Here is a 72,089-nt window from a genome sequence, read left to right as displayed (position 1 = left end):
ACATCGCTCACAGATCTGGCAGCATATTCTGTTTATTGCCATAGGCCTTGTGTGATGCTGCAGAATGCCACCCAGCATGTGGAACTGCAGTAACATCGCTCACAGATCTGGCAGCATATTCTGTTTATTGCCATAGGCCTTGCGTGATGCTGCAGAATGCCACCCAGCATGTGGAACTGCAGTAACATCGCTCACAGATCTGGCAGCATATTCTGTTTATTGCCATAGGCCTTGTGTGATGCTGCAGAATGCCACTCACCATGTGGAACTGCAGTAACATCGCTCACAGATCTGGCAGCATATTCTGTTTATTGCCATAGGCCTTGTGTGATGCTGCAGAATGCCACCCAGCATGTGGAACTGCAGTAACATCGCTCACAGATCTGGCAGCATATTCTGTTTATTGCCATAGGCCTTGTGTGATGCTGCAGAATGCCACTCACCATGTGGAACTGCAGTAACATCGCTCACAGATCTGGCAGCATATTCTGTTTATTGCCATAGGCCTTGTGTGATGCTGCAGAATGCCACTCACCATGTGGAACTGCAGTAACATCGCTCACAGATCTGGCAGCATATTCTGTTTATTGCCATAGGCCTTGTGTGATGCTGCAGAATGCCACTCACCATGTGGAACTGCAGTAACATCGCTCACAGATCTGGCAGCATATCCTGTTTATTGCCATAGGCCTTGTGTGATGCTGCAGAATGCCACCCAGCATGTGGAACTGCAGTAACATCGCTCACAGATCTGGCAGCATATTCTGTTTATTGCCATAGGCCTTGTGTGATGCTGCAGAATGCCACTCACCATGTGGATCTGCAGTAACATCGCTCACAGATCTGGCAGCATATTCTGTTTATTGCCATAGGCCTTGTGTGATGCTGCAGAATGCCACTCAGCATGTGGAACTGCAGTAACATCACTCACAGATCTGGCAGCATATTCTGTTTATTGCTATAGGCCTTGTGTGATGCTGCAGAATGCCACCCAGCATGTGGAGCTGCAGTAACATCGCTCACAGATCTGGCAGCATATTCTGTTTATTGCCATAGGCCTTGTGTGGTGCTGCAGAATGCCACTCACCATGTGGAACTGCAGTAACATCACTCACAGATCTGGCAGCATATTCTGTTTATTGCCATAGGCCTTGTGTGATGCTGCAGAATGCCACTCACCATGTGGAACTGCAGTAATATCGCTCACAGATCTGGCAGCATATTCTGTTTATTGCCATAGGCCTTGTGTGATGCTGCAGAATGCCACCCAGCATGTGGAACTGCAGTAACATCACTCACAGATCTGGCAGCATATTCTGTTTATTGCCATAGGCCTTGTGTGATGCTGCAGAGTGCCACTCACCATGTGGAACTGCAGTAACATCGCTCACAGATCTGGCAGCATATTCTGTTTATTGCCATAGGCCTTGTGTGATGCTGCAGAATGCCACTCACCATGTGGAACTGCAGTAACATCGCTCACAGATCTGGCAGCATATTCTGTTTATTGCCATAGGCCTTGTGTGATGCTGCAGAATGCCACCCAGCATGTGGAACTGCAGTAACATCGCTCACAGATCTGGCAGCATATTCTGTTTATTGCCATAGGCCTTGTGTGATGCTGCAGAATGCCACCCAGCATGTGGAACTGCAGTAACATCGCTCACAGATCTGGCAGCATATTCTGTTTATTGCCATAGGCCTTGTGTGATGCTGCAGAATGCCACTCACCATGTGGAACTGCAGTAACATCGCTCACAGATCTGGCAGCATATTCTGTTTATTGCCATAGGCCTTGTGTGATGCTGCAGAATGCCACTCACCATGTGGAACTGCAGTAACATCGCTCACAGATCTGGCAGCATATTCTGTTTATTGCCATAGGCCTTGTGTGATGCTGCAGAATGCCACTCACCATGTGGAACTGCAGTAACATCGCTCACAGATCTGGCAGCATATCCTGTTTATTGCCATAGGCCTTGTGTGATGCTGCAGAATGCCACCCAGCATGTGGAACTGCAGTAACATCACTCACAGATCTGGCAGCATATTCTGTTTATTGCCATAGGCCTTGTGTGATGCTGCAGAATGCCACTCACCATGTGGAACTGCAGTAACATCACTCACAGATCTGGCAGCATATTCTGTTTATTGCCATAGGCCTTGTGTGATGCTGCAGAATGCCACCCAGCATGTGGAACTGCAGTAACATCACTCACAGATCTGGCAGCATATTCTGTTTATTGCTATAGGCCTTGTGTGATGCTGCAGAATGCCACCCAGCATGTGGAGCTGCAGTAACATCGCTCACAGATCTGGCAGCATATTCTGTTTATTGCCATAGGCCTTGTGTGGTGCTGCAGAATGCCACTCACCATGTGGAACTGCAGTAACATCACTCACAGATCTGGCAGCATATTCTGTTTATTGCCATAGGCCTTGTGTGATGCTGCAGAATGCCACTCACCATGTGGAACTGCAGTAATATCGCTCACAGATCTGGCAGCATATTCTGTTTATTGCCATAGGCCTTGTATGATGCTGCAGAATGCCACCCAGCATGTGGAACTGCAGTAACATCGCTCACAGATCCTGCAGCATATTCTGTTTATTGCCATAGGCCTTGTGTGATGCTGCAGAATGCCACTCACCATGTGGAACTGCAGTAACATCGCTCACAGATCTGGCAGCATATTCTGTTTATTGCCATAGGCCTTGTGTGATGCTGCAGAATGCCACTCACCATGTGGAACTGCAGTAACATCGCTCACAGATCTGTCAGCATATTCTGTTTATTGCCATAGGCCTTGTGTGATGCTGCAGAATGCCACTCACCATGTGGAACTGCAGTAACATCACTCACAGATCTGGCAGCATATTCTGTTTATTGCCATAGGCCTTGTGTGGTGCTGCAGAATGCCACTCAGCATGTGGAACTGCAGTAACATCGCTCACAGATCTGGCAGCATATTCTGTTTATTGCCATAGGCCTTGTGTGATGCTGCAAATTGTCACTCACCATGTGGAACTGCAGTAACATCGCTCACAGATCTGGCAGCATATTCTGTTTATTGCCATAGGCCTTGTGTGATGCTGCAGAATGCCACCCAGCATGTGGAACTGCAGTAACATCGCTCACAGATCTGGCAGCATATTCTGTTTATTGCCATAGGCCTTGTGTGATGCTGCAGAATGCCACCCAGCATGTGGAACTGCAGTAACATCGCTCACAGATCTGGCAGCATATTCTGTTTATTGCCATAGGCCTTGTGTGATGCTGCAGAATGCCACTCACCATGTGGAACTGCAGTAATATCGCTCACAGATCTGGCAGCATATTCTGTTTATTGCCATAGGCCTTGTGTGATGCTGCAGAATGCCACCCAGCATGTGGAACTGCAGTAACATCACTCACCGATCTGGCAGCATATTCTGTTTATTGCCATAGGCCTTGTGTGATGCTGCAGAGTGCCACTCACCATGTGGAACTGCAGTAACATCACTCACAGATCTGGCAGCATATTCTGTTTATTGCCATAGGCCTTGTGTGATGCTGCAGAGTGCCACTCACCATGTGGAACTGCAGTAACATCGCTCACAGATCTGGCAGCATATTCTGTTTATTGCCATAGGCCTTGTGTGATGCTGCAGAATGCCACTCACCATGTGGAACTGCAGTAACATCGCTCACAGATCTGGCAGCATATTCTGTTTATTGCCATAGGCCTTGTGTGATGCTGCAGAATGCCACCCAGCATGTGGAACTGCAGTAACATTGCTCACAGATCTGGCAGCATATTCTGTTTATTGCCATAGGCCTTGTATGATGCTGCAGAATGCCACCCAGCATGTGGAACTGCAGTAACATCGCTCACAGATCTGGCAGCATATTCTGTTTATTGCCATAGGCCTTGTGTGATGCTGCAGAATGCCACTCACTATGTGGAACTGCAGTAACATCGCTCACAGATCTGGCAGCATATTCTGTTTATTGCCATAGGCCTTGTGTGATGCTGCAGAATGCCACTCACCATGTGGAACTGCAGTAACATCGCTCACAGATCTGTCAGCATATTCTGTTTATTGCCATAGGCCTTGTGTGATGCTGCAGAATGCCACTCACCATGTGGAACTGCAGTAACATCGCTCACAGATCTGGCAGCATATTCTGTTTATTGCCATAGGCCTTGTGTGGTGCTGCAGAATGCCACTCAGCATGTGGAACTGCAGTAACATCGCTCACAGATCTGGCAGCATATTCTGTTTATTGCCATAGGCCTTGTGTGATGCTGCAAATTGTCACTCACCATGTGGAACTGCAGTAACATCGCTCACAGATCTGGCAGCATATTCTGTTTATTGCCATAGGCCTTGTGTGATGCTGCAGAATGCCACCCAGCATGTGGAACTGCAGTAACATCGCTCACAGATCTGGCAGCATATTCTGTTTATTGCCATAGGCCTTGTGTGATGCTGCAGAATGCCACCCAGCATGTGGAACTGCAGTAACATCGCTCACAGATCTGGCAGCATATTCTGTTTATTGCCATAGGCCTTGTGTGATGCTGCAGAATGTCACTCACCATGTGGAACTGCAGTAACATCGCTCACAGATCTGGCAGCATATTCTGTTTATTGCCATAGGCCTTGTGTGATGCTGCAGAATGCCACCCAGCATGTGGAACTGCAGTAACATCGCTCACAGATCTGGCAGCATATTCTGTTTATTGCCATAGGCCTTGTGTGATGCTGCAGAATGCCACTCACCATGTGGAACTGCAGTAACATCGCTCACAGATCTGGCAGCAAATGCTGTTTATTGCCATAGGCCTTGTGTGATTCTGCAGAATGCAACCACGCATGTGGAACTGCAGTAACATCGCTCACAGATCTGGCAGCATATTCTGTTTATTGCCATAGGCCTTGTGTGATGCTGCAGAATGCCACCCAGCATGTGGAACTGCAGTAACATCGCTCACAGATCTGGCAGCATATTTTGTTTATTGACAGAGGCCTTGTGTGATGCTGCAGAATGCCACCCAGCATGTGGAACTGCAGTAACATCACTCACAGATCTGGCAGCATATTCTGTTTATTGCCATAGGCCTTGTGTGATGCTGCAGAATGCCACTCACCATGTGGAACTGCAGTAACATCGCTCACAGATCTGGCAGCATATTCTGTTTATTGCCATCGGCCTTGTGTGATGCTGCAGAATGCCACCCAGCATGTGGAACTGCAGTAACATCGCTCACAGATCTGGCAGCATATTATGTTTATTGCCATAGGCCTTGTGTGATGCTGCAGAATGCCACCCAGCATGTGGAACTGCAGTAACATCGCTCACAGATCTGGCAGCATATTCTGTTTATTGCCATAGGCCTTGTGTGATGCTGCAGAATGCCACCCAGCATGTGGAACTGCAGTAACATCGCTCACAGATCTGGCAGCATATTCTGTTTATTGCCATAGGCCTTGTGTGATGCTGCAGAATGCCACCCAGCATGTGGAACTGCAGTAACATCGCTCACAGATCTGGCAGCATATTCTGTTTATTGCCATTGGCCTTGTGTGATGCTGCAGAATGCCACCCAGCATGTGGAACTGCAGTAACATCGCTCACAGATCTGGCAGCATATTCTGTTTATTGCCATAGGCCTTGTGTGATGCTGCAGAATGCCACCCAGCATGTGGAACTGCAGTAACATCGCTCACAGATCTGGCAGCATATTCTGTTTATTGCCATTGGCCTTGTGTGATGCTGCAGAATGCCACCCAGCATGTGGAACTGCAGTAACATCGCTCACAGATCTGGCAGCATATTCTGTTTATTGCCATAGGCCTTGTGTGATGCTGCAGCATGCCACTCACCATGTGGAACTGCAGTAACATCGCTCACAGATCTGGCAGCATATTCTGTTTATTGCCATAGGCCTTGTGTGATGCTGCAGCATGCCACTCACCATGTGGAACTGCAGTAACATCGCTCACAGATCTGGCAGCATATTCTGTTTATTGCCATAGGCCTTGTGTGATGCTGCAGAATGCCACTCACCATGTGGAACTGCAGTAACATCGCTCACAGATCTGGCAGCATATTCTGTTTATTGCCATAGGCCTTGTGTGATGCTGCAGAATGCCACCCAGCATGTGGAACTGCAGTAACATCACTCACAGATCTGGCAGCATATTCTGTTTATTGCCATAGGCCTTGTGTGATGCTGCAGAATGCCACTCACCATGTGGAACTGCAGTAACATCGCTCACAGATCTGGCAGCATATTCTGTTTATTGCCATAGGCCTTGTGTGGTGCTGCAGAATGCCACTCACCATGTGGAACTGCAGTAACATCACTCACAGATCTGGCAGCATATTCTGTTTATTGCCATAGGCCTTGTGTGATGCTGCAGAATGCCACTCACCATGTGGAACTGCAGTAACATCGCTCACAGATCTGGCAGCATATTCTGTTTATTGCCATAGGCCTTGTGTGATGCTGCAGAATGCCGCCCAGCATGTGGAACTGCAGTAACATCGCTCACAGATCTGGCAGCATATTCTGTTTATTGCCATAGGCCTTGTGTGATGCTGCAGAATGCCACCCAGCATGTGGAACTGCAGTAACATCGCTCACAGATCTGGCAGCATATTCTGTTTATTGCCATAGGCCTTGTGTGATGCTGCAGAATGCCAATCACCATGTGGAACTGCAGTAACATCGCTCACAGATCTGGCAGCATATTCTGTTTATTGCCATAGGCCTTGTGTGATGCTGCAGAATGCCACCCAGCATGTGGAACTGCAGTAACATCGCTCACAGATCTGGCAGCATATTCTGTTTATTGCCATAGGCCTTGTGTGATGCTGCAGAATGCCACCCAGCATGTGGAACTGCAGTAACATCGCTCACAGATCTGGCAGCATATTCTGTTTATTGCCATAGGCCTTGTGTGATGCTGCAGAATGCCACCCAGCATGTGGAACTGCAGTAACATCACTCACAGATCTGGCAGCATATTCTGTTTATTGCCATAGGCCTTGTGTGATGCAGCAGAATGCCACCCAGCATGTGGAACTGCAGTAACATCGCTCACAGATCTGGCAGCATATTCTGTTTATTGCCATAGGCCTTGCGTGATGCTGCAGAATGCCACCCAGCATGTGGAACTGCAGTAACATCGCTCACAGATTTGGCAGCATATTCTGTTTATTGCCATAGGCCTTGTGTGATGCTGCAGAATGCCACTCACCATGTGGAACTGCAGTAACATCGCTCACAGATCTGGCAGCATATTCTGTTTATTGCCATAGGCCTTGTGTGATGCTGCAGAATGCCACCCAGCATGTGGAACTGCAGTAACATCGCTCACAGATCTGGCAGCATATTCTGTTTATTGCCATAGGCCTTGTGTGATGCTGCAGAATGCCACTCACCATGTGGAACTGCAGTAACATCGCTCACAGATCTGGCAGCATATTCTGTTTATTGCCATAGGCCTTGTGTGATGCTGCAGAATGCCACTCACCATGTGGAACTGCAGTAACATCGCTCACAGATCTGGCAGCATATTCTGTTTATTGCCATAGGCCTTGTGTGATGCTGCAGAATGCCACTCACCATGTGGAACTGCAGTAACATCGCTCACAGATCTGGCAGCATATCCTGTTTATTGCCATAGGCCTTGTGTGATGCTGCAGAATGCCACCCAGCATGTGGAACTGCAGTAACATCACTCACAGATCTGGCAGCATATTCTGTTTATTGCCATAGGCCTTGTGTGATGCTGCAGAATGCCACTCACCATGTGGATCTGCAGTAACATCGCTCACAGATCTGGCAGCATATTCTGTTTATTGCCATAGGCCTTGTGTGATGCTGCAGAATGCCACCCAGCATGTGGAACTGCAGTAACATCACTCACAGATCTGGCAGCATATTCTGTTTATTGCTATAGGCCTTGTGTGATGCTGCAGAATGCCACCCAGCATGTGGAGCTGCAGTAACATCGCTCACAGATCTGGCAGCATATTCTGTTTATTGCCATAGGCCTTGTGTGGTGCTGCAGAATGCCACTCACCATGTGGAACTGCAGTAACATCACTCACAGATCTGGCAGCATATTCTGTTTATTGCCATAGGCCTTGTGTGATGCTGCAGAATGCCACTCACCATGTGGAACTGCAGTAATATCGCTCACAGATCTGGCAGCATATTCTGTTTATTGCCATAGGCCTTGTGTGATGCTGCAGAATGCCACCCAGCATGTGGAACTGCAGTAACATCACTCACAGATCTGGCAGCATATTCTGTTTATTGCCATAGGCCTTGTGTGATGCTGCAGAGTGCCACTCACCATGTGGAACTGCAGTAACATCGCTCACAGATCTGGCAGCATATTCTGTTTATTGCCATAGGCCTTGTGTGATGCTGCAGAATGCCACTCACCATGTGGAACTGCAGTAACATCGCTCACAGATCTGGCAGCATATTCTGTTTATTGCCATAGGCCTTGTGTGATGCTGCAGAATGCCACCCAGCATGTGGAACTGCAGTAACATCGCTCACAGATCTGGCAGCACATTCTGTTTATTGCCATAGGCCTTGTGTGATGCTGCAGAATGCCACTCACCATGTGGAACTGCAGTAACATCGCTCACAGATCTGGCAGCATATTCTGTTTATTGCCATAGGCCTTGTGTGATGCTGCAGAATGCCACTCACCATGTGGAACTGCAGTAGCATCGCTCACAGATCTGGCAGCATATCCTGTTTATTGCCATAGGCCTTGTGTGATGCTGCAGAATGCCACCCAGCATGTGGAACTGCAGTAACATCACTCACAGATCTGGCAGCATATTCTGTTTATTGCCATAGGCCTTGTGTGATGCTGCAGAATGCCACTCACCATGTGGAACTGCAGTAACATCACTCACAGATCTGGCAGCATATTCTGTTTATTGCCATAGGCCTTGTGTGATGCTGCAGAATGCCACCCAGCATGTGGAACTGCAGTAACATCACTCACAGATCTGGCAGCATATTCTGTTTATTGCTATAGGCCTTGTGTGATGCTGCAGAATGCCACCCAGCATGTGGAGCTGCAGTAACATCGCTCACAGATCTGGCAGCATATTCTGTTTATTGCCATAGGCCTTGTGTGGTGCTGCAGAATGCCACTCACCATGTGGAACTGCAGTAACATCACTCACAGATCTGGCAGCATATTCTGTTTATTGCCATAGGCCTTGTGTGATGCTGCAGAATGCCACTCACCATGTGGAACTGCAGTAATATCGCTCACAGATCTGGCAGCATATTCTGTTTATTGCCATAGGCCTTGTATGATGCTGCAGAATGCCACCCAGCATGTGGAACTGCAGTAACATCGCTCACAGATCTGGCAGCATATTCTGTTTATTGCCATAGGCCTTGTGTGATGCTGCAGAATGCCACTCACCATGTGGAACTGCAGTAACATCGCTCACAGATCTGTCAGCATATTCTGTTTATTGCCATAGGCCTTGTGTGATGCTGCAGAATGCCACTCACCATGTGGAACTGCAGTAACATCACTCACAGATCTGGCAGCATATTCTGTTTATTGCCATAGGCCTTGTGTGGTGCTGCAGAATGCCACTCAGCATGTGGAACTGCAGTAACATCGCTCACAGATCTGGCAGCATATTCTGTTTATTGCCATAGGCCTTGTGTGATGCTGCAAATTGTCACTCACCATGTGGAACTGCAGTAACATCGCTCACAGATCTGGCAGCATATTCTGTTTATTGCCATAGGCCTTGTGTGATGCTGCAGAATGCCACCCAGCATGTGGAACTGCAGTAACATCGCTCACAGATCTGGCAGCATATTCTGTTTATTGCCATAGGCCTTGTGTGATGCTGCAGAATGCCACCCAGCATGTGGAACTGCAGTAACATCGCTCACAGATCTGGCAGCATACTCTGTTTATTGCCATAGGCCTTGTGTGATGCTGCAGAATGCCACTCACCATGTGGAACTGCAGTAATATCGCTCACAGATCTGGCAGCATATTCTGTTTATTGCCATAGGCCTTGTGTGATGCTGCAGAATGCCACCCAGCATGTGGAACTGCAGTAACATCACTCACAGATCTGGCAGCATATTCTGTTTATTGCCATAGGCCTTGTGTGATGCTGCAGAGTGCCACTCACCATGTGGAACTGCAGTAACATCACTCACAGATCTGGCAGCATATTCTGTTTATTGCCATAGGCCTTGTGTGATGCTGCAGAGTGCCACTCACCATGTGGAACTGCAGTAACATCGCTCACAGATCTGGCAGCATATTCTGTTTATTGCCATAGGCCTTGTGTGATGCTGCAGAATGCCACTCACCATGTGGAACTGCAGTAACATCGCTCACAGATCTGGCAGCATATTCTGTTTATTGCCATAGGCCTTGTGTGATGCTGCAGAATGCCACCCAGCATGTGGAACTGCAGTAACATTGCTCACAGATCTGGCAGCATATTCTGTTTATTGCCATAGGCCTTGTATGATGCTGCAGAATGCCACCCAGCATGTGGAACTGCAGTAACATCGCTCACAGATCTGGCAGCATATTCTGTTTATTGCCATAGGCCTTGTGTGATGCTGCAGAATGCCACTCACTATGTGGAACTGCAGTAACATCGCTCACAGATCTGGCAGCATATTCTGTTTATTGCCATAGGCCTTGTGTGATGCTGCAGAATGCCACTCACCATGTGGAACTGCAGTAACATCGCTCACAGATCTGTCAGCATATTCTGTTTATTGCCATAGGCCTTGTGTGATGCTGCAGAATGCCACTCACCATGTGGAACTGCAGTAACATCGCTCACAGATCTGGCAGCATATTCTGTTTATTGCCATAGGCCTTGTGTGGTGCTGCAGAATGCCACTCAGCATGTGGAACTGCAGTAACATCGCTCACAGATCTGGCAGCATATTCTGTTTATTGCCATAGGCCTTGTGTGATGCTGCAAATTGTCACTCACCATGTGGAACTGCAGTAACATCGCTCACAGATCTGGCAGCATATTCTGTTTATTGCCATAGGCCTTGTGTGATGCTGCAGAATGCCACCCAGCATGTGGAACTGCAGTAACATCGCTCATAGATCTGGCAGCATATTCTGTTTATTGCCATAGGCCTTGTGTGATGCTGCAGAATGCCACCCAGCATGTGGAACTGCAGTAACATCGCTCACAGATCTGGCAGCATATTCTGTTTATTGCCATAGGCCTTGTGTGATGCTGCATAATGCCACCCAGCATGTGGAACTGCAGTAACATCGCTCACAGATCTGGCAGCATATTCTGTTTATTGCCATAGGCCTTGTGTGATGCTGCAGAATGCCACCCAGCATGTGGAACTGCAGTAACATCGCTCACAGATCTGGCAGCATATTCTGTTTATTGCCATAGGCCTTGTGTGATGCTGCAGAATGCCACCCAGCATGTGGAACTGCAGTAACATCGCTCACAGATCTGGCAGCATATTCTGTTTATTGCCATAGGCCTTGTGTGATGCTGCAGAATGCCACTCACCATGTGGAACTGCAGTAACATCGCTCACAGATCTGGCAGCAAATGCTGTTTATTGCCATAGGCCTTGTGTGATTCTGCAGAATGCAACCACGCATGTGGAACTGCAGTAACATCGCTCACAGATCTGGCAGCATATTCTGTTTATTGCCATAGGCCTTGTGTGATGCTGCAGAATGCCACCCAGCATGTGGAACTGCAGTAACATCGCTCACAGATCTGGCAGCATATTTTGTTTATTGACAGAGGCCTTGTGTGATGCTGCAGAATGCCACCCAGCATGTGGAACTGCAGTAACATCACTCACAGATCTGGCAGCATATTCTGTTTATTGCCATAGGCCTTGTGTGATGCTGCAGAATGCCACTCACCATGTGGAACTGCAGTAACATCGCTCACAGATCTGGCAGCATATTCTGTTTATTGCCATCGGCCTTGTGTGATGCTGCAGAATGCCACCCAGCATGTGGAACTGCAGTAACATCGCTCACAGATCTGGCAGCATATTATGTTTATTGCCATAGGCCTTGTGTGATGCTGCAGAATGCCACCCAGCATGTGGAACTGCAGTAACATCGCTCACAGATCTGGCAGCATATTCTGTTTATTGCCATAGGCCTTGTGTGATGCTGCAGAATGCCACCCAGCATGTGGAACTGCAGTAACATCGCTCACAGATCTGGCAGCATATTCTGTTTATTGCCATAGGCCTTGTGTGATGCTGCAGAATGCCACCCAGCATGTGGAACTGCAGTAACATCGCTCACAGATCTGGCAGCATATTCTGTTTATTGCCATTGGCCTTGTGTGATGCTGCAGAATGCCACCCAGCATGTGGAACTGCAGTAACATCGCTCACAGATCTGGCAGCATATTCTGTTTATTGCCATAGGCCTTGTGTGATGCTGCAGAATGCCACCCAGCATGTGGAACTGCAGTAACATCGCTCACAGATCTGGCAGCATATTCTGTTTATTGCCATTGGCCTTGTGTGATGCTGCAGAATGCCACTCACCATGTGGAACTGCAGTAACATCGCTCACAGATCTGGCAGCACATTCTGTTTATTGCCATAGGCCTTGTGTGATGCTGCAGAATGCCACCCAGCATGTGGAACTGCAGTAACATCGCTCACAGATCTGGCAGCATATTCTGTTTATTGCCATAGGCCTTGTGTGATGCTGCAGAATGCCACCCAGCATGTGGAACTGCAGTAACATCGCTCACAGATCTAGCAGCACATTCTGTTTATTGCCATAGGCCTTGTGTGATGCTGCAGAATGCCACTCACCATGTGGAACTGCAGTAACATCGCTCACAGATCTGGCAGCACATTCTGTTTATTGCCATAGGCCTTGTGTGATGCTGCAGAATGCCACTCACCATGTGGATCTGCAGTAACATCGCTCACAGATCTGGCAGCATATTATGTTTATTGCCATAGGCCTTGTGTGATGCTGCAGAATGCCACTCACCATGTGGAACTGCAGTAACATCGCTCACAGATCTGGCAGCATATTCTGTTTGTTGCCATAGGCCTTGTGTGATGCTGCAGAATGCCACTCACCATGTGGAACTGCAGTAACATCGCTCACAGATCTGGCAGCATATTCTGTTTATTGCCATAGGCCTTGTGTGATGCTGCAGAATGCCACTCACCATGTGGGACTGCAGTAACATCGCTCACAGATCTGGCAGCCTATTCTGTTTATTGCCATAGGCCTTGTGTGATGCTGCAGAATGCCACTCACCATGTGGAACTGCAGTAACATTGCTCACAGATCTGGCAGCATATTCTGTTTATTGTTATAGGCCTTGTGTGATGCTGCAGAATGCCACTCAGCATGTGGAACTGCAGTAACATCTCTCACAGATCTGGCAGCATATTCTGTTTATTGCCATAGGCCTTGTGTGATGCTGCAGAATGCCACTCACCATGTGATACTGCAGTAACATCGCTCACAGATCTGGCAGCATATTCTGTTTATTGCCATAGGCCTTGTGTGATGCTGCAGAATGCCACTCACCATGTGGAACTGCAGTAACATCGCTCACAGATCTGGCAGCATATTCTGTTTATTGCCATAGGCCTTGTGTGATGCTGCAGAATGCCACCCAGCATGTGGAACTGCAGTAACATCACTCACAGATCTGGCAGCATATTCTGTTTATTGCCATAGGCCTTGTGTGATGCTGCAGAATGCCACCCAGCATGTGGAACTGCAGTAACATCGCTCACAGATCTGGCAGCATATTCTGTTTATTGCCATAGGCCTTGTGAGATGCTGCAAAATGCCACTCACCATGTGGTACTGCAGTAGCATCGCTCACAGATCTGGCAGCATATTCTGTTTATTGCCATAGGCCTTGTGTGATGCTGCAGAATGCCACTCACCATGTGGAACTGCAGTAACATCGCTCACAGATCTGGCAGCATATTCTGTTTATTGCCATCGGCCTTGTGTGATGCTGCAGAATGCCACCCAGCATGTGGAACTGCAGTAACATCGCTCACAGATCTGGCAGCATATTATGTTTATTGCCATAGGCCTTGTGTGATGCTGCAGAATGCCACCCAGCATGTGGAACTGCAGTAACATCGCTCACAGATCTGGCAGCATATTCTGTTTATTGCCATAGGCCTTGTGTGATGCTGCAGAATGCCACCCAGCATGTGGAACTGCAGTAACATCGCTCACAGATCTGGCAGCATATTCTGTTTATTGCCATAGGCCTTGTGTGATGCTGCAGAATGCCACCCAGCATGTGGAACTGCAGTAACATCGCTCACAGATCTGGCAGCATATTCTGTTTATTGCCATTGGCCTTGTGTGATGCTGCAGAATGCCACCCAGCATGTGGAACTGCAGTAACATCGCTCACAGATCTGGCAGCATATTCTGTTTATTGCCATAGGCCTTGTGTGATGCTGCAGAATGCCACCCAGCATGTGGAACTGCAGTAACATCGCTCACAGATCTGGCAGCATATTCTGTTTATTGCCATTGGCCTTGTGTGATGCTGCAGAATGCCACCCAGCATGTGGAACTGCAGTAACATCGCTCACAGATCTGGCAGCATATTCTGTTTATTGCCATAGGCCTTGTGTGATGCTGCAGCATGCCACTCACCATGTGGAACTGCAGTAACATCGCTCACAGATCTGGCAGCATATTCTGTTTATTGCCATAGGCCTTGTGTGATGCTGCAGCATGCCACTCACCATGTGGAACTGCAGTAACATCGCTCACAGATCTGGCAGCATATTCTGTTTATTGCCATAGGCCTTGTGTGATGCTGCAGCATGCCACTCACCATGTGGAACTGCAGTAACATCGCTCACAGATCTGGCAGCATATTCTGTTTATTGCCATAGGCCTTGTGTGATGCTGCAGAATGCCACCCAGCATGTGGAACTGCAGTAACATCGCTCACAGATCTGGCAGCATATTCTGTTTATTGCCATAGGCCTTGTGTGATGCTGCAGAATGCCACTCACCATGTGGAACTGCAGTAACATCGCTCACAGATCTGGCAGCATATTCTATTTATTGCCATAGGCCTTGTGTGATGCTGCAGAATGCCACCCAGCATGTGGAACTGCAGTAACATCACTCACAGATCTGGCAGCATATTCTGTTTATTGCCATAGGCCTTGTGTGATGCTGCAGAATGCCACTCACCATGTGGAACTGCAGTAACATCGCTCACAGATCTGGCAGCATATTCTGTTTATTGCCATAGGCCTTGTGTGGTGCTGCAGAATGCCACTCACCATGTGGAACTGCAGTAACATCACTCACAGATCTGGCAGCATATTCTGTTTATTGCCATAGGCCTTGTGTGGTGCTGCAGAATGCCACTCACCATGTGGAACTGCAGTAACATCACTCACAGATCTGGCAGCATATTCTATTTATTGCCATAGGCCTTGTGTGATGCTGCAGAATGCCGCCCAGCATGTGGAACTGCAGTAACATCGCTCACAGATCTGGCAGCATATTCTGTTTATTGCCATAGGCCTTGTGTGATGCTGCAGAATGCCACCCAGCATGTGGAACTGCAGTAACATCGCTCACAGATCTGGCAGCATATTCTGTTTATTGCCATAGGCCTTGTGTGATGCTGCAGAATGCCAATCACCATGTGGAACTGCAGTAACATCGCTCACAGATCTGGCAGCATATTCTGTTTATTGCCATAGGCCTTGTGTGATGCTGCAGAATGCCACCCAGCATGTGGAACTGCAGTAACATCGCTCACAGATCTGGCAGCATATTCTGTTTATTGCCATAGGCCTTGTGTGATGCTGCAGAATGCCACCCAGCATGTGGAACTGCAGTAACATCGCTCACAGATCTGGCAGCATATTCTGTTTATTGCCATAGGCCTTGTGTGATGCTGCAGAATGCCACCCAGCATGTGGAACTGCAGTAACATCACTCACAGATCTGGCAGCATATTCTGTTTATTGCCATAGGCCTTGTGTGATGCTGCAGAATGCCACCCAGCATGTGGAACTGCAGTAACATCGCTCACAGATCTGGCAGCATATTCTGTTTATTGCCATAGGCCTTGCGTGATGCTGCAGAATGCCACCCAGCATGTGGAACTGCAGTAACATCGCTCACAGATCTGGCAGCATATTCTGTTTATTGCCATAGGCCTTGTGTGATGCTGCAGAATGCCACTCACCATGTGGAACTGCAGTAACATCGCTCACAGATCTGGCAGCATATTCTGTTTATTGCCATAGGCCTTGTGTGATGCTGCAGAATGCCACCCAGCATGTGGAACTGCAGTAACATCGCTCACAGATCTGGCAGCATATTCTGTTTATTGCCATAGGCCTTGTGTGATGCTGCAGAATGCCACTCACCATGTGGAACTGCAGTAACATCGCTCACAGATCTGGCAGCATATTCTGTTTATTGCCATAGGCCTTGTGTGATGCTGCAGAATGCCACTCACCATGTGGAACTGCAGTAACATCGCTCACAGATCTGGCAGCATATTCTGTTTATTGCCATAGGCCTTGTGTGATGCTGCAGAATGCCACTCACCATGTGGAACTGCAGTAACATCGCTCACAGATCTGGCAGCATATCCTGTTTATTGCCATAGGCCTTGTGTGATGCTGCAGAATGCCACCCAGCATGTGGAACTGCAGTAACATCACTCACAGATCTGGCAGCATATTCTGTTTATTGCCATAGGCCTTGTGTGATGCTGCAGAATGCCACTCACCATGTGGATCTGCAGTAACATCGCTCACAGATCTGGCAGCATATTCTGTTTATTGCCATAGGCCTTGTGTGATGCTGCAGAATGCCACTCACCATGTGGAACTGCAGTAACATCACTCACAGATCTGGCAGCATATTCTGTTTATTGCCATAGGCCTTGTGTGATGCTGCAGAATGCCACCCAGCATGTGGAACTGCAGTAACATCACTCACAGATCTGGCAGCATATTCTGTTTATTGCTATAGGCCTTGTGTGATGCTGCAGAATGCCACCCAGCATGTGGAGCTGCAGTAACATCGCTCACAGATCTGGCAGCATATTCTGTTTATTGCCATAGGCCTTGTGTGGTGCTGCAGAATGCCACTCACCATGTGGAACTGCAGTAACATCACTCACAGATCTGGCAGCATATTCTGTTTATTGCCATAGGCCTTGTGTGATGCTGCAGAATGCCACTCACCATGTGGAACTGCAGTAATATCGCTCACAGATCTGGCAGCATATTCTGTTTATTGCCATAGGCCTTGTGTGATGCTGCAGAATGCCACCCAGCATGTGGAACTGCAGTAACATCACTCACAGATCTGGCAGCATATTCTGTTTATTGCCATAGGCCTTGTGTGATGCTGCAGAGTGCCACTCACCATGTGGAACTGCAGTAACATCGCTCACAGATCTGGCAGCATATTCTGTTTATTGCCATAGGCCTTGTGTGATGCTGCAGAATGCCACTCACCATGTGGAACTGCAGTAACATCGCTCACAGATCTGGCAGCATATTCTGTTTATTGCCATAGGCCTTGTATGATGCTGCAGAATGCCACCCAGCATGTGGAACTGCAGTAACATCGCTCACAGATCTGGCAGCATATTCTGTTTATTGCCATAGGCCTTGTGTGATGCTGCAGAATGCCACTCACCATGTGGAACTGCAGTAACATCGCTCACAGATCTGGCAGCATATTCTGTTTATTGCCATAGGCCTTGTGTGATGCTGCAGAATGCCACTCACCATGTGGAACTGCAGTAACATCGCTCACAGATCTGGCAGCATATTCTGTTTATTGCCATAGGCCTTGTGTGATGCTGCAGAATGCCACTCACCATGTGGAACTGCAGTAGCATCGCTCACAGATCTGGCAGCATATCCTGTTTATTGCCATAGGCCTTGTGTGATGCTGCAGAATGCCACCCAGCATGTGGAACTGCAGTAACATCACTCACAGATCTGGCAGCATATTCTGTTTATTGCCATAGGCCTTGTGTGATGCTGCAGAATGCCACTCACCATGTGGAACTGCAGTAACATCACTCACAGATCTGGCAGCATATTCTGTTTATTGCCATAGGCCTTGTGTGATGCTGCAGAATGCCACCCAGCATGTGGAACTGCAGTAACATCACTCACAGATCTGGCAGCATATTCTGTTTATTGCTATAGGCCTTGTGTGATGCTGCAGAATGCCACCCAGCATGTGGAGCTGCAGTAACATCGCTCACAGATCTGGCAGCATATTCTGTTTATTGCCATAGGCCTTGTGTGGTGCTGCAGAATGCCACTCACCATGTGGAACTGCAGTAACATCACTCACAGATCTGGCAGCATATTCTGTTTATTGCCATAGGCCTTGTGTGATGCTGCAGAATGCCACTCACCATGTGGAACTGCAGTAATATCGCTCACAGATCTGGCAGCATATTCTGTTTATTGCCATAGGCCTTGTGTGATGCTGCAGAATGCCACTCACCATGTGGAACTGCAGTAGCATCGCTCACAGATCTGGCAGCATATCCTGTTTATTGCCATAGGCCTTGTGTGATGCTGCAGAATGCCACCCAGCATGTGGAACTGCAGTAACATCACTCACATATCTGGCAGCATATTCTGTTTATTGCCATAGGCCTTGTGTGATGCTGCAGAATGCCACTCACCATGTGGAACTGCAGTAACATCACTCACAGATCTGGCAGCATATTCTGTTTATTGCCATAGGCCTTGTGTGATGCTGCAGAATGCCACCCAGCATGTGGAACTGCAGTAACATCACTCACAGATCTGGCAGCATATTCTGTTTATTGCTATAGGCCTTGTGTGATGCTGCAGAATGCCACCCAGCATGTGGAGCTGCAGTAACATCGCTCACAGATCTGGCAGCATATTCTGTTTATTGCCATAGGCCTTGTGTGGTGCTGCAGAATGCCACTCACCATGTGGAACTGCAGTAACATCACTCACAGATCTGGCAGCATATTCTGTTTATTGCCATAGGCCTTGTGTGATGCTGCAGAATGCCACTCACCATGTGGAACTGCAGTAATATCGCTCACAGATCTGGCAGCATATTCTGTTTATTGCCATAGGCCTTGTATGATGCTGCAGAATGCCACCCAGCATGTGGAACTGCAGTAACATCGCTCACAGATCCTGCAGCATATTCTGTTTATTGCCATAGGCCTTGTGTGATGCTGCAGAATGCCACCCAGCATGTGGAACTGCAGTAACATCGCTCACAGATCTGGCAGCATATTCTGTTTATTGCCATAGGCCTTGTGTGATGCTGCAGAATGCCACTCACCATGTGGAACTGCAGTAACATCGCTCACAGATCTGTCAGCATATTCTGTTTATTGCCATAGGCCTTGTGTGATGCTGCAGAATGCCACTCACCATGTGGAACTGCAGTAACATCACTCACAGATCTGGCAGCATATTCTGTTTATTGCCATAGGCCTTGTGTGGTGCTGCAGAATGCCACTCAGCATGTGGAACTGCAGTAACATCGCTCACAGATCTGGCAGCATATTCTGTTTATTGCCATAGGCCTTGTGTGATGCTGCAAATTGTCACTCACCATGTGGAACTGCAGTAACATCGCTCACAGATCTGGCAGCATATTCTGTTTATTGCCATAGGCCTTGTGTGATGCTGCAGAATGCCACTCACCATGTGGAACTGCAGTAACATCGCTCACAGATCTGGCAGCATATTCTGTTTATTGCCATAGGCCTTGTGTGATGCTGCAGAATGCCACTCACCATGTGGAACTGCAGTAACATCGCTCACAGATCTGGCAGCATATCCTGTTTATTGCCATAGGCCTTGTGTGATGCTGCAGAATGCCACCCAGCATGTGGAACTGCAGTAACATCACTCACAGATCTGGCAGCATATTCTGTTTATTGCCATAGGCCTTGTGTGATGCTGCAGAATGCCACTCACCATGTGGATCTGCAGTAACATCGCTCACAGATCTGGCAGCATATTCTGTTTATTGCCATAGGCCTTGTGTGATGCTGCAGAATGCCACTCACCATGTGGAACTGCAGTAACATCACTCACAGATCTGGCAGCATATTCTGTTTATTGCCATAGGCCTTGTGTGATGCTGCAGAATGCCACCCAGCATGTGGAACTGCAGTAACATCACTCACAGATCTGGCAGCATATTCTGTTTATTGCTATAGGCCTTGTGTGATGCTGCAGAATGCCACCCAGCATGTGGAGCTGCAGTAACATCGCTCACAGATCTGGCAGCATATTCTGTTTATTGCCATAGGCCTTGTGTGGTGCTGCAGAATGCCACTCACCATGTGGAACTGCAGTAACATCACTCACAGATCTGGCAGCATATTCTGTTTATTGCCATAGGCCTTGTGTGATGCTGCAGAATGCCACTCACCATGTGGAACTGCAGTAATATCGCTCACAGATCTGGCAGCATATTCTGTTTATTGCCATAGGCCTTGTGTGATGCTGCAGAATGCCACCCAGCATGTGGAACTGCAGTAACATCACTCACAGATCTGGCAGCATATTCTGTTTATTGCCATAGGCCTTGTGTGATGCTGCAGAGTGCCACTCACCATGTGGAACTGCAGTAACATCGCTCACAGATCTGGCAGCATATTCTGTTTATTGCCATAGGCCTTGTGTGATGCTGCAGAATGCCACTCACCATGTGGAACTGCAGTAACATCGCTCACAGATCTGGCAGCATATTCTGTTTATTGCCATAGGCCTTGTATGATGCTGCAGAATGCCACCCAGCATGTGGAACTGCAGTAACATCGCTCACAGATCTGGCAGCATATTCTGTTTATTGCCATAGGCCTTGTGTGATGCTGCAGAATGCCACTCACCATGTGGAACTGCAGTAACATCGCTCACAGATCTGGCAGCATATTCTGTTTATTGCCATAGGCCTTGTGTGATGCTGCAGAATGCCACTCACCATGTGGAACTGCAGTAACATCGCTCACAGATCTGGCAGCATATTCTGTTTATTGCCATAGGCCTTGTGTGATGCTGCAGAATGCCACTCACCATGTGGAACTGCAGTAGCATCGCTCACAGATCTGGCAGCATATCCTGTTTATTGCCATAGGCCTTGTGTGATGCTGCAGAATGCCACCCAGCATGTGGAACTGCAGTAACATCACTCACAGATCTGGCAGCATATTCTGTTTATTGCCATAGGCCTTGTGTGATGCTGCAGAATGCCACTCACCATGTGGAACTGCAGTAACATCACTCACAGATCTGGCAGCATATTCTGTTTATTGCCATAGGCCTTGTGTGATGCTGCAGAATGCCACCCAGCATGTGGAACTGCAGTAACATCACTCACAGATCTGGCAGCATATTCTGTTTATTGCTATAGGCCTTGTGTGATGCTGCAGAATGCCACCCAGCATGTGGAGCTGCAGTAACATCGCTCACAGATCTGGCAGCATATTCTGTTTATTGCCATAGGCCTTGTGTGGTGCTGCAGAATGCCACTCACCATGTGGAACTGCAGTAACATCACTCACAGATCTGGCAGCATATTCTGTTTATTGCCATAGGCCTTGTGTGATGCTGCAGAATGCCACTCACCATGTGGAACTGCAGTAATATCGCTCACAGATCTGGCAGCATATTCTGTTTATTGCCATAGGCCTTGTGTGATGCTGCAGAATGCCACTCACCATGTGGAACTGCAGTAGCATCGCTCACAGATCTGGCAGCATATCCTGTTTATTGCCATAGGCCTTGTGTGATGCTGCAGAATGCCACCCAGCATGTGGAACTGCAGTAACATCACTCACATATCTGGCAGCATATTCTGTTTATTGCCATAGGCCTTGTGTGATGCTGCAGAATGCCACTCACCATGTGGAACTGCAGTAACATCACTCACAGATCTGGCAGCATATTCTGTTTATTGCCATAGGCCTTGTGTGATGCTGCAGAATGCCACCCAGCATGTGGAACTGCAGTAACATCACTCACAGATCTGGCAGCATATTCTGTTTATTGCTATAGGCCTTGTGTGATGCTGCAGAATGCCACCCAGCATGTGGAGCTGCAGTAACATCGCTCACAGATCTGGCAGCATATTCTGTTTATTGCCATAGGCCTTGTGTGGTGCTGCAGAATGCCACTCACCATGTGGAACTGCAGTAACATCACTCACAGATCTGGCAGCATATTCTGTTTATTGCCATAGGCCTTGTGTGATGCTGCAGAATGCCACTCACCATGTGGAACTGCAGTAATATCGCTCACAGATCTGGCAGCATATTCTGTTTATTGCCATAGGCCTTGTATGATGCTGCAGAATGCCACCCAGCATGTGGAACTGCAGTAACATCGCTCACAGATCCTGCAGCATATTCTGTTTATTGCCATAGGCCTTGTGTGATGCTGCAGAATGCCACCCAGCATGTGGAACTGCAGTAACATCGCTCACAGATCTGGCAGCATATTCTGTTTATTGCCATAGGCCTTGTGTGATGCTGCAGAATGCCACTCACCATGTGGAACTGCAGTAACATCGCTCACAGATCTGTCAGCATATTCTGTTTATTGCCATAGGCCTTGTGTGATGCTGCAGAATGCCACTCACCATGTGGAACTGCAGTAACATCACTCACAGATCTGGCAGCATATTCTGTTTATTGCCATAGGCCTTGTGTGGTGCTGCAGAATGCCACTCAGCATGTGGAACTGCAGTAACATCGCTCACAGATCTGGCAGCATATTCTGTTTATTGCCATAGGCCTTGTGTGATGCTGCAAATTGTCACTCACCATGTGGAACTGCAGTAACATCGCTCACAGATCTGGCAGCATATTCTGTTTATTGCCATAGGCCTTGTGTGATGCTGCAGAATGCCACTCACCATGTGGAACTGCAGTAACATCGCTCACAGATCTGGCAGCATATTCTGTTTATTGCCATAGGCCTTGTGTGATGCTGCAGAATGCCACTCACCATGTGGAACTGCAGTAACATCGCTCACAGATCTGGCAGCATATTCTGTTTATTGCTATAGGCCTTGTGTGATGCTGCAGAATGCCACTCACCATGTGGAACTGCAGTAGCATCGCTCACAGATCTGGCAGCATATCCTGTTTATTGCCATAGGCCTTGTGTGATGCTGCAGAATCCCACCCAGCATGTGGAACTGCAGTAACATCACTCACAGATCTGGCAGCATATTCTGTTTATTGCCATAGGCCTTGTGTGATGCTGCAGAATGCCACTCACCATGTGGAACTGCAGTAACATCACTCACAGATCTGGCAGCATATTCTGTTTATTGCCATAGGCCTTGTGTGATGCTGCAGAATGCCACCCAGCATGTGGAACTGCAGTAACATCACTCACAGATCTGGCAGCATATTCTGTTTATTGCTATAGGCCTTGTGTGATGCTGCAGAATGCCACCCAGCATGTGGAGCTGCAGTAACATCGCTCACAGATCTGGCAGCATATTCTGTTTATTGCCATAGGCCTTGTGTGGTGCTGCAGAATGCCACTCACCATGTGGAACTGCAGTAACATCACTCACAGATCTGGCAGCATATTCTGTTTATTGCCATAGGCCTTGTGTGATGCTGCAGAATGCCACTCACCATGTGGAACTGCAGTAATATCGCTCACAGATCTGGCAGCATATTCTGTTTATTGCCATAGGCCTTGTATGATGCTGCAGAATGCCACCCAGCATGTGGAACTGCAGTAACATCGCTCACAGATCCTGCAGCATATTCTGTTTATTGCCATAGGCCTTGTGTGATGCTGCAGAATGCCACTCACCATGTGGAACTGCAGTAACATCGCTCACAGATCTGGCAGCATATTCTGTTTATTGCCATAGGCCTTGTGTGATGCTGCAGAATGCCACTCACCATGTGGAACTGCAGTAACATCGCTCACAGATCTGTCAGCATATTCTGTTTATTGCCATAGGCCTTGTGTGATGCTGCAGAATGCCACTCACCATGTGTAACTGCAGTAACATCACTCACAGATCTGGCAGCATATTCTGTTTATTGCCATAGGCCTTGTGTGGTGCTGCAGAATGCCACTCAGCATGTGGAACTGCAGTAACATCGCTCACAGATCTGGCAGCATATTCTGTTTATTGCCATAGGCCTTGTGTGATGCTGCAAATTGTCACTCACCATGTGGAACTGCAGTAACATCGCTCACAGATCTGGCAGCATATTCTGTTTATTGCCATAGGCCTTGTGTGATGCTGCAGAATGCCACCCAGCATGTGGAACTGCAGTAACATCGCTCACAGATCTGGCAGCATATTCTGTTTATTGCCATAGGCCTTGTGTGATGCTGCAGAATGCCACCCAGCATGTGGAACTGCAGTAACATCGCTCACAGATCTGGCAGCATATTCTGTTTATTGCCATAGGCCTTGTGTGATGCTGCAGAATGCCACTCACCATGTGGAACTGCAGTAATATCGCTCACAGATCTGGCAGCATATTCTGTTTATTGCCATAGGCCTTGTGTGATGCTGCAGAATGCCACCCAGCATGTGGAACTGCAGTAACATCACTCACAGATCTGGCAGCATATTCTGTTTATTGCCATAGGCCTTGTGTGATGCTGCAGAGTGCCACTCACCATGTGGAACTGCAGTAACATCACTCACAGATCTGGCAGCATATTCTGTTTATTGCCATAGGCCTTGTGTGATGCTGCAGAGTGCCACTCACCATGTGGAACTGCAGTAACATCGCTCACAGATCTGGCAGCATATTCTGTTTATTGCCATAGGCCTTGTGTGATGCTGCAGAATGCCACTCACCATGTGGAACTGCAGTAACATCGCTCACAGATCTGGCAGCATATTCTGTTTATTGCCATAGGCCTTGTGTGATGCTGCAGAATGCCACCCAGCATGTGGAACTGCAGTAACATTGCTCACAGATCTGGCAGCATATTCTGTTTATTGCCATAGGCCTTGTATGATGCTGCAGAATGCCACCCAGCATGTGGAACTGCCGTAACATCGCTCACAGATCTGGCAGCATATTCTGTTTATTGCCATAGGCCTTGTGTGATGCTGCAGAATGCCACTCACTATGTGGAACTGCAGTAACATCGCTCACAGATCTGGCAGCATATTCTGTTTATTGCCATAGGCCTTGTGTGATGCTGCAGAATGCCACTCACCATGTGGAACTGCAGTAACATCGCTCACAGATCTGTCAGCATATTCTGTTTATTGCCATAGGCCTTGTGTGATGCTGCAGAATGCCACTCACCATGTGGAACTGCAGTAACATCGCTCACAGATCTGGCAGCATATTCTGTTTATTGCCATAGGCCTTGTGTGGTGCTGCAGAATGCCACTCAGCATGTGGAACTGCAGTAACATCGCTCACAGATCTGGCAGCATATTCTGTTTATTGCCATAGGCCTTGTGTGATGCTGCAAATTGTCACTCACCATGTGGAACTGCAGTAACATCGCTCACAGATCTGGCAGCATATTCTGTTTATTGCCATAGGCCTTGTGTGATGCTGCAGAATGCCACCCAGCATGTGGAACTGCAGTAACATCGCTCACAGATCTGGCAGCATATTCTGTTTATTGCCATAGGCCTTGTGTGATGCTGCAGAATGCCACCCAGCATGTGGAACTGCAGTAACATCGCTCACAGATCTGGCAGCATATTCTGTTTATTGCCATAGGCCTTGTGTGATGCTGCATAATGCCACCCAGCATGTGGAACTGCAGTAACATCGCTCACAGATCTGGCAGCATATTCTGTTTATTGCCATAGGCCTTGTGTGATGCTGCAGAATGCCACCCAGCATGTGGAACTGCAGTAACATCGCTCACAGATCTGGCAGCATATTCTGTTTATTGCCATAGGCCTTGTGTGATGCTGCAGAATGCCACCCAGCATGTGGAACTGCAGTAACATCGCTCACAGATCTGGCAGCATATTCTGTTTATTGCCATAGGCCTTGTGTGATGCTGCAGAATGCCACTCACCATGTGGAACTGCAGTAACATCGCTCACAGATCTGGCAGCATATTCTGTTTATTGCCATTGGCCTTGTGTGATGCTGCAGAATGCCACCCAGCATGTGGAACTGCAGTAACATCGCTCACAGATCTGGCAGCATATTCTGTTTATTGCCATAGGCCTTGTGTGATGCTGCAGAATGCCACCCAGCATGTGGAACTGCAGTAACATCGCTCACAGATCTGGCAGCATATTCTGTTTATTGCCATTGGCCTTGTGTGATGCTGCAGAATGCCACTCACCATGTGGAACTGCAGTAACATCGCTCACAGATCTGGCAGCACATTCTGTTTATTGCCATAGGCCTTGTGTGATGCTGCAGAATGCCACCCAGCATGTGGAACTGCAGTAACATCGCTCACAGATCTGGCAGCATATTCTGTTTATTGCCATAGGCCTTGTGTGATGCTGCAGAATGCCACCCAGCATGTGGAACTGCAGTAACATCGCTCACAGATCTAGCAGCACATTCTGTTTATTGCCATAGGCCTTGTGTGATGCTGCAGAATGCCACTCACCATGTGGAACTGCAGTAACATCGCTCACAGATCTGGCAGCACATTCTGTTTATTGCCATAGGCCTTGTGTGATGCTGCAGAATGCCACTCACCATGTGGATCTGCAGTAACATCGCTCACAGATCTGGCAGCATATTATGTTTATTGCCATAGGCCTTGTGTGATGCTGCAGAATGCCACTCACCATGTGGAACTGCAGTAACATCGCTCACAGATCTGGCAGCATATTCTGTTTGTTGCCATAGGCCTTGTGTGATGCTGCAGAATGCCACTCACCATGTGGAACTGCAGTAACATCGCTCACAGATCTGGCAGCATATTCTGTTTATTGCCATAGACCTTGTGTGATGCTGCAGAATGCCACTCACCATGTGGAACTGCAGTAACATTGCTCACAGATCTGGCAGCATATTCTGTTTATTGCCATAGGCCTTGTGTGATGCTGCAGAATGCCACTCACCATGTGGGACTGCAGTAACATCGCTCACAGATCTGGCAGCCTATTCTGTTTATTGCCATAGGCCTTGTGTGATGCTGCAGAATGCCACTCACCATGTGGAACTGCAGTAACATTGCTCACAGATCTGGCAGCATATTCTGTTTATTGTTATAGGCCTTGTGTGATGCTGCAGAATGCCACTCAGCATGTGGAACTGCAGTAACATCTCTCACAGATCTGGCAGCATATTCTGTTTATTGCCATAGGCCTTGTGTGATGCTGCAGAATGCCACTCACCATGTGATACTGCAGTAACATCGCTCACAGATCTGGCAGCATATTCTGTTTATTGCCATAGGCCTTGTGTGATGCTGCAGAATGCCACTCACCATGTGGAACTGCAGTAACATCGCTCACAGATCTGGCAGCATATTCTGTTTATTGCCATAGGCCTTGTGTGATGCTGCAGAATGCCACCCAGCATGTGGAACTGCAGTAACATCACTCACAGATCTGGCAGCATATTCTGTTTATTGCCATAGGCCTTGTGTGATGCTGCAGAATGCCACCCAGCATGTGGAACTGCAGTAACATCGCTCACAGATCTGGCAGCATATTCTGTTTATTGCCATAGGCCTTGTGTGATGCTGCAGAATGCCACTCACCATGTGGTACTGCAGTAGCATCGCTCACAGATCTGGCAGCATATTATGTTTATTGCCATAGGCCTTGTGTGATGCTGCAGAATGCAACTCACCATGTAGAACTGCAGTAACATCACTCACAGATCTGGCAGCATATTCTGTTTATTGCCATAGGCCTTGTGTGATGCTGCAGAATGCCACTCACCATGTGGATCTGCAGTAACATCGCTCACAGATCTGGCAGCACATTCTGTTTATTGCCATAGGCCTTGTGTGATGCTGCAGAATGCCACTCACCATGTGGAACTGCAGTAACATCGCTCACAGATCTGGCAGCATATTCTGTTTATTGCCATAGGCCTTGTGTGATGCTGCAGAATGCCACCCAGCATGTGGAACTGCAGTAACATCGCTCACAGATCTGGCAGCATATTCTGTTTATTGCCATTGGCCTTGTGTGATGCTGCAGAATGCCACCCAGCATGTGGAACTGCAGTAACATCGCTCACAGATCTGGCAGCATATTCTGTTTATTGCCATAGGCCTTGTGTGATGCTGCAGAATGCCACCCAGCATGTGGAACTGCAGTAACATCGCTCACAGATCTGGCAGCATATTCTGTTTATTGCCATTGGCCTTGTGTGATGCTGCAGAATGCCACCCAGCATGTGGAACTGCAGTAACATCGCTCACAGATCTGGCAGCATATTCTGTTTATTGCCATAGGCCTTGTGTGATGCTGCAGAATGCCACTCACCATGTGGAACTGCAGTAACATCTCTCACAGATCTGGCAGCATATTCTGTTTATTGCCATAGGCCTTGTGTGATGCTGCAGAATGCCACCCAGCATGTGGAACTGCAGTAACATCACTCACAGATCTGGCAGCATATTCTGTTTATTGCCATAGGCCTTGTGTGATGCTGCAGAATGCCACAAACCATGTGGAACTGCAGTAACATCGCTCACAGATCTGGCAGCACATTCTGTTTATTGCCATAGGCCTTGTGTGATGCTGCAGAATGCCACCCAGCATGTGGAACTGCAGTAACATCGCTCACAGATCTGGCAGCATATTCTGTTTATTGCCATAGGCCTTGTGTGATGCTGCAGAATGCCACCCAGCATGTGGATCTGCAGTAACATCGCTCACAGATCTAGCAGCACATTCTGTTTATTGCCATAGGCCTTGTGTGATGCTGCAGAATGCCACTCACCATGTGGAACTGCAGTAACATCGCTCACAGATCTGGCAGCACATTCTGTTTATTGCCATAGGCCTTGTGTGATGCTGCAGAATGCCACCCACCATGTGGAACTGCAGTAACATCGCTCACAGATCTGGCAGCATATTCTGTTTGTTGCCATAGGCCTTGTGTGATGCTGCAGAATGCCACTCACCATGTGGAACTGCAGTAACATCGCTCACAGATCTGGCAGCATATTCTGTTTTTTGCCATAGACCTTGTGTGATGCTGCAGAATGCCACTCACCGTGTGGAACTGCAGTAACATTGCTCACAGATCTGGCAGCATATTCTGTTTATTGCCATAGGCCTTGTGTGATGCTGCAGAATGCCACTCACCATGTGGGACTGCAGTAACATCGCTCACAGATCTGGCAGCCTATTCTGTTTATTGCCATAGGCCTTGTGTGATGCTGCAGAATGCCACTCAGCATATGGAACTGCAGTAACATCTCTCACAGATCTGGCAGCATATTCTGTTTATTGCCATAGGCCTTGTGTGATGCTGCAGAATGCCACTCACCATGTGATACTGCAGTAACATCGCTCACAGATCTGGCAGCATATTCTGTTTATTGCCATAGGCCTTGTGTGATGCTGCAGAATGCCACTCACCATGTGGAACTGCAGTAACATCGCTCACAGATCTGGCAGCATATTCTGTTTATTGCCATAGGCCTTGTGTGATGCTGCAGAATGCCACCCAGCATGTGGAACTGCAGTAACATCACTCACAGATCTGGCAGCATATTCTGTTTATTGCCATAGGCCTTGTGTGATGCTGCAGAATGCCACCCAGCATGTGGAACTGCAGTAACATCGCTCACAGATCTGGCAGCATATTCTGTTTATTGCCATAGGCCTTGTGTGATGCTGCAGAATGCCACTCACCATGTGGTACTGCAGTAGCATCGCTCACAGATCTGGCAGCATATTATGTTTATTGCCATAGGTAGAGTGACCATATTTTTGTGGGTCCAACCTGGGATGGGGAGGGGGGCGTCGAAAAGTGGGGAGGACTGAGCGCGCAGCGGCGAAGACGGGGGGGGGGGGTTGCACGCCGCGCCGAAAAATGGGCGTGGCCATGACATTGTAAGGGCGGAGCTAACGTAATGATGTAACAGCGAGGCATAAGAAAGCAGTGTTTACGCCATGATGTGGACAAACGAGACTTTGCATCATGGGTGTGCAGAAACTGTGTGATGCTAATAGTATACCGTAACCACAAAGCAGCAAACATAGCCATCTATGACCATTAAATAATAAATGTAGTAACAGTTACCCCGGACACCAGAAAATAAACGCAATAGGCAACATGTCAGCACAAAATAACCGCAATGCGGGCAACATGTCAGTACAAAATAAACGCAATGCGGGCAACATGTCGGTACAAAATAAACGCAATGCGGGCAAACATTTCACCAGAAAAGAAACGCAATGCGGGCAAACATTTCGCTAGAAAAGAAACGCAATGCGGGCAAACATTTCACCAGAAAAGAAACAATGCGGGCAAACATTTCGCTAGAAAAGAAACAATGCGGGCAAACATTTCACCAGAAAAGAAACGCAATGCGGGCAAACATTTCACCAGAAAAGAAACGCAATGCGGGCAAACATTTCGCTAGAAAAGAAACAATGCGGGCAAACATTTCACCAGAAAAGAAACGCAATGCGGGCAAACATTTCGCTAGAAAAGAAACAATGCGGGCAAACATTTCGCTAGAAAAGAAACAATGCGGGCAAACATTTCGCTAGAAAAGAAACAATGCGTGCAAACATTTCGCTAGAAAAGAAACGCAATGCGGGCAAACATTTCGCTAGAAAAGAAACAATGCGGGCAAACATTTCACCAGAAAAGAAACAATGCGGGCAAACATTTCGCTAGAAAAGAAACAATGCGGGCAAACATTTCGCTAGAAAAGAAACAATGCGGGCAAACATTTCGCTAGAAAAGAAACGCAATGCGGGCAAACATTTCGCTAGAAAAGAAACAATGCGGGCAAACATTTCACCAGAAAAGAAACAATGCGGGCAAACATTTCACCAGAAAAGAAACAATGCGGGCAAACATTTCGCTAGAAAAGAAACAATGCGGGCAAACATTTTGCTAGAAAAGAAACACAATGCGGGCAAACATTTCGCTAGAAAAGAAACAATGCGGGCAAACATTTCACCAGAAAAGAAACAATGCGGGCAAACATTTCGCTAGAAAAGAAACAATGCGGGCAAACATTTCGCTAGAAAAGAAACGCAATGCGGGCAAACATTTCGCTAGAAAAGAAACAATGCGGGCAAACATTTCACCTGGAAAAGAAACCTAATGCGGGCAAACATTTCACCTGGAAAAGAAAGCAATGATTTACTCACCTGGCAGAAGTGTCCGGCCTCTGGCGCGCTGCTCCGTCCCGGGACCGTCTTGTTCCTCCTGCTCTTCTCTCCCGCGCTGACAGGGCTACGGCAAGATGGCGCCCGAAGCCCTGTATTGGAGACACAAATAGGTCTCCAGTACAGGGCTTCGGCAGCCATCTTGCCGTAGCCCTGCTCGCCTGCCGGTGTCGGAAACAGACACCGGAAGAGGAGGCTGGAGCGGGGCTGCAGGCAATGAACTGGCACGGCGTCTATAGACGCCGCTGCCAGTTCATTGAGGAGAGAGTGGCCAGAGTCCCGAGGCCAGGACGTCCCGCTGCTCAAAGCGGGACGTTTCCCGGGACCTCATTAAGCCTGGGACAGTGGACCCCGAATCCGGGACGTGTCCCGGGCAATCCGGGACGTCTGGTCACTCTACCATAGGCCTTGTGTGATGCTGCAGAATGCCACTCACCATGTGGTACTGCAGTAGCATCGCTCACAGATCTGGCAGCATATTATGTTTATTGCCATAGGCCTTGTGTGATGCTGCAGAATGCAACTCACCATGTGGAACTGCAGTAACATCACTCACAGATCTGGCAGCATATTCTGTTTATTGCCATAGGCCTTGTGTGATGCTGCAGAATGCCACTCACCATGTGGTACTGCAGTAGCATCGCTCACAGATCTGGCAGCATATTATGTTTATTGCCATAGGCCTTGTGTGATGCTGCAGAATGCAACTCACCATGTGGAACTGCAGTAACATCACTCACAGATCTGGCAGCATATTCTGTTTATTGCCATAGGCCTTGTGTGATGCTGCAGAATGCCACCCAGCATGTGGAACTGCAGTAACATCGCTCACAGATCTGGCAGCATATTCTGTTTATTGCCATAGGCCTTGTGTCATGCTGCAGAATGCCACTCACCATGTGGAACTGCAGTAACATCACTCACAGATCTGGCAGCATATTCTGTTTATTGCCATAGGCCTTGTGTGATGCTGCAGAATGCCACCCAGCATGTGGAACTGCAGTAACATCACTCACAGATCTGGCAGCATATTCTGTTTATTGCCATAGGCCTTGTGTGATGCTGCAGAATGCCACCCAGCATGTGGAACTGCAGTAACATCGCTCACAGATCTGGCAGCATATTCTGTTTATTGCCATAGGCCTTGTGTGATGCTGCAGAATGCCACCCAGCATGTGGAACTGCAGTAACATCGCTCACAGATCTGGCAGCATATTCTGTTTATTGCCATAGGCCTTGTGTGATGCTGCAGAATGCCACTCACCATGTGGAACTGCAGTAACATCTCTCACAGATCTGGCAGCATATTCTGTTTATTGCCATAGGCCTTGTGTGATGCTGCAGAATGCCACCCAGCATGTGGAACTGCAGTAACATCACTCACAGATCTGGCAGCATATTCTGTTTATTGCCATAGGCCTTGTGTGATGCTGCAGAATGCCACTCACCATGTGGAACTGCAGTAACATCGCTCACAGATCTGGCAGCACATTCTGTTTATTGCCATAGGCCTTGTGTGATGCTGCAGAATGCCACCCAGCATGTGGAACTGCAGTAACATCGCTCACAGATCTGGCAGCATATTCTGTTTATTGCCATAGGCCTTGTGTGATGCTGCAGAATGCCACCCAGCATGTGGAACTGCAGTAACATCGCTCACAGATCTAGCAGCACATTCTGTTTATTGCCATAGGCCTTGTGTGATGCTGCAGAATGCCACTCACCATGTGGAACTGCAGTAACATCGCTCACAGATCTGGCAGCACATTCTGTTTATTGCCATAGGCCTTGTGTGATGCTGCAGAATGCCACCCACCATGTGGAACTGCAGTAACATCGCTCACAGATCTGGCAGCATATTCTGTTTGTTGCCATAGGCCTTGTGTGATGCTGCAGAATGCCACTCACCATGTGGAACTGCAGTAACATCGCTCACAGATCTGGCAGCATATTCTGTTTTTTGCCATAGACCTTGTGTGATGCTGCAGAATGCCACTCACCGTGTGGAACTGCAGTAACATTGCTCACAGATCTGGCAGCATATTCTGTTTATTGCCATAGGCCTTGTGTGATGCTGCAGAATGCCACTCACCATGTGGGACTGCAGTAACATCGCTCACAGATCTGGCAGCCTATTCTGTTTATTGCCATAGGCCTTGTGTGATGCTGCAGAATGCCACTCAGCATGTGGAACTGCAGTAACATCTCTCACAGATCTGGCAGCATATTCTGTTTATTGCCATAGGCCTTGTGTGATGCTGCAGAATGCCACTCACCATGTGATACTGCAGTAACATCGCTCACAGATCTGGCAGCATATTCTGTTTATTGCCATAGGCCTTGTGTGATGCTGCAGAATGCCACTCACCATGTGGAACTGCAGTAACATCGCTCACAGATCTGGCAGCATATTCTGTTTATTGCCATAGGCCTTGTGTGATGCTGCAAAATGCCACCCAGCATGTGGAACTGCAGTAACATCACTCACAGATCTGGCAGCATATTCTGTTTATTGCCATAGGCCTTGTGTGATGCTGCAGAATGCCACCCAGCATGTGGAACTGCAGTAACATCGCTCACAGATCTGGCAGCATATTCTGTTTATTGCCATAGGCCTTGTGTGATGCTGCAGAATGCCACTCACCATGTGGTACTGCAGTAGCATCGCTCACAGATCTGGCAGCATATTATGTTTATTGCCATAGGTAGAGTGACCATATTTTTGTGGGTCCAACCTGGGACGGGGAGGGGGGCGTCGAAAAATGGGGAGGACTGAGCGCGCAGCGGCGAAGACTGGGGGGGGGGGTTGCACGCCGCGCCGAAAAATGGGCGTGGCCATGACATTGTAAGGGCGGAGCTAACGTAATGATGTAACAGCGAGGCATAAGAAAGCAGTGTTTACGCCATGATGTGGACAAACGAGACTTTGCATCATGGGTGTGCAGAAACTGTGTGATGCTAATAGTATACCGTAACCACAAAGCAGCAAACACAGCCATCTATGACCATTAAATAATAAATGCAGTAACAGTTACCCCGGACACCAGAAAATAAACGCAATAGGCAACATGTCAGCACAAAATAACCGCAATGCGGGCAACATGTCAGTACAAAATAAACGCAATGCGGGCAACATGTCGGTACAAAATAAACGCAATGCGGGCAAACATTTCACCAGAAAAGAAACGCAATGCGGGCAAACATTTCGCTAGAAAAGAAACAATGCAGGCAAACATTTCCCCAGAAAAGAAACGCAATGCGGGCAAACATTTCACCAGAAAAGAAACAATGCGGGCAAACATTTCGCTAGAAAAGAAACAATGCGGGCAAACATTTCACCAGAAAAGAAACGCAATGCGGGCAAACATTTCGCTAGAAAAGAAACAATGCGGGCAAACATTTCGCTAGAAAAGAAACAATGCGGGCAAACATTTCGCTAGAAAAGAAACAATGCGTGCAAACATTTCGCTAGAAAAGAAACGCAATGCGGGCAAACATTTCGCTAGAAAAGAAACAATGCGGGCAAACATTTCACCAGAAAAGAAACAATGCGGGCAAACATTTCGCTAGAAAAGAAACAATGCGGGCAAACATTTCGCTAGAAAAGAAACAATGCGGGCAAACATTTCGCTAGAAAAGAAACGCAATGCGGGCAAACATTTCGCTAGAAAAGAAACAATGCGGGCAAACATTTCACCAGAAAAGAAACAATGCGGGCAAACATTTCACCAGAAAAGAAACAATGCGGGCAAACATTTCGCTAGAAAAGAAACAATGCGGGCAAACATTTTGCTAGAAAAGAAACACAATGCGGGCAAACATTTCGCTAGAAAAGAAACAATGCGGGCAAACATTTCACCAGAAAAGAAACAATGCGGGCAAACATTTCGCTAGAAAAGAAACAATGCGGGCAAACATTTCGCTAGAAAAGAAACGCAATGCGGGCAAACATTTCACTAGAAAAGAAACAATGCGGGCAAACATTTCACCTGGAAAAGAAACCTAATGCGGGCAAACATTTCACCTGGAAAAGAAAGCAATGATTTACTCACCTGGCAGAAGTGTCCGGCCTCTGGCGCGCTGCTCCGTCCCGGGACCGTCTTGTTCCTCCTGCTCTTCTCTCCCGCGCTGACAGGGCTACGGCAAGATGGCGCCCGAAGCCCTGTATTGGAGACACAAATAGGTCTCCAGTACAGGGCTTCGGCAGCCATCTTGCCGTAGCCCTGCTCGCCTGCCGGTGTCGGAAACAGACACCGGAAGAGGAGGCTGGAGCAGGGCTGCAGGCAATGAACTGGCACGGCGTCTATAGACGCCGCTGCCAGTTCATTGAGGAGAGAGTGGCCAGAGTCCCGAGGCCGGGACGTCCCGCTGCTCAAAGCGGGACGTTTCCCGGGACCTCATTAAGCCTGGGACAGTGGACCCCGAATCCGGGACGTGTCCCGGGCAATCCGGGACGTCTGGTCACTCTACCATAGGCCTTGTGTGATGCTGCAGAATGCCACTCACCATGTGGTACTGCAGTAGCATCGCTCACAGATCTGGCAGCATATTATGTTTATTGCCATAGGCCTTGTGTGATGCTGCAGAATGCAACTCACCATGTGGAACTGCAGTAACATCACTCACAGATCTGGCAGCATATTCTGTTTATTGCCATAGGCCTTGTGTGATGCTGCAGAATGCCACTCACCATGTGGTACTGCAGTAGCATCGCTCACAGATCTGGCAGCATATTATGTTTATTGCCATAGGCCTTGTGTGATGCTGCAGAATGCAACTCACCATGTGGAACTGCAGTAACATCACTCACAGATCTGGCAGCATATTCTGTTTATTGCCATAGGCCTTGTGTGATGCTGCAGAATGCCACCCAGCATGTGGAACTGCAGTAACATCGCTCACAGATCTGGCAGCATATTCTGTTTATTGCCATAGGCCTTGTGTGATGCTGCAGAATGCCACTCACCATGTGGAACTGCAGTAACATCACTCACAGATCTGGCAGCATATTCTGTTTATTGCCATAGGCCTTGTGTGATGCTGCAGAATGCCACCCAGCATGTGGAACTGCAGTAACATCACTCACAGATCTGGCAGCATATTCTGTTTATTGCCATAGGCCTTGTGTGATGCTGCAGAATGCCACCCAGCATGTGGAACTGCAGTAACATCGCTCACAGATCTGGCAGCATATTCTGTTTATTGCCATAGGCCTTGTGTGATGCTGCAGAATGCCACCCAGCATGTGGAACTGCAGTAGCATCGCTCACAGATCTGGCAGCATATTCTGTTTATTGCCATAGGCCTTGTGTGATGCTGCAGAATGCCACTCACCATGTGGAACTGCAGTAACATCGCTCACAGATCTGGCAGCATATTCTGTTTATTGCCATAGGCCTTGTGTGATGCTGCAGAATGCCACTCACCATGTGGAACTGCAGTAACATCGCTCACAGATCTGGCAGCATATTCTGTTTATTGCCATAGGCCTTGTGTGATGCTGCAGAATGCCACTCACCATGTGGAACTGCAGTAACATCGCTCACAGATCTGGCAGCATATTCTGTTTATTGCCATAGGCCTTGTGTGATGCTGCAGAATGCCACCCAGCATGTGGAACTGCAGTAACATCGCTCACAGATCTGGCAGCATATTCTGTTTATTGCCATAGGCCTTGTGTGATGCTGCAGAATGCCACTCACCATGTGGAACTGCAGTAACATCGCTCACAGATCTGGCAGCACATTCTGTTTATTGTCATAGGCCTTGTGTGATGCTGCAGAATGCCACTCACCATGTGGTACTGCAGTAGCATCGCTCACAGATCTGGCAGCATATTATGTTTATTGCCATAGGCCTTGTGTGATGCTGCAGAATGCCACCCAGCATGTGGAACTGCAGTAACATCGCTCACAGATCTGGCAGCATATTCTGTTTATTGCCATAGGTCTTGTGTGATGCTTTAGAATGCCACTCACCATGTGGAACTGCAGTAACTTCACTCACAGATCTGGCAGCATATTCTGTTTATTGCCATAGGCCTTGTGTGATGCTGCAGAATGCCACTCACCATGTGGAACTGCAGTAACATTGCTCACAGATCTGGCAGCATATTCTGTTTATTGCCATAGGCCTTGTGTGATGCTGCAGAATGCCACCCAGCATGTGGAACTGCAGTAACATCGCTCACAGGTCTGGCAGCATATTCTGTTTATTGCCATAGGCCTCAGTGCTGGAAGCTATGGGCCATATTTTCCTCTTTTTTTTTTAGCAATTCTCTAAGGTTTTTCCGCATATCCGAGCGGGAGGCAAAGCGTGCGGTAAATGCATAAAGTGCAGTAAAACTTCCGGTATTTCAGCGGTTAGCATGCAGTAAATAAATTATAGTTGTTTTTAATTGTCTTCCGTAATGTAGGATAGTCTTTGGAAGATTATTTTTTTTTTGAAAGGGGGAGGAGGTGTATTTGATTATGTAGCAACCTATGGAATGTATATTTATAGGCATCCCTTATAACAAAAAAAAAACTACTATTGTTTTCTATTACACAGTCTGAATAGGAACTCCACTAAAACAGCAGTAGAGACTCCACTAAAAACTGCAAAATGCACACAAATGGACTTTTCCTCCAGGTACAGGCAGGTCTTACACTGATCGGTAAGTTATGTGCTAACATTCCCCCTAATTTAATTTCCATGAGAATAGCGATTTTTGGTAAAATTAATGTAAATTACCACATAATTTACCACATTCATGACTAAAATCTACCAGAATTGCCAAATATCATTACTGTATGCGGTAAATTACGGTACGTGCGGTAATTTGCTTGAAAACCCCACCAGAATGGAGGCCAATATATCAGCGATTTAGACTCTAGCTAATTACATTGGGAGTGCTTTCACACTGGCACGGTTACTGCAGCCTAATGATTCTCTATGGGGGAGTTCACACTTCCCACGATGCGGTACGCTGCACCAGAAGTGCCCAATCTAACGCTGGCACAGAACTACATTACCGTGCGGCTTCTGTGGGGACCTGCGGTGATCTGCGTCAACCTGGAAGTCATGTTCGTCTAAGGCGATGCAGGCGATGCAGGGATTTTAAACATGTTTTTAAACATGTTGGCGTGTGTGGAAGCGTCTTGTTACATTACACTTCTGTGCACTTCCATATCCCCGACTACAAGCGCATGTCACTTCCTGCTTGACTGGATGCCAGACAGGGAACACTGTGTACTACTCAGAGTTCCCGGAAGGCCTGTTTGTAGCGGTGCGATGGGGAGTGACGGCCGCGACGCATCGCTACAGCCAGTTTGCAGTGTGAAAGCAGCCTTAGCCAGCCCAGATTCAGCGTTATTTTTACAGTCTGTTGTGCAGATGCCGGAATGTATTCCAATTTCCTCCAAGGTACTGCACTCTCATGCATCAAAATTCTTCCTCTGTGCAGTAATGTTGCTCAAAGAAAAACGAACAAAAAACAAAACTATAGCATGATACTGTATGAAACCTTTTCCGCAGCGCACCCAGTGCTGAAGAACAGACTTCTGTGTACCCTTCCACCAGGTGAGTAGGTATCGCAGGTCCTCACCATATATCATGGCTGCCAGGTCGCAGACAGCATTAAAAGACACCTCCAACTTTCCCACACTTCTTTCTAGTGCACAACACCTCCCACAAAGACACAAGTGGCCTCTCACCTTATGCTCTGCCGTCCAAATTATAAGACAGCAAACCACGCTTAGCTTATTTCCAGCAGGTTTCATCATATGGATCAACAGATGGAGCAATATCAGTCCTTGCTTAGCCTAACAGCTGAAGGAACTCCTCATAGGGTCAAACTATTCATTTACTAAAAGCATTAAAACCTAGTGCACTCACATGTTCCAAAGTAAAAACAAGCATATCATGATACAATTTCTTCCAAGCCGACTCTCCACGCCTGTAGCTCCTCCCTACGCGTTTCGTACATCATATGCCTGAATGTGATCACAGTTAGAGTGCAGCTTGTCTGGTAGGCGGGGTGACTGCTGAGATCTGCATCTGAGGATCACATTCATCACTCTTCATTTCAAAGGAGTTTTTAATGTTCTGTGAATGTTGCTGGCCTTTATCTGTAATAAAGTGTTATATTTTGGAATGGTGAGGCCTGATTCAGCTTTCTTTTCTCTTCTTGTTTTCCTTGATGCTTTGAGTTTATTACCTTAGCTGCAGGCCTATGAGAGTGCATGGAGCAATGTATAAATAGAGGTGACTGTCTGACATCTCCCTCTTCATGCTCTGGGCCGCTCAGATTCCAGATGGGGGGGAATCCCACTCTTCCTGAATACTGTCTGGGCGTTACCTTTATTATCGTTTCCAAGTAGCTATGGGCGTGGTCTTACAGGCATGGGGGGGGGGGGGGGGGGTGAATGTGGTGGTCATCTCTGGTCCGGACCCCCATCCGCTAGACAGGACCGCCTTCCCCCAGAATCTGAGGAACAGGTAAGTAAAATCATTCAAGAGTTCCCAGACAAGCAGATTATCAGGCCCTGCAATTCGGTATCACATAGCCCGATATCGCCAATCTTGTACGGGAAACCAACCAATGGAGGCTATGCATGGACTTGTCAGCAGTAAGCAAGGTTACTCCGCCTACCATGACAATTGTGGCTTCAATGCCAGGCATCTTACATAGAGCTGATGCACATTGCTGAGTGTTCAGTGGCTTGGATACATGTCAGGGATTTGCAGAATTCCCTTCACAGAGATTCCCAGTGCAGGCTTGCATTCACCTTTAGGGACAGACATTTACTGACCTGCCAGTGCGGATGAATAGCAGCAGATCTCTGCTTCATCAGGTGCTAACACAAGTTTTACAACCATGGAACCTCAGAGATGCAGCGCTCTTTTATGTTGCCAACATATTTGCCCAGGCTGCTACTCTAGACTAACATAAAGAGTTACTGGACGTGATTTTCCAAGCTCTCCAGGATTCAGGCCTGAAAATAAATCCAGGAAAAGCACAGATCCTGAAGAATGAGGTAACGCATCTGCAAGTCCAATTTTCTGGGGAAAGCAAAAAAAACAAATACAAAAGAGAGTAGAAGCAGTTCTAGGACTTCCCAAAACCACAACAGTGACAGAACTCAGGAAATTCCTGGGTTTGGTAAATTTCAGAAGGTAATTCATAGAAGTGTTTGTTGAAAAAGCAAAAACCTTATATAAACTGAGCGCTCAGAAAGGATCATCCAAAATCCTCACATGGACTGACGAGTATCAGGCAGTGTGGGAGGAGGTGAAGCGAGCATTGGCACAAGCACCAGCTCTGTGTCAGGCAGCGTGGGAGGGGGTGAAGCGAGCATTGGCACAAGCACCAGCTCTGTGTCAGGCAGGGTGGGAGGGGGTGAAGCGAGCATTGGCACAAGCATTAGCTCTGTGTCAGGCAGCATGGGAGGGGGTGAAGCGAGCATTGGCACAAGCACCAGCACAGTGTCAGGCAGTGTGGGAGGGGGTGAAGCGAGCATTGGCACAAGCACCAGCTCTGTGTCAGGCAGGGTGGGAGGGGGTGAAGCGAGCATTGGCACAAGCATTAGCTCTGTGTCAGGCAGCATGGGAGGAGGATGAAGCGAGCATTGGCACAAGCACCAGCTCTGTGTCAGGCAGCATGGGAGGAGGATGAAGCGAGCATTGGCACAAGCACCAGCTCTGTGTCAGGCAGTGTGGGAGGAGGTGAAGCGAGCATTGGCACAAGCACCAGCTCTGTGTCAGGCAGCGTGGGAGGGGGTGAAGCAAGCATTGGCACAAGCACCAGCTCTGAGTCAGGCAGCATGGGAGGAGGATGAAGCGAGCATTGGCACAAGCACCGGCTCTGTGTCAGGCAGTGTGGGAGGAGGTGAAGCGAGCATTGGAACAAGCACCAGCTCTGAGTCAGGCAGTGTGGGAGGGGGTGAAGCGAGCATTGGCACAAGCACCAGCTCTGAGTCAGGCAGTGTGGGAGGAGGTGAAGCGAGCATTGGAACAAGCACCAGCTCTGTGTCAGGCAGTGTGGGAGGAGGTGAAGCGAGCATTGGCACAAGTACCAGCTCTGTGTCAGGCAGTGTGGGAGGGGGTGAAGCAAGCATTGGCACAAGCACCAGCTCTGTGTCAGGCAGTGTGGGAGGAGGGTGAAGCAAGCATTGGCACAAGCACCAGCTCTGTGTCAGGCAGTGTGGGAGGAGGTGAAGCGAGCATTGGCACAAGCACCAGCTCTGTGTCAGGCAGTGTGGGAGGAGGATGAAGCGAGCATTGGAACAAGCACCAGCTCTGTGTCAGGCAGTGTGGGAGGGGGTGAAGCGAGCATTGGCACAAGCACCAGCTCTGTGTCAGGCAGGGTGGGAGGGGGTGAAGCGAGCATTGGCACAAGCATTAGCTCTGTGTCAGGCAGCATGGGAGGAGGATGAAGCGAGCATTGGCACAAGCACCAGCTCTGTGTCAGGCAGCATGGGAGGAGGATGAAGCGAGCATTGGCACAAGCACCAGCTCTGTGTCAGGCAGTGTGGGAGGAGGTGAAGCGAGCATTGGCACAAGCACCAGCTCTGTGTCAGGCAGCGTGGGAGGGGGTGAAGCAAGCATTGGCACAAGCACCAGCTCTGAGTCAGGCAGCATGGGAGGAGGATGAAGCGAGCATTGGCACAAGCACCGGCTCTGTGTCAGGCAGTGTGGGAGGAGGTGAAGCGAGCATTGGAACAAGCACCAGCTCTGTGTCAGGCAGTGTGGGAGGAGGTGAAGCGAGCATTGGCACAAGCACCAGCTCTGAGTCAGGCAGTGTGGGAGGGGGTGAAGCGAGCATTGGCACAAGCACCAGCTCTGAGTCAGGCAGTGTGGGAGGAGGTGAAGCGAGCATTGGAACAAGCACCAGCTCTGTGTCAGGCAGTGTGGGAGGAGGTGAAGCGAGCATTGGCACAAGTACCAGCTCTGTGTCAGGCAGTGTGGGAGGGGGTGAAGCAAGCATTGGCACAAGCACCAGCTCTGTGTCAGGCAGTGTGGGAGGAGGATGAAGCAAGCATTGGCACAAGCACCAGCTCTGTGTCAGGCAGTGTGGGAGGAGGATGAAGCGAGCATTGGCACAAGTACCAGCTCTGTGTCAGGCAGTGTGGGAGGGGGTGAAGCGAGCATTGGCACAAGCACCAGCTCTGTGTCAGGCAGCGTGGGAGGAGGATGAAGCAAGCATTGGAACAAGCACCAGCTCTGTGTCAGGCAGTGTGGGAGGAGGATGAAGCGAGCATTGGAACAAGCACCGGCTCTGTGTCAGGCAGTGTGGGAGGAGGTGAAGCGAGCATTGGCACAAGCACCGGCTCTGTGTCAGGCAGTGTGGGAGGGGGTGAAGTGAGCATTGGCACAAGCACCAGCTCTGTGTCAGGCAGTGTGGGAGGAGGATGAAGCGAGCATTGGAACAAGCACCAGCTCTGTGTCAGGCAGTGTGGGAGGAGGATGAAGCGAGCATTGGAACAAGCACCAGCTCTGTGTCAGGCAGTGTGGGAGGAGGTGAAGCGAGCATTGGCACAAGTACCAGCTCTGTGTCAGGCAGTGTGGGAGGGGGTGAAGCAAGCATTGGCACAAGCACCAGCTCTGTGTCAGGCAGTGTGGGAGGAGGATGAAGCAAGCATTGGAACAAGCACCAGCTCTGTGTCAGGCAGTGTGGGAGGAGGATGAAGCGAGCATTGGAACAAGCACCAGCTCTGTGTCAGGCAGTGTGGGAGGAGGTGAAGCGAGCATTGGCACAAGTACCAGCTCTGTGTCAGGCAGTGTGGGAGGGGGTGAAGCAAGCATTGGCACAAGTACCAGCTCTGTGTCAGGCAGTGTGGGAGGGGGTGAAGCAAGCATTGGCACAAGCACCAGCTCTGTGTCAGGCAGAATGGGAGGGGGTGAAGCGAGCATTGGCACAAGCACCAGCTCTGTGTCAGGCAGTGTGGGAGGGGGTGAAGCGAGCATTGGCACAAGCACCAGCTCTGTGTCAGGCAGTGTGGGAGGAGGATGAAGAGAGCATTGGCACAAGCACCAGCTCTGTGTCAGGCAGCGTGGGAGGGGTGAAGCGAGCATTGGCACAAGCACCAGCTCTGTGTCAGGCAGTGTGGGAGGAGGTGAAGCGAGCATTGGCACAAGCACCAGCTCTGTGTCAGGCAGCGTGGGAGGGGTGAAGCGAGCATTGGCACAAGCACCAGCTCTGTGTCAGGCAGCGTGGGAGGGGTGAAGCGAGCATTGGCACAAGCACCAGCTCTGTGTCAGGCAGTGTGGGAGGAGGATGAAGCGAGCATTGGAACAAGCACCAGCTCTGTGTCAGGCAGCGTGGGAGGAGGTGAAGCGAGCATTGGCACAAGCACCAGCTCTGTGTCAGGCAGTGTGGGAGGAGGATGAAGCGAGCATTGGAACAAGCACCAGCTCTGTGTCAGGCAGTGTGGGAGGAGGTGAAGCGAGCATTGGCACAAGCACCAGCTCTGTGTCAGGCAGCGTGGGAGGGGTGAAGCGAGCATTGGCACAAGCACCAGCTCTGTGTCAGGCAGCGTGGGAGGGGTGAAGCGAGCATTGGCACAAGCATTAGCTCTGTGTCAGGCAGTGTGGGAGAAGGTGAAGCGAGCATTGGCACAAGCACCAGCTCTGTGTCAGGCAGTGTGGGAGGAGGATGAAGAGAGCATTGGCACAAGCACCAGCTCTGTGTCAGGCAGCGTGGGAGGGGTGAAGCGAGCATTGGCACAAGCACCAGCTCTGTGTCAGGCAGTGTGGGAGGAGGATGAAGCGAGCATTGGCACAAGCACCAGCTCTGTGTCAGGCAGCGTGGGAGGGGTGAAGCGAGCATTGGCACAAGTACCAGCTCTGTGTCAGGCAGTGTGGGAGGAGGATGAAGCGAGCATTGGCACAAGCACCAGCTCTGTGTCAGGCAGTGTGGGAGGGGGTGAAGCGAGCATTGGAACAAGCACCAGCTCTGTGTCAGGCAGTGTGGGAGGAGGTGAAGCGAGCATTGGCACAAGTACCAGCTCTGTGTCAGGCAGTGTGGGAGGGGGTGAAGCAAGCATTGGCACAAGCACCAGCTCTGTGTCAGGCAGCGTGGGAGGGGTGAAGCGAGCATTGGCACAAGCATTAGCTCTGTGTCAGGCAGTGTGGGAGGAGGTGAAGCGAGCATTGGCACAAGCACCAGCTCTGTGTCAGGCAGCGTGGGAGGGGTGAAGCGAGCATTGGCACAAGCACCAGCACAGTGTCAGGCAGTGTGGGAGGGGGTGAAGCGAGCATTGGAACAAGCACCAGCTCTGTGTCAGGCAGTGTGGGAGGAGGTGAAGCGAGCATTGGCACAAGTACCAGCTCTGTGTCAGGCAGCGTGGGAGGGGTGAAGCGAGCATTGGCACAAGCATTAGCTCTGTGTCGGGCAGTGTGGGAGGAGGTGAAGCGAGCATTGGCACAAGCACCAGCTCTGTGTCAGGCAGTGTGGGAGGAGGATGAAGCGAGCATTGGCACAAGCACCAGCTCTGTGTCAGGCAGCGTGGGAGGGGTGAAGCGAGCATTGGCACAAGCACCAGCTCTGTGTCAGGCAGTGTGGGAGGCGGATGAAGCGAGCATTGGCACAAGCACCAGCTCTGTGTCAGGCAGCGTGGGAGGGGTGAAGCGAGCATTGGCACAAGCACCAGCTCTGTGTCAGGCAGCGTGGGAGGAGGTGAAGCAAGCATTGGCACAAGCACCAGCTCTGTGTCAGGCAGCGTGGGAGGAGGTGAAGCGAGCATTGGCACAAGCACCAGCTCTGTGTCAGGCAGCGTGGGAGGAGGTGAAGCGAGCATTGGCACAAGCACCAGCTCTGTGTCAGGCAGCATGGGAGGGGGTGAAGCGAGCATTGGCACAAGCACCAGCTCTGTGTCAGGCAGCATGAAAGGGGGTGAAGCGAGCATTGGCACAAGCACCAGCTCTGTGTCAGGCAGCATGGGAGGGGGTGAAGCGAGCATTGGCACAAGCACCAGCTCTGTGTCAGGCAGCGTGGGAGGGGTGAAGCGAGCATTGGCACAAGCACCAGCTCTGTGTCAGGCAGCGTGGGAGGGGGTGAAGCGAGCATTGGCACAAGCACCAGCTCTGTGTCAGGCAGAGTGGCAGGGGATGAAGCGAGCATTGGCACAAGTACCAGCTCTGTCAGGCAGTGTGGGAGGAGGTGAAGCGAGCATTGGCACAAGCACCAGCTCTGTGTCAGGCAGCGTGGGAGGGGAGGAAGCGAGCATTGGCACAAGCACCAGCTCTGTGTCAGGCAGTGTGGGAAGGGGTGAAGCGAGCATTGGCACAAGCACCAGCTCTGTGTCAGGCAGTGTGGGAAGGGGTGAAGCGAGCATTGGCACAAGCACCAGCTCTGTGTCAGGCAGTGTGGGAGGGGATGAAGCGAGCATTAGCACAAGCACCAGCTCTGAGTCAGGCAGTGTGGGAGGGGGTGAAGCGAGCATTGGCACATGCACCAGCTCTGTGTCAGGCAGCGTGGGAGGGGGTGAAGCGAGCATTGGCACAAGCACCAGCTCTGTGTCAGGCAGCGTGGGAGGGGTGAAGCGAGCATTGGCACAAGCACCAGCTCTGTGTCAGGCAGCATGGGAGGGGATGAAGCGAGCATTGGCACAAGCACCAGCTCTGTGTCAGGCAGCGTGGGAGGGGGTGAAGCGAGCATTGGCACAAGCACCAGCTCTGTGTCAGGCAGCAGGGGAGGAGGATGAAGCGAGCATTGGCACAAGCACCAGCTCTGTGTCAGGCAGCGTGGGAGGGGGTGAAGCAAGCATTGGCACAAGCACCAGCTCTGTGTCAGGCAGAGTGGGAGGGGGATGAAGCGAGCATTGGCACAAGCACCAGCTCTGTGTCAGGCAGCATGGGAGGAGGTGAACCTAGCATTGGCACAAGCACCAGCTCTGTGTCAGGCAGAGTGGGAGGGGGATGAAGCGAGCATTGGCCCAAGCACCAGCTCTGTGTCAGGCAGAGTGGGAGGGGGATGAAGCGAGCATTGGCACAAGCACCAGCTCTGTGTCAGGCAGTGTGGGAGGAGGTGAAGCGAGCATTGGCACAAGCACCAGCTCTGTGTCAGGCAGCGTGGGGGGGGTGAAGCGAGCATTGGCACAAGCATTAGCTCTGTGTCAGGCAGTGTGGGAGGAGGATGAAGCGAGCATTGGCACAAGCACCAGCTCTGTGTCAGGCAGTGTGGGAGGAGGATGAAGCGAGCATTGGCACAAGCACCAGCTCTGTGTCAGGCAGTGTGGGAGGAGGATGAAGCGAGCATTGGCACAAGCACCAGCTCTGTGTCAGGCAGCGTGGGAGGAGGTGAAGCGAGCATTGGCACAAGCACCAGCTCTGTGTCAGGCAGCAGGGGAGGAGGATGAAGCGAGCATTGGCACAAGCACCAGCTCTGAGTCAGGCAGTGTGGGAGGAGGATGAAGCGAGCATTTGCACAAGCACCAGCTCTGTGTCAGGCAGCGGGGGGGGGGATGAAGCAAGCATTGGCACAAGTGCCAGCTCTGTGTCAGGCAGCGTGGGAGGGGATGAAGCGAGCATTGGCACAAGCACCAGCTCTGTGTCAGGCAGAGTGGGAGGGGGATGAAGCGAGCATTGGCACAAGCACCAGCTCTGTGTCAGGCAGCGTGGGAGGGGATGAAGCGAGCATTGGCACAAGCACCAGCTCCGTGTCAGGCAGCGTGGGAGGGGGTGAAGCAAGCATTGGCACAAGCACCAGCTCTGTGTCAGGCAGCGTGGGAGGGAGTGAAGCGAGCATTGGCACAAGCACCAGCTCTGTGTAAGGCAGTGTGGGAGGGGTGAAGCGAGCATTGGCACAAGCACCAGCTCTGTGTAAGGCAGTGTGGGGGGGGTGAAGCGAGCATTAGCACAAGCACCAGCTCTGTGTCAGGCAGCGTGGGAGGGGGTGAAGCAAGCATTGGCAAAAGCACCAGCTCTGTGTCAGGCAGTGTGGGAGGAGGATGAAGCGAGCATTGGCACAGGCACCAGCTCTGTGTCAGGCAGCAGGGGAGGAGGATGAAGCGAGCATTGGCACAGGCACCAGCTCTGTGTCAGGCAGCGTGGGAGGGGGTGAAGCGAGCATTGGCACAAGCACCAGCTCTGTGTCAGGCAGTGTGGGAGGAGGTGAAGTGAGCATTGACACAAGCACCAGCTCTGTGTCAGGCAGAGTGGGAGGGGGTGAAGCGAGCATTGGCACAAGCACCAGCTCTGAGTCAGGCAGTGTGGGAGGGGGTGAAGCGAGCATTGGCACAAGCTTTGTGTCAGGCAGCATGGGAGGAGGTGAAGCGAGCATTGGCACAAGCACCAGCTCTATGTCAGGCAGCAGGGGAGGAGGATGAAGCGAGCATTGGCACAAGCACCAGCTCTGTGTCAGGCAGCGTGGGAGGGGGTGAAGCAAGCATTGGCACAAGCACCAGCTCTGTGTCAGGCAGCGTGGGAGGGGGTGAAGCGAGCATTGGCACAAGCACCAGCTCTGTGTCAGGCAGTGTGGGAGGAGGTGAAGCGAGCATTGGCACAAGCACCAGCTCTGTGTCAGGCAGAGTGGAAGGGGGATGAAGCGAGCATTGGCACAAGCACCAGCTCTGTGTCAGGCAGTGTGGGAGGGGGTGAAGCGAGCATTGGCACAAGCACCAGCTCTGTGTCAGGCAGCGTGGGAGGGGGTGAAGCAAGCATTGGCACAAGCACCAGCTCTGTGTCAGGCAGAGTGGGAGGGGGATGAAGCGAGCATTGGCCCACGCTCCAGCTCTGTGTCAGGCAGTGTGGGAGGAGGATGAAGCGAGCATTGGCACAAGCACCAGCTCTGTGTCAGGCAGTGTGGGAGGAGGTGAAGCGAGCATTGGCACAAGCACCAGCTCTGTGTCAGGCAGCGTGGGAGGGGTGAAGCGAGCATTGGCACAAGCATTAGCTCTGTGTCGGGCAATGTGGGAGGAGGTGAAGCGAGCATTGGCACAAGCACCAGCTCTGTGTCAGGCAGAGTGGGAGGGGGATGAAGCGAGCATTGGCACAAGCACCAGCTCTGTGTCAGACAGCGTGGGAGGGGATTAAGCGTGCATTGGCACAAGCACCAGCTCTGTGTCAGGCAGCGTGGGAGGGGGTGAAGCGAGCATTGGCACAAGCACCAGCTCTGTGTCAGGCAGCGTGGGAGGGGTGAAGCGAGCATTGGCACAAGCACCAGCTCTGTGTCAGGCAGTATGGGAGGGGAGGAAGCGAGCACTGGCACAGGCACCAGCTCTGTGTCAGGCAGCGTGGGAGAGGTGAAGCGAGCATTGGCACAAGTACCAGCTCTGTGTCAGGCAGCGTGGGAGGAGGTGAAGCGAGCATTGGCACAAGCACCAGCTCTGTGTCAGGCAGCGTGGGAGGGGTGAAGCGAGCATTGGCACAAGTACCAGCTCTGTGTCAGGCAGCGTGGGAGGGTTGAAGCAAGCATTGGCACAAGCACCAGCTCTGTGTCAGGCAGTGTGGGAGGAGGTGAAGCGAGCATTGGCACAAGCACCAGCTCTGTGTCAGGCAGCGTGGGAGGGGGTGAAGCGAGCATTGGCACAAGCACCAGCTCTGTGTCAGGCAGTGTGGGAGGAGGTGAAGCGAGCATTGGCACAAGTACCAGCTCTGTGTCAGGCAGTGTGGGAGGGGGTGAAGCGAGCATTGGCACAAGCAGCAGCTCTGTGTCAGGCAGCGTGGGAGGGGGTGAAGCGAGCATTGGCACAAGCACCAGCTCTGTGTCAGGCAGCATGGGAGGGGGTGAAGCGAGCATTGGCACAAGCACCAGCTCTGTGTCAGGCAGTGTGGGAGGGGGTGAAGCGAGCATTGGCACAAGCATTAGCTCTGTGTCAGGCAGCGTGGGAGGGGGTGAAGCGAGCATTGGCACAAGTACCAGCTCTGTGTCAGGCAGCAGGGGAGGAGGATGAAGCGAGCATTGGCACAAGCAGCAGCTCTGTGTCAGGCAGCGTGGGAGGGGGTGAAGCGAGCATTGGCACAAGCACCAGCTCTGTGTCAGGCAGTGTGGGAGGAGGTGAAGCGAGCATTGGAACAAGCACCAGCTCTGTGTCAGGCAGTGTGGGAGGAGGTGAAGCGAGCATTGGCACAAGCACCAGCTCTGTGTCAGGCAGTGTGGGAGGAGGTGAAGCGAGCATTGGCACAAGTACCAGCTCTGTGTCAGGCAGCGTGGGAGGGGGTGAAGCGAGCATTGGCACAAGCATTAGCTCTGTGTCAGGCAGCGTGGGAGGGGGTGAAGCAAGCATTGGCACAAGTACCAGCTCTGTGTCAGGCAGTGTGGGAGGAGGTGAAGCGAGCATTGGCACAAGCAGCAGCTCTGTGTCAGGCAGCGTGGGAGGGGGTGAAGCAAGCATTGGCACAAGTACCAGCTCTGTGTCAGGCAGTGTGGGAGGGGGTGAAGCGAGCATTGGCACAAGCACCAGCTCTGTGTCAGGCAGCGTGGGAGGGGGTGAAGCAAGCATTGGCACAAGTACCAGCTCTGTGTCAGGCAGTGTGGGAGGAGGATGAAGCGAGCATTGGCACAAGTACCAGCTCTGTGTCAGGCAGCGTGGGAGGGGGTGAAGCGAGCATTGGCACAAGCATTAGCTCTGTGTCAGGCAGAGTGGGAGGGGGTGAAGCAAGCATTGGCACAAGTACCAGCTCTGTGTCAGGCAGTGTGGGAGGAGGTGAAGCGAGCATTGGCACAAGTACCAGCTCTGTGTCAGGCAGTGTGGGAGGGGATGAAGCGAGCATTGGCACAAGCACCAGCTCTGTGTCAGGCAGGGTGGGAGGGGGTGAAGCGAGCATTGGCACAAGCACCAGCTCTGTGTCAGGCAGTGTGGGAGGAGGTGAAGCGAGCATTGGCACAAGTACCAGCTCTGTGTCAGGCAGTGTGGGAGGGGGTGAAGCAAGCATTGGCACAAGTACCAGCTCTGTGTCAGGCAGTGTGGGAGGGGATGAAGCAAGCATTGGCACAAGCACCAGCTCTGTGTCAGGCTGCGTGGGAGGAGGTGAAGCGAGCATTGGCACAAGCACCAGCTCTGTGTCAGGCAGCATGGGAGGGGAGGAAGCGAGCACTGGCACAAGCACCAGCTCTGTGTCAGGCAGTGTGGGAGGAGGTGAAGCGAGCATTGGCACAAGCAGCAGCTCTGTGTCAGGCAGTGTGGGAGGAGGTGAAGCAAGCATTGGCACAAGTACCAGCTCTGTGTCAGGCAGTGTGGGAGGAGGTGAAGCGAGCATTGGCACAAGTACCAGCTCTGTGTCAGGCAGTGTGGGAGGGGGTGAAGCAAGCATTGGCACAAGTACCAGCTCTGTGTCAGGCAGTGTGGGAGGAGGTGAAGCGAGCATTGGCACAAGTACCAGCTCTGTGTCAGGCAGTGTGGGAGGAGGTGAAGCGAGCATTGGCACAAGTACCAGCTCTGTGTCAGGCAGTGTGGGAGGAGGTGAAGCGAGCATTGGCACAAGCACCAGCTCTGTGTCAGGCAGCGTGGGAGGGGTGAAGCGAGCATTGGCACAAGCACCAGCTCTGTGTCAGGCAGTGTGGGAGGGGATGAAGCGAGCATTGGCACAAGCACCAGCTCTGTGTCAGGCTGCGTGGGGGGGAGGGGATGAAGCGAGCATTGGCACAAGCACCAGCTCTGTGTCAGGCAGCATGGGAGGGGAGGAAGCGAGCACTGGCACAGGCACCAGCTCTGTGTCAGGCTGCGTGGGGGGGAGGGGGTGAAGCGAGCATTGGCACAAGTGTCAGAGTATCTGCATGGTGCACAGAGACTTGCCGTTTGCCATGCAGGCGTTTGCCTCGGAAGAAGCCATCTCGCCTTTGCAATTGCAAAAACTTCCTGATGGGCCTCAAATTCTCGGTTATTTTTCTTATCGCCTGTGGAAAAGGGGATGCCAGAATGTGTGGAACAAGTTGAAGCTCTACATTGGACGATAATTGCTACTGAGCACATTGGCCTTGATTCATAAAGCATTACCCTTTTCGATCCTGATGAAGATTGCTGGTTTTGCAATCTAAACATATTGATCCGAGCGCAAAGGGGGCGCCCCAGATATTGTATTATTGACACCCACCAATCTGAGAAAAGTGCGGACACTTACACTGGAAGCAAAAAAGCAGAAGCAGAGAAGCTGTGGAACGCAAGCGCACTCTGGAAGCTGCTGTGTGGGCTGCGGAGGATGGCATAGGCTAACGGGGCACTCGCAGAGAAGATCGCCGCTAGCCCCAAGGACACTGACACATAGGCCACTTGCCGGGGCCTGAAGGAAGGCATACTGAACACGCAGGGGAACCATGAGTAAACGGGGGAATACTTTCAGGGAAGAGAACACTCTGTCAGAGACGTGCATTGTAGATAGATAATACGTCTTCCTCTGGACTTTGTTAATCTATAAAAAATGTGTCCCATGTATATATCGACCTTAACCATTTCAGCCACCCGGACGTGATGCTCTGCTGCGGTGCTGTGCTTCAGCGCGCTCCCGTGCCTCCCGTGCCCCCCATGCTGTCCCCCAGTAGCCCTGGGATCAGTGAACGGGAACATGGTTCCCGATCACTGATCCGTGTCCCCGTCAGAAAAACTGAAGCGCTCTTAGTAGAGGCTTCAGTCTTTCTGACTGTAAAAATTTCCGCATCCCCCTTGTGCTTTCGCTTAGCGAGAAGCACAAGGAGAAAAAAATAAACTCAAGGTGGCCATCTTGTGGCCAAATTGTAAAGCTACATCTACATATTTTTTAAATTACAATTTACACGTATAATAACATTAAAAATTAACTGTTTATTTCCCACACCAAAATATTACCCAAACAAAATTTTTAATGGAAAAAAAATTACAATAAAAAAAAAAAGAGACATATATAGTTACCTAGAGATCTCGATTGGTGAGGGGTGAAGCGCGACGTGATGACGTAGGGGGCGTGCCATGAGTCAGCAGACCGAAAAGATACTCCAGGCGACTAAAGCAGAGATAGAAACGCTCCGGGTAAACCTGCAGGAGGCGAATGATAAAATTGAACGTCTGGAATCCAATGTGAAAGAGAAGCAGACAAAAATACAGGCATTGGCTACAGCTAAAGAACAGCAGGCGGCCTATAACAACGCACTGCGATATCAACTGGAAGATACTCAAAATAGAGCCAGACGCAATAATATTAGAGTGCGGGGCCTTCCAGAGGCAGTGAAGCCCAAGGACCTGATGCAGACGGTGATTACTCTTTTCAATAAGATCCTGGGCAGATCTGCCGATCAGCTGGTCAAGATGGAAAGATGTCACAGAGCGCTTTGACAGTCATCAAAATCATCAGAGCCGCCAAGAGACTTTATATGCCGTTTACATTATTATCAAGAAAAAGAGGCTATAATTGAGGCAGCAAGACGACAGGAAAAGATCAATTACGATGATAACGAGATCCAACTGTATCAGGATCTGACTATGAGTACACTGCAGCAGAGAAGGGCTCTACCACCGATCCTGCAAGTCATGAGGGCAGAGGGGACGTCATACAGATGGGGATTCCCTTTCAGTTTGATCATCAGGAAGAACGAAGGGACTTGTGCACTACGATATCCGTCTGACCTACCTGATCTGTTCCGATTTCTGGAAATGGACCTGATCAAGATCCCTGATTGGAATCCAGACTTGGACTTGGTGGAGGGAGGACGGCAAAATCGCAAGTATCAGTAAAGCTGCACAATATGACTGTTGTTCTTCTCTTGCCAAGAATTTTTTTTTCTTGCGTAACTTTGTTCTCCTTTTTTGTTTTTTCTCTTTTCCCTCTTCCGGAGTTTTTTTGCTTTTTGTGCCATTTTTGGGTATAAAGGATTCCTAGGACATAGTTAAAATTTCCCTGGACAGTGGGGGGAAGGAAGTGAGAGGAGTAAGAATTGGACATAAATGATTTGCGGAGGAGAGTGAAGTGTTTTTTTTGTTTTTGTTTTGTTTTCTCGGGGGGAGGGGGATAACTGGGAATACATTTAGCAAAGTCAAATTAATGCCGGTAAGTTGACATTTGACCTGATATCTGAATTAACGAACTAATGTTATGTAACACAGTTGGGCTATGACCTATGTTATGTTGATTATATGGATAATGTGGATTCCCCTCTGGGGTACATCGCAGCTTCAGTGGGTGGGGGAGGGGTGAGGGAGGGAGGGGGGATACGGAGAAAGTGCGACCACAGGGGACCAACACCACAGGGGAGAACCGAATTACAATCAGTAGGGAGAAGGGGGACAATTCTATATTAGAAGGGAATGGGGAGAGATAGTTTGACATCCCCATCCTGCTCTCTTGTTTCTCCCATTTGTTCATCAACTTCTCCCAATTATGCCCTGATTTCACTTATCTACAGTTTTACAGGCCCAATTTACAGCCTGATGGGCCCAAGTGCGGTGCGCACGGAGTGGAGTACACCCCGCGCCACAGGGCCTATTAGGAATATAATTTTGCATCATAAGGGTATGTTGGTTATAGGATATAAAACATAGAGGGAAGTCGTAAAAAAAAAAAGAAAAGTGTTATATAGCACTGACATCTACTGCAGCACATTACAGAGTGCATAGTCATATCACTGACTGCCCTCAGAGGAGCTCACACTCTAATCCTACCACAGTCACAGTCTAATGTCCCACCATATTATTATTATGTATTTATATAGCACTGACATCTCCTGCAGCACATTACAGAGTACATAGTCATGTCACTGACTGTCCTCAGAGCTCACACTCTAATCCTACCATAGTCATAGTCTAATGTCCTACCATATTATTATTATGTATTTATATAGCACTGACATCTTCAGCAGCACATTACAGAGTACATAGTCATGTCACTGACTGTCCTCAGAGGAGCTCACAATCTAATCCTACCATAGCCATAGTCTAATGTCCTACCATATTATTATTATGTATTTATATAGCACTGACATCTTCTGCAGCACATTACAGAGTACATAGTCATGTCACTGACTGTGCTCAGAGGAGCTCACAATCTAATCCTACCATAGGCATAGTCTAATGTCCTACCATATTATTATTATGTATTTATATAGCACTGACATCTTCTGCAGCACATTACAGAGTACATAGTCATGTCACTGACTGTCCTCAGAGCTCACACTCTAATCCTACCATAGTCATAGTCTAATGTCCTACCATATTATTATTATGTATTTATATAGCACTGACATCTCCTGCAGCACATTACAGAGTACATGGTCATGTCACTGACTGTCCTCAGAGGAGCTCACAATCTAATCCTACCATAGTCATAGTCTAATATCCTACCATATTATTGTAATGATCGCTGCTGCAGCAGCTATTACTGGAAGTGGTAGTGCTGCAGCTCAGGCAGTTCTGATCTATTTCCATGCAAGCTGTATAGCTTTGTCTGTTTTTCCCTGCTGTCAGCTTGTGACTGATTATCATTCACCTGTGTGGGAATCTGCATGTCTGCTCCCATTGGATGACCTCAGTATAAAGATCTGCTTCCTGCAGGGTTTCCTTGGGTTTTCATAGCTTCAGCTTAAGCCTGCCTTGCTGTCGCTTTAGCCCCCGATCGTGTTTCTTGTTATAAAGATACTTTGCTGGTCTTTGCATCATATATTGGTTCATTGCCAATATATATGCATACCAGCACGTTTATTATTTTCCTTGTATTTGTGTTACGTTAATACATCAGTGTCGCTGATGTATACGTACACGAACTGTTTATATCCTGTGTGCAGTTAGTCAGCTTCCAGCACGTTTTGGTAGGTTGCGCGTACCGTGACCACCCGTGTTGAGGTAGTTACCCTGCTCCTGGTTCTGTTTGTGGATTGCGTTCATCTCTGCGAAGAGATAACGAATCCTTCTGAATCCTGTCCTGTTACCGTTTGTGGATTGCGTTCATATCTGCGAAGAGATAGCGAATCCTTCTGAGTCCTGTTCCCTGTATTACTCCAGTCCTAGTCAGCGTTCCTGCTTATGTCATATATCGGTTCATTGCCGATATATACATATGTTAGTCAGACGTTACAAATAGTTTCTTTGATAGCTGTAATTGTAATACGCTAGGAAAACATACTTATTGTATATTTATCTGTGTTACGTTCATCTATCTCGATCCTGCTATTTTCTGACTATCCTGTCCTGTCTTTGTGAGGCACGCCATCGCCGCATCGCATTGGCTGCCTCATTCCAGTCTGTCTGGTTTTGGACGCTTGCTGTCGCTAAGTAGCCGCTAGCTAGCAAGCGTTCATTCTGTCTACCTGTCCTGATCTCCTCAGTTCCGGTTTATGCGCTCAGCGCTACTTTGCGCTGAGACGTTATACGAAAGCATTGTTTGTGGCTGTCAGATCTGCACCGGCTCTGTGCGCCACAATCTCCTATTGGAGTCAGTCCTCCCCTCCACTATACTAGGGATAGCCTGTTTCCTGGTGCTAGTGTGTGTACCTCCTCCACGCCAGCTCATGCGTTGCATGCTGACTGTGGAGAATACACCACCAAGCCTTACATTATGAAAACCCCATTACCAATCCCCATTGTGGGGGGGATTCCCAGAAAGTATGACACTGTTAATTATGGTTCCTGTTCCTTTAAGAAATTTGAAGAACTTAGCTCTGAAACAGAAAATGAGTTTTTCTCTGAATGTGCCAGGTTCCTGGCCAATCCCGATCTCCAAGCGACTCCTGTTTCAACCTGGGCACTCCAACTAAGTTATATTTTGTTTAAAGGGGAATTATTCCAGTGGGCATTTGATGTTCTCAATCATTCCGATTTGAAAGATAGACCGCTGGAATTTCTAGCGTTTGTGATCCATAACTGGTTGCGCATAGATCCATTGCCTTTTCCTCTTAATGAACTCCTGGCAGCAGGCCAATCAGCTGCTCCGTCAATTGCTTGCAAGAATGAGCAGCAAGCAGAAAGTGTTACTGATAATTTTCCTGCAGCTTTGAATAAATCACCAAAAACCGCAAGGTCAAAGGCAAAACGCAAACGTTCTAAGAAACGTGTCCAATCTGCAGAATCGTTATCCTTAGCGACTGAGACCTATAATGAGATTCTGCCATTAACAGATAATGAAATGCAATTGTCTTTCAGGGGAGTTAAATGGACTTATGAAACTACTAATGAACTTTCCTCCCTGGCTAGGGAAAATAAAGATTTTTGTTTAAAAGAATTATCTGAGTATGATTATGAGGAGATATTACAGAGTATTGAACAAATCAACTTATTTGTGAAGCAAGGGAAGTTTGCATACACTACAGTTCAACACTTGCTACAGGTATTGGAGATTCTTAAGAATAAGGAATCTGCCAATCACCTGCTAATTAACCCTATACATGTGCCTGCCACAATCATATCTGCAGACTGTGATCAGCCTAAATGTTTCGCTGTTAAGTATGCATGGGATCCTCCATTCGAGAGGGGAGAGATGGAAGCCCTGGTCTGTGAATGGAAGAATGATTCAAGTTCATTTTGTCAATTTTACAGTGCAAAAAGTGAAATGGTATTGAACGCATGCATTAAGTCAGCCTATAACCTAATAGAGGCTGGTGTGTGTAGGTATGACTGTGTGGCTCCCTTGATTGATGTGTGGGAACTGATTTTGGATGATTTTTATGTGACTCCGAATTTGCAAATTTGGCGTTCTGACCTGCCTGCTTCAGCACCTTTGGCTGATTCAGCAGGTGATTCGGAGCTCTTTTTGTGTGAAATTGAAGTTCCTGCAATTCCACCCTGTACCATGGATAACTCAGTGTTACTTCCCAGTAAAACAGAAGCCACTGATACATTCTTAACCTTGCCCTGCGCAAATTTCTCAGCAGAGAATCCAGAGGTCCTGTTGACTTCCGAGTCCAGCCTAGCCAGTACTCATGACTCTTTGTTTAGTGAAACAGACACCAGAAAAATCTTGCCTGTCTCTGCAAACACTTCTGCAGAAATTACCTGTGTTAATAAAGTTCAACTCCTGTCTGATCCAGCAGATGCCAATAGATGCACTACATCAGTTTCCGAGTCCCAGCAATCCTGTCTAGAAACATCAGAACCCCGGCATCTGAATTTTCCAATTTTACAAATGAATGGTGATTCAGATGCGCAAACATTGTGTCTTGATCTTCCTGTTTCTACACCTCGCTCTAGTTTCGTGAATAGCTCAGAGCATCTGCTATGTGAACCTGAAATCGCAGAATTATTACCTTGTTCAGAAAATTTTCCAATAAATTTGCCCTGTACCATGAATTGTGCAGTAGATCTCTCCAATGAAACTCAGGTCACAGAATCATTATGCTGTCCAGCAGGTGCTTCCATGGTTTTGCCCTGCAATATGGACTGTTCAGTGATCCTGTCCAGTGAAGCTGTGGTCGCAGAGTCTTATGCTTCACCCAGTACTTTGGATACTTTAAACCCTCTAGCAGAGGAGGCTGAAGCACTGCTTACCTCAGTTGGTGTTGCAGTAATATTCACTTGTCTAGCAGCTGTTTTGGAATTACAGTCTGCTCTAATAAAACTTGATGAATTTCTGCCCAGCAAAGCAGAAGCCATTGAAATATTGTCCTCGTCAGCAAGTGTGTCAGATACCTTGTCCTGTACACAGTCTGATTTAACCAATGTTGTTGAGTCCCTCTCCAGTGTTGTAACAGCCGAGGAACTCCAGCCCTGTCCTCTGAATGTTTCAGAAGTCTTGCCCTGTAACATGGATAATTCTGATTCTCTGGTCAAAATAATAGAAATCTCAGAATTTCAGTCCGGTCTGATGAGTGTTCCTGAAACCCAGCCCTGTATCCTGAAAGATTCTGGTTCTCTGGCCGCTGTGGCAGAGGTTCCAGAGTTCCCTTCCTGTCCAGGGAATTCCTCAGTTTTGCCTAGTCCAGTGGGGGCTGCTGCAATACTGACTTGTTCTGCAGTGCCTCATGAGCTCCAATCCAGTGTATTAAATGAGTCTCTGTCCAGTCCAGAGGTAGTTGTGGAGTCCCTGTCTGGTTCAGTGCATACATCAGAAGATTTGTCCTGTCTTGTTAGTGCCCCTGAATCTGATTTGTTACTGACTTTGCTGGAATCAGCGACATCTAAGTCTGATCCAGCATTCTCGTGTAAAAGTCCAGTAGTTGCGAAGTTTAGTCATGATGATTTTTTTTTGGCCAGTCCTGGTTTTGGTCCTGTCTTGGCTGACCCTGAGGCTCACAGTTCCTTGACATGCCCAGAGGTTTCTCTTGTGCCGGTGTGCCCAGATGTTCTTTGTGTGCCAGAATGCCCAAGTGTGTCTAAGGTGTTAGCGTGCTCTGATGCTTCCTTAGTGGGAACACGTTCTGATATTGCCAGTCTGCCTGCATGCCCAGAGATGGTTCTGGTCCCTGAAAGCCCTGATATTGATGTTTGTCCTTGTGGCCCTGACTCGGGAATTGCCCTAGGTTCCATAGGGGTTCTTGATGGTTCTCCATGTGAGCCTAAGGGGCATTCTGACCTATGGGGATCTCTTTGGAGCTTCAAGGTGTTCTGGGAGGTCTCTGAGAAAACTTGTCCTGGTGCCTTGGACTGGTTCAACAGTGGGTTTTGTGTTGGTAAAGACAGTACCGGTGGGCATTGCAAAGGCTTTGGCGTTTCTGAACGGTTCCTGGAAGGCGGTGGGTATCGCTCAGGGAGTTTCGGAGGGCTTTCTTCTGGAAATCATGGTTCTGATGGGTGTCACACTGGGGCTTGTAGTACTGATGGGCATGGTTCTGTAGGTTCTGGTTCTGATGGGTCCAGTCTTGTGGGGACTGATTCTGGAATTCGGTCTTGCCGGGCTGTCCCGGTCATCATGAATTATCAGTCAGACTGTTTTGTTGGGAATTTCAGTTTTGAAAAGCGTCTGGAATCCGCTTTTAAAGGCGGGGGTACTGTAATGATCGCTGCTGCAGCAGCTATTACTGGAAGTGGTAGTGCTGCAGCTCAGGCAGTTCTGATCTATTTCCATGCAAGCTGTATAGCTTTGTCTGTTTTTCCCTGCTGTCAGCTTGTGACTGATTATCATTCACCTGTGTGGGAATCTGCATGTCTGCTCCCATTGGATGACCTCAGTATAAAGATCTGCTTCCTGCAGGGTTTCCTTGGGTTTTCATAGCTTCAGCTTAAGCCTGCCTTGCTGTCGCTTTAGCCCCCGATCGTGTTTCTTGTTATAAAGATACTTTGCTGGTCTTTGCATCATATATTGGTTCATTGCCAATATATATGCATACCAGCACGTTTATTATTTTCCTTGTATTTGTGTTACGTTAATACATCAGTGTCGCTGATGTATACGTACACGAACTGTTTATATCCTGTGTGCAGTTAGTCAGCTTCCAGCACGTTTTGGTAGGTTGCGCGTACCGTGACCACCCGTGTTGAGGTAGTTACCCTGCTCCTGGTTCTGTTTGTGGATTGCGTTCATCTCTGCGAAGAGATAACGAATCCTTCTGAATCCTGTCCTGTTACCGTTTGTGGATTGCGTTCATCTCTGCGAAGAGATAGCGAATCCTTCTGAGTCCTGTTCCCTGTATTACTCCAGTCCTAGTCAGCGTTCCTGCTTATGTCATATATCGGTTCATTGCCGATATATACATATGTTAGTCAGACGTTACAAATAGTTTCTTTGATAGCTGTAATTGTAATACGCTAGGAAAACATACTTATTGTATATTTATCTGTGTTACGTTCATCTATCTCGATCCTGCTATTTTCTGACTATCCTGTCCTGTCTTTGTGAGGCACGCCATCGCCGCATCGCATTGGCTGCCTCATTCCAGTCTGTCTGGTTTTGGACGCTTGCTGTCGCTAAGTAGCCGCTAGCTAGCAAGCGTTCATTCTGTCTACCTGTCCTGATCTCCTCAGTTCCGGTTTATGCGCTCAGCGCTACTTTGCGCTGAGACGTTATACGAAAGCATTGTTTGTGGCTGTCAGATCTGCACCGGCTCTGTGCGCCACAATCTCCTATTGGAGTCAGTCCTCCCCTCCGCTCATGCGTTGCATGCTGACTGTGGAGAATACACCACCAAGCCTTACAATTATTATGTATTTATATAGCACTGACATCTTCTGCAGCACATTACAGCGTACATAATCATGTCACTGACTGTCCTCAGAGGAGCTCACACTCTAATACTACCATAGTCATAGTCTAATGTCCTACCATATTATTATTATGTATTTACATAGCACTGACATCTTCTGCAGCACATTACAGAGTACATAGTCATGTCACTGCCTGTCCTCAGAGGAGCTCACACTCTAATCCTACCATAGTCATAGTCTAATGTCCTACCATATTATTATTATGTATTTATATAGCACGGACATCTTCTGCAGCACATTACAGCATACATAATCATGTCACTGACTGTCCTCAGAGGAGCTCACACTCTAATCCTACCATAGTCATAGTCTAATGTCCTACCATATTATTATTATGTATTTACATAGCACTGACATCTTCTGCAGCACATTACAGAGTACATAGTCATGTCACTGCCTGTCCTCAGAGGAGCTCACACTCTAATCCTACCATAGGAGGAGGACGTGTGTTGGGAGAGCTCCTGGACTTCCAGGGAAGGCCTTGGTCTGAGTTGCTGGATCCGGTTCTTGGAGTACTTTCTGGGCATACTTTTTCACCTGAGGGCCCTGCTCCGGGCCTTGCCGGGCAGGGACCTGTCCTGAGCTAACTGGCCGCTCCAGCCATGGAGCGGCCAGCTCATTCCCCCCCTATGACTTCCCCTACTTACCTGGGGGACGTTGGGAATTCCTCGGATAAGGACCTCGCTAGCAACGCGGTTGCATGGGTCAGGGCAACGAAGGCATGCATGGAGACCCTGAAACGACTGCGATACAATTTTGCAAGGGCCCGTTTTCGTTACGGCATTAAATGGAAACCGGAGATGCTCTTGCAGGATAAAGACATGCTAGACCTGAGAAAACAAATCATACAACAGAAAACGAAGTTAGCAGAACTTGAGTTGATCGGTGGTCCCTTTTCCGAGCAGTTGGGCTACAAGAAAAGGTTTAAAAAAATGTTGATGACCGACCAATATGTGGATGAGAGTGATACAGAGGATGACTGCATAATCCTGGAGGATGAATGCACCCCCCCGGAGAGACCACCCTGGCTGAAGAAGGAGGAGGTATCCCAGTCTCCCATCCCACCCGGGCAGGGGGTGCGTGCAGAAGACCCCAGTGAAAATGAGTTGCAAGTACCGGGTCCTGTGGCGGGTGTTCGGGTGAGTGCCGATGATGCTGGTGCCGCTGCCCTTGCTGCTGGGGGTCCTGGTGGTGTGATTGCTGCTGGGGTCCCCGGTGAGGCGGTGGGTGGTGACGCTAGAGTTGTCCCTGCTGTGGCCGCAGATGGCATACCCCCCTCTGACTTACCTGGAGGTGGTGGTGTGGCTGTGGCTGCGCAGGCCTCCCCGGACGCTCGCGTGGTTCTTGCCCCTGGTGAATCCTCGGTCCTTGCATCAGAGTCATCTATGGTGGCTGGTGTGGGGTCTGGGGTGAAGCTAGGAGCGGTGCCATGCGCCCAGGACCGTTGGGAAAGCTCTCCGCCGCCTGGGCAAGATGGCGCCGGCCTCCTGAGCGTTGTCCCGTCCGCGCCAGCTCAACTTCCGGTGAGCGGGGCGGAAGTGACGTCCTTTCCGCCTCAATACGGAATCTCCATTGTGGCCAATGCGGCCGAATACGGAATCGCGCCTGCCATTGAAGTAGCGGTAGATTCGCGTCTAAGCGGAATTTCAGACGCGTTTGACGCATCCAAAAGTCCGCATGAAGTCGGAAGTCTGATTGAAAGTAATGGTGGTGGATGCGGAATCCGTCCTGATGCTGCCATAGACGGAAACTCCATTGAAGTAAGTGGAGAAGAAGGCGGAATTTGTCTTAGTGATGCAGGGGATGCATCCCCACTGCCGTTGGAAGCAGGGGATGCTGAAAATCAGATGGCAAACATAGAGTTGCAGAGGGAGGTGACTGCTGAAAACGGAGAAGAGGATGGAATAAGAATTCAAAGGATGCAAGCTGGGGATGTAAGAAGTGTGATTGCAACCACGACCGTGATGCTACAGGAAGATCCACAGGGGAGCGGGGCAGCGTTCCTGGGACTTGTAGATTCCACACTTAGTAAGGAACAAAGTCAGGAAATATTGCATTTAGCAGCGCAGCCAAGCCTGGAGATGGATTTATCTGTGGAGGAGCTTGTGGAGGAAGATATAACGCAAGTAGAAGAATCGGAGCAGGACGGCTCTGATGGTATGGATGTAATTGAAAGCGATGCAGAGCAGTTGGCTCAGAAATTTTTCTCAACTTCTGCTGAAGGAGAGGGCATGAGCTCATTCGAGGACCAGAGCGGAAGCGAGGACACTGAACAGCAGACTGGTGAGATGCAAGACTCTTTATCTAATAAGTCGTATAAGAAAAGAATTTAAAAAAAAAGGGAAAAATAAAATAAGTAAGGCAAAAAAGTTAAAAACTGATGTTGGTGGAAAAAAGAGGAGGAGTGGAGAATCTTCTACTGCCCAAGGGGAGGTGGGTTCCCAGAGTAAAGAGGGTCCCCCTACATTCATACAGGAGAGTGAGGGTGGGGATATCTTGATGGTGCGGGAGGGGGAGGGAGGTACCTTTAAGCAAAAAAGCAAAGGGGATAGGGATCTTGACCAGCTCTTTGGGAGAAACCTCCTTTCAGATTTTATATCTGAAGACAAGGGGGATTGTCAGAAAGGGAGTAAAAAAAAAAAGAAAAAAGAGAAACATCCAGAACCACCTCCTCTGGTGGTCGATAACATCATTACTGAATTTAAGACAATTGATTTAACCTACAGGTTGGAAAAAACCCAACTTGTGGTCGTCGACGAACATACTGGCGAGGCTGTCGTTTTGGCAGTGGAGCCGGGGGGATATTACGGGGGCCTGCACCTGGTTGGCAAAGGCAATCCCGATTGCGGCCTCCAGCTCGAGTTCCATGCAGATGGGAAAAAATTCACTGTATGTAATGACATTGTTACCAGATATTCTTTTTCAGGGCGGAAAGAGTGGATAGAGGTCATATTGGGACTCGGGCCGAATGCCCCCAGGTGTGAGCCCCCCCTCCCCCCGCCTCCACTGCGGTTAGTCCCATCCAGACGGTCGTCCCGACTCCTGCAGCCAATACTGGTGCTGTCCGGAGAAGGTGTGGGCACTGACACTAATACCAGTGTTGTGGTGGGGGCTGGTGGAGATGCTGTGGCTGGGCCGAGGTTGCCAGAGCTAGAAAGCGTGATTAGAGTCGGCTTTCCCGAGCTTGGCCCTGCTCAGAATCCCGGGGCTTTGGTTCCTCTGGCAGCCTCGGCCCAGAGCATCTCAGCGGTCCGTCCGCTTTCTTACTCAAGGGTTGCTAGGGGCGCTGCTCCTGGTAGGAGGGTCCTGGCTCCCCTGGAGACAGGATTAGAGGACGGTGTCCCAGGTCGAAGAAATGTGGTGCGCCTCAAATGGGACCATGCCCTTTTGCCTGTCCCGACTAGGAAACAGTTCACTAAATACCTCTTCGACCTGGGAATAAGGCCGGCGGACCTCTATGCGCTCCTGGCTCCAGGGGATCCTCCGTCTTACTATGATGTGTCCTTCCTCTCCCAGCACGGAATGGAATCCTTCTTAGAAGAGCGCTTAAAGTTCTCTGAGAATGGGGAATGGCACGGGTTTAAGGTCATTCCGTTATCCAGACAGACGCTGGAGAGGAAGGCGCACATTGTAGTCCAGAATGAGAGCATTCCGGTGAGGGACCTGATGACTTGGGTCCAACATTACGCGGACATAATGTCCCCTCCGCACAAGGTCCTGGACGAGCTCGGGATCTGGTGGGGGGAGTATGAGGTGGCGATCCGACTCCATACAAAGGAGGGGGTCGTCACCCATATTCCCCGTTCTGCCCTCATAGGGCGGGACAAAATTATTACCTATTACCCGGGCCAACCCAGGACTTGCAACAGGTGTGGCAGGAGGGGACATTTGGCCAGCGGCTGCCCGGATCCGAGGTGCAGTCGCTGCCAGGAGTTCGGGCACTCTGCATCATCCTGCAGGAGAATCAAATGTAATTTTTGCTTCGATTTTGGCCACCCGTACACGGAGTGCCCGATCTCCTGGGCGACAATGCCCTCGGATCTGAAAGTCGCCATGTTGGCAAGGATGGGAGAGAGCCAAGATGTCCCTGTGGCTGATCCCAATGTGTGTGTAGAGTCTATCCCAGTCCCTAACGTGTCCACGTCCAGTGTGAACCAGTCCTCTGTAGCCCCTTCCCCCAGCTCTCTCCTAGCCAGCATGGCCTCTGTTAGGCAGCCTGGGCCTGAGTCATCGGCTCCCGCCCGGGATGCTGCTCAGGGCGGAGGTGCCCCTCCTCCCAAGGAGCAGCGTGCCAAACCTGTGAGGAGCAGAGAGGGGGGTGGACTTCGGCCCCTCAACGCTGCTCCTGCAGGTTCATCTTCAACACCCATACCTCCTCCAAGGAGGAAGAAGACTCTCCCAGCTGCCACCCCGGCTGCAGGTGGTCCTACCCTTCCCCCTCTTGTCCCTGCAGTGTCCCTCCCCCCTCCTGCCCCCCCAGCTCCTGCAGTGTCCCTTCCCCCTCCTGCCCCTGTTGTCCCGACCCCCTCCCTGGTTCCCTCTGTTACTGCCCTTTCCATCTGCCCCGCTGCCTCGGCCAGTGGTAGTGGTTTTGCCCTTCCCAGTCCTGTCCCTAAGGGTTATGTCTTTTCAGCCCCCTGTCCCACAGATGCAGCCCTTGCCCCTTGGAAAAGGGAGCACCTGTCACCAGCGGACAGGTCATACCTTGAAGAAAAATTTAAAACTAAAAAGAAAAAGGGCGTAAAACCCCTGTCTAGAAGGGATCCCCCTGAGAATCCGAGGGTAGCAGCCAGAGCAGCTGCTCTCCAAAGGAGATTGAAAGAAAAAGAAATAAACTTGTCAAACAGGTTCGGAGTCTTAGCCACCTCCCCTCTTGCCTCTGAGGAGGAGGAGATGGTTGTAGAAAGTCCTGCTTCCACTGGGGAGGCACAGTGACTTGTGTTTATGTTTTTTCTTTTGTAGATGTTGTCTTTTGCTTTATTTTACTGTCTCTGTTTAAGAAGAATAAAGGGAAACCTTCAATCACCCTGATGGCAGTTCCCCCACCACTCATACTGGCAACGATCAACGTTGCTGGTATTAAAATGACCAGAGCTCGAAAATTGGCTTTTTCGATTTTGGCTGCCCACGGGGCTGATGTTTTTTTCCTGCAGGAGACCAGGCTCACCTCTGCGGCTGACCTCTGGTTGGCTGAGAGGGACTGGGTGTCCGGTCCGAGTTTTTGGTCACTTGCGGGAGAGCCTGGTAGTGGTGTGGCGGTCCTTTTTAGGGCCGACATGGTAACTTGCCGGCGGGTTATTGAGGTAGAGATGGGGAGGTGTCTGGTCCTAGACGTCTGTGTGAGGGGGCAGGATCTCAGGCTTATTAACATCTATGCCAACCCCAGGTTTAAAGGGGAGAGAAAACGTCTTCTTACACAGATCAGGCCATACCTTTTTTCAGCCTATCCAGTGATCCTGGGTGGTGATTTTAACACCATCACTAGGGCCATGGACAGGGCAAGGGCCCAGGTCCGGATAGGTGTAGATAGCAGGTTTCTAGTTAGATTAGTTAATGAGGCCGATCTGGTGGATGTGCACGTTCGCCACTCCCCAGGTCTCACGGGTTTCACTTTTCAGAGAGGTAGTAGTAGGTCCAGGATAGATAGGTTTTTTGTTTCAGAGAGCCTCATCACTTCAACTCCTAAGTTGTTGGCGGTGGAGTTCTCGGATCACCTTATTCTATCGGTGGGCTTAAACGCTTCGGATGCTCCTCCCAGAGGTCGGGGTATCTGGAGAATGAATTCGTCCCTGCTGCTGGAGGATGAGGTGAGACAATCCTTTGAGGAGTTTTTTCAGGCACAGGTTACCATCCTGGACTGCTTTGACAATAGGTCTGAGTGGTGGGAGGAGGTCAAAAAACGTGTTGTCAGACTTTTTAAGGGTCTAGCTACCCGTAGAGGTTTTGATAGGAAGTTGGCTTACCAGGCTCTAAGGGAGAAGTTGACTGTCCTTGTTTCTGAGGGCGGAGATCCGGGGGAGATCTCTGAGGTCAAACTTCGCCTTAAGCAGCAGCAGTACGACCGGTTGACTTCTTTGGCTCTGGAGAGGGATCATGGAAAGTACCACTCGCCTGACCCTTACCAGAGTTTCAAACAAAGTTCAGCGCTTAAGACGGTCACCGGTCTCAGGGATGGCTCGGGGTCTCTGGCGAAGTCCGGGTCGGAGATCCTAGCCATCGCTAGAGATTTTTATGCTGATCTGCTTGGGGAGAAGCCGCTTGACCAAGCAAGGATGGAAGATTTCTTAGATTCCACACCAGGTATGGGAGATGTTGATATTTCTGCCATAGACTTGACGACGGAGATTACTACAGACGAAGTAGCAAGAGCCATTGCTGGCCTTGCGCCTAAAAAGACCCCGGGTCCGGATGGACTGACGGCTGAGTTCTACAAGGCCTTCACGTCCATCTTGGCCCCTCAATTGGCCGGAGCGTTTAATGACTGCCTTGCTGAGGGTCAGTTGCCACCCTCCATGAGGCAATCTGCCGTGATCCTGTTGTCAAAGGGTCGTGACTGTGAGAGGATTGAGAATTGGCGTCCCATCAGCCTTCTCAACGTCGACAGGAAGATCCTGGCAAAGATTTTGTTCTGGCGGTTGTCTCAGGTGACAGACGTACTTTCCTGCCATCAGCACTGTTCTGTTGTAGGGAGGAGTACACTCTCAGCATTGTTAGCTGTCCGGGAGGTCCTGGAACGGTGCAGGGCTGAGGGTTGGGGAAAGTACCTGCTGATGTTGGATCAGTCCAAAGCTTTTGATCGAGTCAACCACGAGTATCTGTGGCGGTTGCTTACTGTGTATGGTTTGCAGGGGAGGTTTGTAGATTGGCTGCGAACTTTATACAAAGGGGCTGAGAGTTTTATGCTGATCAATGGGTGGATGGGCCAGCTTTTTGAGGTGAGCTCGGGGGTCCGCCAGGGTTGTCCGCTGAGTTCTCTGCTATACGTGTTTGCCATCGACCCCTTCGTGAGAAGGCTAGAGGGCAGCATGCTTGGTAGGGTTCCGATGGGCATCTCTGGGAGCTTATCTTTGAAGGTGGTGGCGTATGCCGATGATGTCACTGTGGTGGTCTCGGATGCGGAGGAGGCGTTGGTGGTTGCTGAGGAGATCACCCGGTACTCATTGGCATCTGGCTCCAAGATCAATCCTGATAAGTGTGAAACTCTCTGGATGGGCAAAGATGGAGAGTCCTTTAGACTTCCCGGATCCTTTCCCGTGCCTCAGGACGAAATAAAGATTCTTGGCATCAAATTTGGCCCGGGTGATTATGGCCTGCGAAATTGGGTTAGCAAACTATCAGATGTCGACAGGAAAGTGGTCCGCTGGAAAGGTTGGAGTTTGACCTATAGAGAAAGGATTGACCTGATCAAGACTTATCTGATACCAACATTATTGCATGTCAGTTATGTCACGATTTTGCCAGCATCCCTGTATACCAGGGTCAATGGCTTGTTTTTCCAGATGTTATGGGGGAACAAGCTAAACCATGTGCGTAGAAATATTACCTATAAAGCTAGGCGGGAGGGTGGCCTAGGTATGGTCAACCCGATTGTTTTCTTCTCCTTAATTTTTATCAAGCACAATATTGGTAGCATGTTAATGGAGAACCCGCCTAGTTGGGTAGGGATCTTTCAGACTTGGTGTGAGCCTTACCTTGGAGAATGGAAGAGCGGTGGCCCAGTGAAAAGTCTGAGGAGACGTCATGGCTACCTCCCGACCTATGTCCTGCCTTGTATGAAGAAACTATTGCAGTGGGGATTGACAGTGGAGGTCATCAAATCGGTCGACAGGAAAGCCCTGTCGGCATGGGTGGTGGACTCCTACTTTCCTGACTCACTGGCTTTGAGGGATTGCCCAGGCACAATTTTGGAGGAGGGATTGCGTTTGTTGAACTCGCCGCGGATTCCGAACAAATTGTGGGACATCGCCTGGCTTACCTTCCAGGGCAAGCTTTATGTTAGAGGGCTCATGAAGTGTCGGGAGGTGGAAGAACGTGGTTGTCCTCGGCAGGGGTGCGCTGTTGAGGAGACCATGGACCACTTCTTGATGTCGTGTCCCTTTAATGTAGAAGTGTACAAACAGGTGGGGAGGGCTCTGAATATCCCGTTTCTGGCGCATCTTGGTTATGCCGAGTGGGCCTATGGAGCGTTTAATCAGCGCCAGGGTTATGATTTATGCACTTTGTATATAGTTAGTTTAGTGGTTAGGAGACACTCATGGTTGGCACGGTGTGATTTAGCCATTAGAAAGAGAGACTTGCCCGTCCAGGTGGTGGTGAGCACTATTCTTAGTGAGGTGGGAACTATTCGGTACTTGGAGAGGAAGAAGTTGGGGAGAGGAGCTTGGGTTCTGGCGTGGCAGAATATCAAGCCTCCTTGACTTGGCGGAAGCTTCTCCTGGGTGCAGCTCACTGTCTCTTTCTTTTCTCACCCTAGATTTTGACTTTTCTTGATATTTTTGAAGTATTGGCCGCAGGCACACAGGGAGTATCCCTTTGTGCTTCTTATCTAAGTGTATGTGAGGTGTTGTCCTGTCTCTTGGATATTAATTTTTGGTTTTGCCTTGTCTTGTGTTTTGTCCTCAGTCCTATGTTTTGTTGGGTATTTTCGGGCGTAAAAGTCCCGTGGTACGTATGGGGTGTGTATGGTGTTGTGTTGGTGTTGTCCTTCATTTTTTGGGGGTAGGATATGTTGTATTCTTTTCTTTTCTTTTTTTTCTGTCTTGTTAGTGTGAATGATGTATTGTAGGGGTTGTCTTTGCCTTTATTGGTGGCGGTTCATGTTGTATGTTTTTGATTTTCCTTTTTTGTCTGGTAGTCTCGTTTGGTATGGATAGTGGTGAATGGTGTCTTCCCGGTGCGATACTTTGTGTTTCTTGATATGATGGAGTTGTTTTGCCATTTATGACGTGGTACAGGCATTTTTTCTTTCCTTTCTGTAAATACATATATGGGATAAAGTCTGTCTTGTTTTGTTGTGTTATTGCATATCTATAATTCTGTTTGTATGCGTTTGAAGTTATCTTTCAGCCTTATAATGGCATACTTTTTTTTAACCTTATTTATTTATGTATGCTATTACTTTGATTTACTTTAATAAAAAAAATCCACACTCTAATCCTACCATAGTCATAGTCTAATGTCCTACCATATTATTATTATGTATTTATATAGCACTGACATCTTCTGCAGCACATTACAGCGTACATAATCATGTCACTGACTGTCCTCAGAGGAGCTCACACTCTAATCCTACCATAGTCATAGTCTAATGTCCTACCATATTATTATTATGTATTTACATAGCACTGACATCTTCTGCAGCACATTACAGCGTACATAATCATGTCACTGACTGTCCTCAGAGGAGCTCACACTCTAATCCTACCATAGTCATAGTCTAATGTCCTACCATATTATTATTATGTATTTACATAGCACTGACATCTTCTGCAGCACATTACAGAGTACATAGTCATGTCACTGACTGTCCTCAGAGGAGCTCACACTTTAATCCTACCATAGTCATAGCCTAATGTCCTACCATATTATTATTATGTATTTATATAGCACTGACATCTTCTGCAGCACATTACAGAATACATAGTCTTATCACTGACTGCCCTCAGAGGAGCTCACACTCTAATCCTACCACAGTCACAGTCTAATGTCCCACCATATTATTATTGTGTATTTATAAAGCACTGACATCTCTTGCAGCACATTACAGAGTACATAGTCATGTCACTGACTGTCCTCAGAGGAGCTCACACTCTAATCCTACCATAGTCATAGCCTAATGTCCTACCATATTATTATTATGTATTTATATAGCACTGACATCTTCTGCAGCACATTACAGAATACATAGTCTTATCACTGACTGCCCTCAGAGGAGCTCACACTCTAATCCTACCACAGTCACAGTCTAATGTCCCACCATATTATTATTGTGTATTTATAAAGCACTGACATCTCCTGCAGCACATTACAGAGTACATAGTCATGTCACTGACTGTCCTCAGAGGAGCTCACACTCTAATCCTACCATAGTCATAGCCTAATGTCCTACCATATTATTATTATGTATTTATATAGCACTGACATCTTCTGCAGCACATTACAGAGTACATAGTCATGTCACTGACTGTCCTCAGAGGAGCTCACAATCTAATCCTACCATAGTCATAGTCTAATGTCCTACCATATTATTATTATGTATTTATATAGCACTGACATCTCCTGCAGCACATTACAGAGTACATAGTCATGTCTAGAGATGTAGCGAACGGTTCGCCGGCGAACGGTTCCAGGCGAACTTTGGGGGTTCGTGTTCGCCTGGACCAAGCGAACTTTTGCGGAAGTTCGATTCGCCCCATAATGCACTATGAAGGTCAAAGTTGACCCTCTGCATCAGGGACGGATCAAGACCAAGTTGCGCCTGGGGCAAGGTCAGGTTTTGGCGCCTAAAGGTCAGGTTTTGGCGCCTAAACTGCCATTCATTTTGCCACCTTTTGAAGAATTCAACAAAATGCGCCTGGGGCAAGAGACCCGCTTGCCCCCCCCCCCCCCCCTAGATCCGTCCCTGCTCTGCATCACAGTCAGCAGGCACATTGTAGCCATTCAGGCTACACTAAGCCCTGGAGCCCCACCCCCCCCTTATATAAGGCAGGCTGCAGCGGCCATTAGCCTCACTCGTGTGCCTGCTAGAGACAGACTAGGGACAGCTGCTGTAGACTTGTTCTTCTAAGGACAGATTAGTTAGGTTCTTGGCTGCTTAGCTTGCTCCTGGCTGATAATTATTGCTTTTATAGCAACATTCAACAGCTCTTTTCAGAGCTCATTCTGTAATTTTTTTGTGTGTGTGTCAAACTGACACTTTTGTTGCATGGACAGCCTTGCTAATTGATAGTGTGTGTGCCACTGCCAGCAGCCCAGCACATTCAGTGACTACCTGTGTGTGTGACAGGGAGCTGCACATTGTACTACCCAGTACTGCATATACCCAGTACCTGTTGTGTTTACTTAACCCACCTCATCACTGCATATACCTAGCTTTGTGTTGAGTGAACCCACCTCACTGCATATAACTACCTTTACTGTTGAGTGAACCCAGCTCACTGCATCTAACTACCTGTTGTGTTGAGTGAACCCAGCTCACTGCATATACCTAGCAGTTGTGTTCAGTGAACCCACCTCACTGCATATACCTAGCTGTTGTGTTGAGTGAACCCACCTCACTGCATATAACTACCTTTACTGTTGAGTGAACCCAGCTCACTGCATCTAACTACCTGTTGTGTTCTGTGAACCCACCTCACTGCATATACCTAGCTTTGTGTTGAGTGAACCCAGCTCACTGCATTTAACTACCTGTTGTGTTCTGTGAACCCACCTCACTGCATATACCTAGCTGTTGTGTTTAGTGAACCCACCTCACTGCATATAACTACCTTTAATGTTCAGTGAACCCACCTCACTGCATCTAACTATCTGTTGTGTTGAGTGAACCCACCTCACTGCATATACCTAGCTGTTGTGTTGAGTGAACCCACCTCACTGCATATAACTACCTTTACTGTTGAGTGAACCCAGCTCACTGCATCTAACCACCTGTTGTGTTGAGTGAACCCAGCTCACTGCATCTAAGTACCTTTACTGTTC

Source organism: Hyperolius riggenbachi, chromosome 10, assembly GCF_040937935.1.
Source record: "Hyperolius riggenbachi isolate aHypRig1 chromosome 10, aHypRig1.pri, whole genome shotgun sequence".
NCBI lineage: Eukaryota > Metazoa > Chordata > Amphibia > Anura > Hyperoliidae > Hyperolius > Hyperolius riggenbachi.
This window is presented reverse-complemented; position numbering follows the sequence as displayed.